At 46.6% G+C, this 70,773-nt stretch overlaps 3 protein-coding genes across 10 annotated transcripts; all 3 read right to left on the bottom strand.

The window, feature by feature from the left end:
• Positions 1-11,611: 11,611 nt before the first annotated feature.
• Gal3st2 (galactose-3-O-sulfotransferase 2) lies at positions 11,612-22,482 on the bottom strand. Its single transcript, XM_021632018.1, has 4 exons — positions 22,454-22,482; positions 14,075-14,161; positions 12,925-13,183; positions 11,612-12,460 (listed from the first exon to the last, which is right to left on the bottom strand). Exons 1-4 carry the CDS (start codon positions 22,480-22,482, stop codon positions 11,642-11,644), a joined length of 1,194 nt encoding a protein of 397 aa, XP_021487693.1. The 3' UTR covers positions 11,612-11,641.
• A 7,650-nt stretch (positions 22,483-30,132) lies between these two features.
• Positions 30,133-47,175, bottom strand: D2hgdh (D-2-hydroxyglutarate dehydrogenase). Of its 7 annotated transcripts, none has more exons than XM_060368921.1 (10): positions 47,057-47,175; positions 45,563-45,906; positions 42,531-42,588; positions 41,878-42,017; positions 41,052-41,245; positions 38,344-38,512; positions 36,239-36,382; positions 35,378-35,520; positions 32,992-33,157; positions 30,133-31,454 (listed from the first exon to the last, which is right to left on the bottom strand). In XM_060368921.1, the coding sequence occupies exons 2-10, from the start codon at positions 45,894-45,896 to the stop codon at positions 31,195-31,197; spliced, it is 1,608 nt and encodes a 535-aa protein (XP_060224904.1). In that variant the 5' UTR covers positions 45,897-45,906; positions 47,057-47,175; the 3' UTR covers positions 30,133-31,194. The 7 variants fall into 7 exon arrangements, with proteins under 7 accessions (XP_060224904.1, XP_060224906.1, XP_021487705.1 ...); XM_060368923.1 differs by having other exon boundaries at positions 45,805-45,906; positions 47,057-47,170; XM_021632030.2 differs by lacking the exon at positions 47,057-47,175 and adding an exon at positions 46,885-47,004.
• Positions 47,176-51,020: 3,845 nt separating this feature from the next.
• On the bottom strand, positions 51,021-67,339 carry Ing5 (inhibitor of growth family member 5). 2 transcript variants are annotated; one of them, XM_021632065.2, is made up of 8 exons: positions 67,248-67,339; positions 65,150-65,221; positions 62,225-62,391; positions 61,811-61,922; positions 61,568-61,661; positions 56,915-57,050; positions 56,727-56,788; positions 51,021-54,939 (listed from the first exon to the last, which is right to left on the bottom strand). In XM_021632065.2, the coding sequence occupies exons 1-8, from the start codon at positions 67,282-67,284 to the stop codon at positions 54,897-54,899; spliced, it is 723 nt and encodes a 240-aa protein (XP_021487740.1). In that variant the 5' UTR covers positions 67,285-67,339; the 3' UTR covers positions 51,021-54,896. The 2 variants fall into 2 exon arrangements, with proteins under 2 accessions (XP_021487740.1, XP_060224903.1); XM_060368920.1 differs by lacking the exon at positions 67,248-67,339 and adding an exon at positions 66,730-66,925.
• Positions 67,340-70,773: the final 3,434 nt, after the last annotated feature.

Below are 70,773 nucleotides of genomic sequence, written 5' to 3'. Positions count from 1 at the left end.
AGTGGATGGTTGCTACAGGTTGTGCTCTGGCCCCTGCCCCACATACATATGCACACACACTCACATACATATGCGCACCTTCATGCACACATCCACATTCACACACACACACACACACACACACACACACTTCCCAAGGCAACAAACCAACAATTCTGATGCCACATTTACATCATTAAACATTTGGTTGAACTGATACCTTATCTTGGAGAAACCTGAATTTGTTCTGCATTTTACTCCTGAATTATTTCTCCAAGAGCTGCTGGACCTCAGCATGCAATGAGACATTACTATGCTCCATTTCTACATTACACACAAAAGGAGGATCAGCTCCTTTAATGCATTTGCCTTCAGGTAATCCATAAGTTCTTAACCTACCACAACATGTACAATTAGTTCACCTGATTGTTTTTCTTTTAGCAACAAGACTTTCTCAGTGAAGGATGCAGGGCATGGTCTACATTCTGTCACATCTTCCTTAAACAAGTATTTGTTCCAGAGTGTTCTCCCACCATTGCAGCTCTACTATCAGAACACACAAGTTTTGCTCTACAAAACTTAAGCTCCAAACCACATTTGTTTCCAAAGCACTCTCCTGTGGTTTTGCATGGCTCCCAGCTAGCTGTGTTAACTGGAAATAATGCTAAGAAGAATTCTTCATATTGCCACACTATAATTACTACATCCACAAATCTGAACATTCTTTAAGTTACAATTTTTTTTAATTGCTGGAAAAATTTGAGGGGACACGGGGTTTCACTATGTAGCCCTGCTTGGCCTGGTACTCTATGTAAATCAGGCTGCCCTCAAACCCATAGAGACCCACCTTCCTCTACCTCCCAAGTGCTAGGATAAAGGCATGCACCAACACATCAAGAAAAAAAAATTATATCTGGAGGATATAAGTTGAGAGTCCAGAAAGAGAATGGATGTTATGTGGCACTGGCATGTGGTATGTAGCAGTTTGGAGAGACCAGAGAGATGGATGGTGTGATGGTTTGGAGCAGAGAGAAACGCTTCCATGTGCAGCAGCTGGAAGACTGTTGTCTGCATTTGCTGTTGGTGGATTGGTATAACCCTAAAAGAACCCATTGACTCTAAACAGCTGGGAGAAGTAAGGGGGTCTGCACCCCCTCTCCTCACTAACCTTCTCTCTCCTACCTAGGGTTGGGCAGTTGTTGGAAAGAAGATAGAGGCATAAATACCCCAAATAAAACAGGGTTTTAAAAATGAGCACTACAAGAACACGTCAGGATGCTGCCGCTGTGTCTCCCACTAGCAATGTGTGTACCATAGCTAACAAAAGGACCATAACACATCCAACAGGAGTTCTGGAAGGGGAACCTTCTGTTCCAGCTTTAGAATTTCATCTGTCTACCAAGACCAAAGAAAATCCCACAAGCCCTGCCTGGAAATTTAAAGTATTTAGGCAGAGCTTTGCTTTGCTAGGAGTATCTGGCACGGGCTCTTTTCACTGGACAGACAATTTGCCCTAGTTTATCTCACCTATGGCTAGTCTTCCAGTTGAATAAAATTGTAGTATTTTATCTGCCCTGAGATCAACCCCTGGAAATGATTGCCCAAAGGTGATGGCAGCTTCCTTGACAGTTTTCTTTTCTTCTGTTTGTTTTATCAACCAAAAGTTTTGTTTCAATTAAAACACATAAATTTAATTTAAATGTTCAAACACTCCAGGAGATTGTAAAAATGAAAAGTGATCTATCTTCCCGGTTCTCTCTTCCAATCCTTCCTCTTAAGGGCACAACCACTTGTTAAACATATTTTCCTTCCAGCTGTCATGTCAGTTACCTCAGGAAAGTATTCTGAAAAGCAACAAGAGAGCTTTGTGACTGACTGAGATTTTTCTGAGTGTAGGTTACCAAACTTCTTTCAGAGAGCTTTGTCCACATTAGTAAATGTTTTGACTTTAGCCATTTATTTCATAGATGAGTGACTGAATCATTTGGATATTTCTCAACAGTAAAAGACAATCTTCTTGTTTGCTAATTGATGTAGAAGGGCCTAGTTCACTGTGGGTGATGCCAACTCTAGGGAGGTGAGCCCATTTTATATAAGAAATGACATAGAGCAAGCCAGGGAAAGCAAAAGCAAATCCAAAAGCAACATTCATCCATGGTTTGTGCTTCAAGCACATGCCTTAGCTTCGCTCAATGACATGTGACATGGAAGCATAAGCCAAATAAACCCTCTTTCAACAAGTTGGTTGGGTCTGTGTGTTATCATAGCAACAACAACAAGCCATCTAATACAGAAATCTAAAACTTTAAGTTAATACTTCTTAAATTATAAAAAAGATGTCAGTTTCCAAAAATAGCAACATTTATGATAGATCTGTTATGCCTTCAAAGGCAGATGTTTCTTGATTAAGTGAACATTTAAGGTATCCTATAGTACAGTTAGCTGGGATTAAAAATATTTGTATTCTAATAAAAAGGAAACGAACAATACAATGATAATCCTACTATAAAAGGGCCTGTGTCCTCCTCTCCCCACTAACCTTCTCTCTCCTACTTAGGGTTGAGGGGTTATGAAGGAGAGGCTTTAAGGAACCCCAAATAAAATAGAGTTTAAAATCTACACTACTAGATGTTATTTCATTTTCTAACTATTAAAATAGCCTATAAGATTTAGTTATGAAGCCAGATGTGTGGCAGCCTTTTTGGAGTTAATGGCAAATTTGGAGTTAATGGCATCTGAGCAGTGGAATTCGGCCTCTTGGCTCTGGCTATTTTCCAAAGTCCAGTTTCTCAAAAACTGACCTTGGTGGTCCTACAGCAGACTGCTCTGACCCAGAGAAACTCTCTGCAACCATAGTAACCAGACAGCAGGCTCTGTGTAACCTTGAGTAAGCTCTCCTATGTTTTGACCAAGTAAAACTCCTATGTGAAAAACTGCTTGTACTTTCTTGCCTACTTAAGTGTTAACCTGACGTCCATTAAATCGACACCTGGATCAGCATGTAGACTTGGTGTCCTTCTCTGTGTCGCCCTGTCTCTCTCTCTCTCTCCCAGCCCTCTCTCAGGTGGTATTCAGGTGTCACTGCTGGCCAGTGACACAGATGTAGTAGCACGTTCCTTTAATTCCAGCACTAAGGGAGGCTTAGGCAGACAGATCATTCTGAGTTGGAGGCAAGCCTGGTCTACAAAGCGAGTCCAGGACAGCCAGGAATACACCAAGAAACCCTGTCTCAAAAAAAAAAAAAAAAGAAAGAAAGAAAGAAAGAAAGAAAGAAAGAAAGAAAGAAAGAAAAGAAGAGAAAAAAAGATTTAGTTATGAGCCAGGCAGTGGTGGCACACTCCTTTAATCCCAGCATTTGAGAGGCAGAGGCAGGTGGATCTCTGAGTTCAAGGAGAATCTGGTCTACAGAGCAAATTCCAGGACAACAAGAAGACAAAAATAAATAAATAAATAAATAAATAAATAAATAAATAAAGATTTAATAGAGCTGATCTCTTTTTCTACCACTGTTCTTAGTAATAACAAAGGTGTATAGGGAAAAGAATGATATATAGTTGTCTAACTTCTTCTGTGATTTCTCATTTACTTTCCCAAACTAAAACCTTGTACAATAGTAAGGTTTTAAATAAAATCTTATCAAGACAGTATCCACAAATCAGAATTATAATGATTTAGATACTAAATATCAATCTTCATTAATAATTAAAGCTTATGACAAGTTTGGTAGCACACACCTTTTATCCCAGCATCTGACAGGGAGATACATCGAGATCTATGTAAGTCTGAGGCCAGTCTGATCTCCATAGTGAGTTCTTGGCCAGCCAGGGATACACAGTGAGCCAGTGCCCTCCCCCTTATAAAACAGAATTAGAGGTAGCCACTGCAGCAAAGTTAAAGCTAGATCAAACTGACCAAAATTAACTCATTGGCACAGGAGACAACTTCCTGAACAGAACACCAACAGCACAAGCTCTAAGAGCAACAATCAATAAATGGGACCTCAAGAACTGAAAAGTTTCTGTAAAGGACACTGTCGTCAGAACAAAAAGACTGCCTACAGATTGGGAAAGAATCTGCATCAACCCTATATCTGACAGAGGACTAATATCCAGAATATATAAAGAACTCGAGAAGTTAAACAGCAACAAATCAGTTAATCCAATTAAAAAATGGGGTACAGAGCTAAACAGAGAATTCTCAATAGAGGAATATCAAATGGCAGAGAAACACTTAAAGAAATGCTCAACGTCCTTGGTCATCAAGGAAATGCAAATCAAAATGACCCTGAGATTTCACCTTACACCCATCAGAATGGCTAAGATCAAAAACCCAAGTGACAACACATGCTGGGAGAATGTGGAGAAAGGGGAACCTTACTCCACTGCTGGTGGGAAAGTAAACTTGTACAACCACTTTGGAAATCAATCTGGTGCTTTCTCCGACAATTAGGAATAGCGCTTCCTCAAGATCCAGCTAAATCACTCCTAGGCATATATCCAAAAAATGCTCAAGTATACAACAAGGACATTTGCTCAACCGTGTTTGTAACAGCTTTATTTGTAATAGCCAGAAGCTGGAAACAACCCAGATGCCCCTCAGTTGAGGAATGGATACAGAAATTATGGTACATCTACACAATGGAATATTACTCAGCAATAAAAAACAATGCAATCATGAAATTTGCAGGCAAATGCTAGGAACTAGAAAAGATCATCCTGAGTGAGGTATCCCAAAGCAGAAAGACACACAGGGTATATAATCACTCATAAGTGGATATTAGACATATAGGATAAACATACTAAAATCTGTACACCTAAAGAAACTAATCAAGAAGGAGGACTCTGGCTAAAATGATCAATCCTCACTCAGAAAGGCAAATGGGACAGGAAGAAAACAGGGAATAGGACAGGATCCTACCACAGAGGGCCTCTGAAAGTCTCTACCCTGCAGGGTATCAGAACAGATGCTGAGACTTATAGCCAAACTTTGGGAGGAGTTCAGGGAATCTTATGAAAGAAAGAGGAGATAGTAAGACCTGGAGAGGACAGGAGCTCCACAAGGAGAGCAACCAAAAAATCTGGACACAGTTGTCTTTTCTGAGATGCCGGAGCCCGCCAGCAGAGTTGAACGGTTCTTGAGTTGGGAGTGAGGATTAAAATTAATAAACTAGCACACAAAACACATGATACTTTTTTAAGAGGATCCAGACTCGATAGCCACCGCAGCAGCTGTAGCAGCAGCCTGACTTTTTTATTGAAGAGAGCTTTAAAGCCAGAGTAAAAACAGCTCAGAACAATGGGTTAAATTTACAAGGAGGTGAAGCAAGAGGTGTGATCTTCACAAGCTATCCCACCTGCTGTCACAAACAGAAGGAGATGGACTTGGCCTGGTAAAAGCAGTCTTTCCACTGAGCTTTAAATACCAAAGCAGCTGCCAGAGCCACAGCTCCCACCACTGAGACTGATACTCTAACCAAGGACCATTCATGGAGATGACCTAGAACCCCTGGACAGATGTAGCCCATGGCAGTTCAGTGTCCAAGTGGGTTCCATAGTAATGGGAACAGGAATTGTCTCTGACATGAACTGATTGGCCTGCTCTTTGATCACCTACCCTTGAGGGGGAAGCAGCCTTACCAGAAGAAGACAATGCAGCCACTCTTGAGACCTGACATACTAGGATCAGATGGAAGGGGAGGAGGACCTCCTGCATCAGTGGACTTGGGGAGGGACATGAGTGGAGAAGGGGAAGGGAGGGTGGGTTGGGAGGGGAGGAGGGAGGGAGCTACAGGGGGGATACAAAGTAAATAAACTGTAATTAATAAAAATAAAAAATAATAAAAAATAATATATATGTAAAGAAATAAATGCAGTGTGCCTTTGAAATACCAAAAAAAGAAAGAAAAAGTATAATAATTTCTTTAATACTCTAAATATAAATAGTTTGTTGAGTATAAATAATTGTAAATACAGGGAGAAGCATAATCAATCTAGATTTTTTCACCAGTATAATATTTTTGCTAATTGTTTGTCAGGCTGTTTTGTTATTGAACTTTCAGTGGAAAAACATGTTTTCACCCTGGCTTTCACCTGGAGACAGGGATAGGCAGGTAGTTTTGCCAAGTTCACTTCCTTTTGTTTGTGTGAGGATCACACAGACAGGTGGTAAAGATAAACAAGTTTGACTTCTCAATGAATCCTTTCATTGTGGTGAGGTGCTTTCCTCTCACTATAAAAAGGAATTGTGGAATAAACCAGGCGGGACAGTTTCTACTGGCAGCCCTCTGGAACTTGTCCCTTGTATAGTGTGTTAGTTTGGTTTGTTTGTTTGTTTTTAATTTTCTTTCAATCCTCACTCCCCACTCAAGAACTGTTTGACTATGCCGGTGGGCTCCAGCATTTGGGAATTTTATACAACACACCTTATCACACTCAAGCCCCACTTCTCCCTAGTACACACTTCCACCCTTGCACCCCCCCCCATCAAGTCGAATTTGTGTTGCCCATATACTCCCAGGAAAATAGTCAAGCTCCCAGTGGCTAGGCCCACAGAGAAAACCGAGTCCTTCCCTTCCTACCCTTGCAGGAGCCATCAAATGTGAATCGCTGCACTTCAGAACCTTTACCACAGTTTTTAAGGACTCTCTTCAACAGCTTCCTGTCTGGACTGTCTCCTTTTTTTTTTGGGGGGGGGGAGTCTTCAGTGTCTAGTTTTAAGTCTTCATTAATCTAGTTTTACATATGTAATTTTTGGTTGTTTAAAATGCCTATTTCCCTCATCTGCTACCCTCCCTCCACTAAGCCAGGCAGAGCTCCTGATTATTTTAATATAGATAAGTTACTCCTGTTATATTTTATACATTAGGTCAAATAAAGAGGATTTTTTTAGTTAAAAACTTTTTTATTTTATTTTTTAATAAATTACAGTTTATTCACTTTGTATCCCAGCTGTAGCCTCCTCCCTCATCCCCTCTCAATCCCACCCTTCTTCCCTCATCTCCTCCATGCCCCTCCTGAAGTCCATTGGTAGGGGAGGTCCTCCTCTCCGTCCATCTGACCCTAGCCTATCAGGTCTCATCAGATTGGGCTGCATTGTCTTCTGTGGCCTGGTAAGGTTGCTCCCCCCTCAGGGGGAGGTGATCAAAGAGCCAGCCACTGAGTTCATGTCATAGACAGTCCCTCTTCCCATTACTGGAGACTGAGCTGCCATGGCTACATCTATACAGGGGTTCTAGGTTATATCCATGAATGGTCCTTGGTTGGGTATCAGTCTCAGAAAAGACAACTGTGTCCAGATTCTGTTTCTCTCCTTGTAGAGCTCCTGTCCCCTCCCAGTCTTTCTATCTCCCCCTTCTTTCATATGATTCCCTGCACTCTGCCCAAAGTTTGGCTATCAGTCTCAGCATCTGCTTTGATACCTTGCTGCATAGAGTCTTTCAGAGGCCCTCTGTGGTAGGCTCCTGTCCTATTCCCTGTTTTCTTCTTCTTCCTGTTCCATTTGCCTTTCTGAGTGAGGACTGATCATCTTACCCAGGGTCCTCCTTTCTGATTAGTATGTTTACCCTATATTATATGTCTAATATCTACTTATAAGTGAGTATATACCATGTGTGTCTTCCTGCTTCTGGGATACCTCACTCAAAATGATCTTTTCTAGTTCCCAGCATTTGCCTGCAAATTTCAGGATTTTCTTGTTTTTAATTAGTGAGTAGTATTCCATTGTGTACATGTTCCACAATTTCTGTAAACCAAAACTGGGTCATAACAACTACTACATTTCAATGCTATGATCCTACTATTCCTCTCTCCTGGATGCTCTTCTGTCTGCTATTCTGTTTCATCTACATCATACCGTAGTGGTGTGAAACAGTAAGACCATATGACCCTTAGACACGCAAAATGTAAATGCTTGGCAAACAGCGGGGACTGTAGACATGTTTCTAGAAAGAACCATATCCTACATTAAACTTCCTCCAAGGCTGATTAACTGATAATGGGCTGATTCAATGATTGTAGGAGACGTTGGGATGTTGGAACTTATCCAGAGCAATAGATCTATAGCCTCTGTCATAATTAGAATTGCTATTGCTGTGTTGAAACACTGTGACCAAAAGAAAGCTGGGGAGGAAAGAGTTTATTTGACTTGTACATCCTGAATCACAGTCCATTGAGAGGAGCTAATGCAGGAACTCAAACTGAGCAAGATGTTGAAGCAGAAACTGATACAGAAGCCATAGGAGTGCTGCTTACTGGTTTGCTCCCCCTGGCTTGCTCAGCCTGCTTTCTTATAGAATTCAGAGCCACCAGCCCAGGGTGGCTCCACCCACAATGGGCTAGGCCCTCCCTTATCAATCACTAATTAAGAAAATACTCCACAGTCTTCTCTACAGACCAATCTTTTGGAGACATTTTCTCATTTGAGGCTCCCTTCTCTCAGATGACTATAGTTTGTGTCAAGTTAACATAAAACTGTCCAACACAGCCCTCTTATCTCCGTGACTGACCTAACATCCTGTGACTAATAGGTAAAACTTTTTGGAATGTATTAACTTAACAGACTCCTAGCTTCCATCATCCCAAAGGTTCAGAATATCATCAGACAGAATCTGAGGTCTATAGCAGGGTTTTCCCTTTTCTGGAACCCATCTACCTACTGTTTCCATTGGTGTATTTTTAAAATGGTTTATTATATGACTTTCTTTGTTCTGCAACTATGAAAACTTCATCAAACTGTTCTCAGGCTAGAACACGATTGCAAGGTAACCTAAATTGGTATTCCTGAGCCACTGGTATACTCTGAGCCACACTTGGCCTCAGAGTAAATTATTTCTTATCCCCTTGAGGTGAGTATTGTAGTTTTGAGTGAAGAGAACAAATTCAGATTAGAGTGTAAGGCAGTGCCCATTATTACTTTCTGTACATTGGCACAATGATTACACCATGAACAGGGTCTTTAATAAAAAATAAATTATTATTTTGCTTGTCTATTAACGTAATTTTCATGTGTAATCTAGGTATAGCTGTAAAAATAAAGTATGAATGAGTGGGATCCATGTTTATGGAATTTTTAAATTAAGTCAAAGAAATATATAAATCATTCCTCAGTACGTTAAAATGATGAAACATCAGTTGCTGGCTGTAATTCAAGTACTCTTAGCCTCTTATGCTCTAAGAAAATAGTATATGTGTGTGTGCATGTGTGTGTGTGTACCAGCAAATATATCCTATTCTGCATAAAGAACAGTTTTTTCCTGAGAGAAAGCATGTGTTCAAGAGCAAAATGTTTTCATCAATTTCACACACACATAAATCAACACTAATTTGTCTCACATATATGAGAGATATATATACATATACATATACATATACATATACATGTGTGTGTGAGAGAGAGAGAGAGAAAGAGAGTGAGAGTTGCATATTACTTTCTTCTTGAGTCTTTCAGGGCTGAGGATCAGTGTTAAATCACCCTCCTAGAACACTTGAGGTCAATCTCCAGTACTTAGAAAAAGAAAAATTAAATGTACTAAGAATTGAAAGTTCTGACTGTCTCTGACATGAACCCAGTGCCTGGCTCTTTGACCTCCCCTAACCCCGAGGGACTTAGAGAGAGGCAGGGAGGAGATGAGGAAGGGAGGATGGGGTTTGGGAGGGAATGAGGGAGGGGACTACAGCTGTAATACAAAGTAAATAAACTGAAATTAACATAAAAAATAAAAATTTTATAAAAAAGAATTGAAAGTTCTAATTAAGGAGCTAGAGAGAAAGAAGGCTCAGAAACTAAAAACACACCCCTCATGAAGAGACTCTGGCCAGCTCGAGTGTAGTGAGCATGGCTCTGGCAGGCCTTGCCCTTCTCCTGGATTCCCTCAAACTTGCTAAAAAACATTATATTCCTGAAGCTAGCCACCAAGGTCCAGTCCCTCATTTGGCCACTTTGTCCTCCTGGTTGACTAGTCAGGTCCAAGGTCCAGCTATCAAAGTACTGAAGTCCAGCAATCAAAATCCCCCCCTGTCTCACCTAATTAACATGCTCAATTAAAACTAAACACCTCATCCTAACACAGGGTTTCCCCTTGTACCTTTATAAACCACCATTTTCTTCTGTGCCACGTCTGTCCCCTCTGTAAGCAGAGGCAGTCCCTGTTTCCACTCTACAATAAGTACCCCTTCTTCCTCTCCCTTGCCCCTTTTCTCCCCCTCTTCTTTGTTCCTGTCCTTTCTCCCTCTTCCTCTGTCTCCTGCTTTGTCCCTTATCCCTGCCCTCCATTCCTATGGAGGAGGTGGGGGAGAGAAACGCCTTTGTGCTGAGAACTTGGTCCTGGGGTCCTGAGCAGAAACTTTTTCTTTTACTTCTCTACCAGAGGACCTAAGTTTATTACGAGTAATCCTGTCTGATTTCAGAGGTTTGGGGGTTTGTTTTTACTTGTTTATTTATGGTTTTCTGCTTTGTTTTGTTTTTAGACAGTATCTTGACCTATATCCATGGCTGTACTGGAACTCACTAGGTAGTCCGGGCTGGCCTTGAATTCAGAGAGCTCCTTGCCTCTACCTCCCCAGTGCTGAAATTAGGGGCCTGTGCCACCATACCTGGCATTCTTGACTATCTCTGTTCAGTTTGGGAAAGTCGTTTTTCCATTTACAACATTCTTTTGGATTGACAAGTTCATTGTACCATCTCTAAACTCACAGACAATTACTTTTCTTAAAGTATCCCTATTAAATTAGTGTCCAGAGGAGCATGCACCCTCTTTCCTGGAGCTGAGGCCTCTGACACAGAAGAAAAGCCTCCACCAAAGCTCAACAGCAAGGCTCAAGATGAACATCTACAGAGTATGTTCAACAAGCAAGGCTCAAGATGAAACTCTACAGAGTATGTAACTGTGGCTTCTTCCCCAACATGGCACCTGCTTTTCCCAGGCTACCTGGTGTTAGGCACCCCAGGTAACCAGATACCTCATCCGGCCAGAGCTGGACAGTGGGTGCTTAGTATCTCTCCATGAATGACTAAGAGACACCCAAAGTTGATCCCTGAGATGATATACAATGTGGTTTCCAAGGCAACCAAAGGTACCTGAGACCCTCTGAGCACCTTCGGCAAGCCAGGTAGTTTCTCCTTCGGGATCGTCCAGCAGGAAGCTAAAAGCTGTGCCTGTGCTCAGGCTAACACATCTCTCAGTCAACACTGTTCTTCCTAAAGCCAGAGATGGAAGGCTACCACTTCATCCCATCTCCCCCAAATCCACCTCTGAGCTGCTGCCTCTGCACCCAAAACAGGCATGGCTCTGTGGCCAGCGCTGATACCACATGGCTAGAACATCCCACGGAGCTGTTCTTGGTCTCTTCGTGGATCCACAGGCCCACTGCCTACGTGTGCTCCTCTAGGCTGATGTTCCCCTGATGGGCTGCTTAGACTGACTCTGTGAACAGATAACTAAAGATCACTAGCATTCTTGGCTGTCTAGAACATTGTCTCTACAATGGGTGGTGGATTCAGCTGTGGACCAGCTGTGCCTTTGTGTTAGGGATAGGGCCCTGTCCCAGAAGTGGGGATGGGTGGGTCTCTTCACAGTTTCACCCTGTTCTTCACTTTGGAAAGTTAGGCTGGCAAAGTCTAGGGCTCCCAGGAGAGCCTGGGGAGAAAGGGTCACTTAGCTGAACCCCTATTGTTTCAGGAATGGGATGCTCTTGGGAGTCCTGTCGGGAAACTGCAGCGAGTACAGATGGGCCATGTATTGAACCTCCGGCATCACCATCCTCTGACAGATGCGCAGTGTGGTGTTGTCCAGACCACGCCTGAGGTTGTAGCCCAGAATTTCGGCATTTCCAGACTGGTAAGGATGCAGATTCGGATCATCTATGTGTGTCTTATTCTTGGGCTCGGGGTCCTGAAGACACAGGGTGGTGAGTTCGCGCCGCCTCACCCGCAGCTGCTCCAGCTCTTCCCTGAGCCGGCGTGGGCTTAGCTCCGCATGCAGCTGGGCCCAAAACGTGCGGTTGAAATGCTGGTAAAGCTGCCAGTCCAGCGCACACCAGTGCTTGACGCGCTCCTGGCTTTCCGACATCAGGTGCGAGACGGTGCGCTGGCTGCGTGCGTTCAGCTTGAAGGACACGACGTCATCCAGCTGCCAGCGTAGCCGTCTGCGCAGCAGCACCATCGACTCATCAAAGTGGTCTGCAATGAGCACAAGATGGAATTGGCGCTCCACCTCTGAGAGGCACGTGCGAACATAGGCTGTTTCAGCCGGGGCGTTGTTATCGAAGCCAAAGTCAAACCACATGTTGTTTTTTGCGTAGACATTCTTCAGGCCCACACTGTCATTGTAGTACTTCCATGGATCTGCCAGGAATTCGTCCAGGCTCTTGACTCTCTGGAAGGCAGGCACATAATTCTTGTAGTAGATGAAGGAAGACTCCAGCTGAAAAACCGGGTTCCGTAGGATGGAGAAGTAGAAAGTGTCATTGGGCATGACTTTCTGTACCTGTATGGAGAAGGAGTAGGTGAGACTAAAGACCCTGAGAATCTTGTTTGGATACCCACAAAGCTCTTACCTCCCACCGGTCCCATCTTCCCAAAACAGAGCTGGAGCCTCATTTGTGCCCCAAAGGAGCCATTGTGAAGTTTCGGGGCAACAAGAGCCCAGTATGTTCTTCCAGAACCAGAAATTCAGATATGTGAGAGAGGGTTGGAATGCCCTCAGGAAGACGGCATTGGGGCTATGAGTGTTATGCCGAGAGCAATTGCACGCTCCCTTGGCAGCCTGAAGAGAGTGGCCTGTCAGGGTCTACAGGAAGGCCTTTCCAACCCTACAACTCCAAACTACCCCTCCACTGTTTTGACTCTGCACCCTACCCCACCTCCACCCCTGTAAGCGCCGTAGTTATACCCATAGCTCTGAGCGAGGCAGCTCTAGCCTGTCCCTCTTCCCACCTCCGTGTTTCACACCTCGGGCAGGTTGAACCGCAGGTGGTTGCACATGATGTTGAAGCGATGATTCAGGTGGCCACTCTGCTTCATGCCCTCCACATACCGTGTCACAAAAAGCCAGGGATAGCCCAGATGGAAGCTGGAGCCCTTGGGCAGCGCTGTGGACAGGTTATGAGACTCCGAAAAGCGGTAAAGGATATTGAGCACTGTACTGCTAGCTGTCTTGTGTGTCTTGAGGAACATGATGTTGGTGACTGGTGGTTCCTGGGCCTTGTCCCTTAGCAGACTAGTAGAGAAAGCACAGTCCATCATCAGTAAAGGAACCACACACCTTCAACAGCACCCCCCAAGTAGTGCCCACCAACATGAGGTCCCAATACCATCTCCTCTTACCATCCTCCAGGCTGTGTTCCTAGTCCAGCCCCACCACCCTACAATCTTGCAGTCCAGAGCCATTCTCTGTATCAGATATTATTTCCCCACACAGCAAGTTGTCCTCCACAGCTGTACTTCCTGTTCCTGTGCAAGCCGTGGGATACCCCAGACCCCAAGCATTTTCATAGTCCCCAGAACCTGCTGCCTCCCAGGGCGCCCTGTGTGGCAGTGGGTCTGTAATCTCAGTCCAGGTCAGGCAGCCTAACAAACGCTAGGATGTACCCAGACAGCACCAGGCAACTTCCTGTCTTAATGTAAACCAGTAAGACTGACAAGATAGTGAGGAATAGAATCCAGCAGACCTTGGGACAATGCATTTTCTCAGAGGATAGTTTACCCCTCCTTGTCATACAAATCCAACCAAAGACAACATGAAGGAAAGGAAAATAAGGGCCTCCCAGAGTGCTGGGGAAATAAGCCACACTATAAGCCAGGCCATTTCTGTAGGCCAGGAGGTAGCCTTCTCAAAGCTCCTACTATAGACCCAGCTCTGTTCAGTTCCCTTCCCAGGCTGGACTTACCATGCCAGGCCTCAGAGCCTCCTCAGAAGCCTTCCCAGGGGGCTTGTCATCATAGGAGACAGGCCCAAGACAAGCATAGCTCACCACTCCCTCCCAGAGAGGACACTGAAGCTCAGTGGGGCAGTGAGGCAGGAGGGATCCCTGCACTGCTCTCAGGGCCGAAGGGGCAGAGCACAGCCTCCCAGAGCACAAGGCATCTGCACAGGACTTACGATGGGAGTAGTTTGAAGTCCACAGGCAGGAAAGCAAGCATCAGGAACACGGCCAGCACCAGGAACAAGAGTACCACCTGGAAGGACCTGTGGGCAGTACCTGCTCAGTGCCTCTTGGATACACAGTCCCGCCAACTGCTCAGCCAGGAGCCCTGTAACAACTGGTAAGCCTGGAGCAGGCTGACACAGACCTGCTTGTCTCAGAACCTAGAGCACCTAGGACTGGGGGCTTACAGGCCCCTCCAAGCCCCTGAGCTGCGGAGCGAAGACTGAAGGGTAAATGTATGAACTGAGCCCCCATGGTAAGGCCCCAGCTCCAACAGGAAAACAGTTTGAGATGGGTCTTGGAAAGTGATAGTGTCTATTAAGAACACTAATAGGAACACTGGGATTCCTGTCCTGAAGACAGGACAGAGCTTGCTTGCTCTCTCCGTATGACTGTACCCTGTGAGGACAAAGAGGTGTTGTCTTCAAGTCCAGGAGACAGCCCTCTGAAGCAACACACATTCACACACTCATACTCACACATACATAATCACACACTCATATACCCACTCGCATAAACACACATACCCACATGCACACACAGTCATACACATACTCTCACACACTCACATATTCATTCACACACATACTCACACTCTCATTCATTCATACACACACACTTTCTTCTCACAATCTAGCTTCCAAGGTACTGAATGGAACTGCTCTTAAGCCTTCTTGTGTTGGGAGGGGCTACCTCAGGCAGCTGGCTGCCAAGTGGACATCTTGGGACAGAGAGGGAGTGCTGGCATTCAACCTGCTGAAGTGAAAGCAGAAGCATTTCAGGGGATTTGCTGCTGCTCTATGGCTGTCCCCGCCTTGAGCCAAGCCACAGTGAAAAGCATTGTAGGGGGCTGGAGCTGCCTATGCCTCTGCCGCTGCCTAATTCATAGGCCATGTCAACCCAGGACACAGAGCTACCACATGAGGCACACCCACTCTGGACAAGGACACTCCTAGACATGCAGTAGAGTATTAGAAAAACATCTCTTCCTAGCCTCGAAGATCTTGGGTTTGGTTGTGATGCTGCCTCCTTAGCAATCTTTGCCTTATATACTAAGGGTGTGCACTTACCTCTCGGTGTCTGGGTCTGGTTTTCTCAGCAGCAGCCTTACTATGTTTGCTCTGTGAAGAGTCACCTGCTCCCCAAGCATCCCTGGCTCCTCTCTTTCTCAGAAACAGGATCATTATGGGATTTCCGCACTCTAGTAAAACTCTGGTCGGATGCTTTGATGGATACTGGGAGGGGCTGGAACTCTCCTGAACTAACTGTGCCCTACACACCAGGTGACATAAAAACAGATGGTATCCACAGTTTAAGTGAACAACTGAATAGATCAGGCTACCAGTTTTCTGAGAGCAGTCTCCAGCACCTGACTGGGCCTGGGTAGCCTCCCTTGTCTGATGATGACTATGTGAGTCTTGGATGCTCAGCCTGGGAAACTATAGGATGTGCTTGGTCACAGTTCCTAAACAAGTGCCATTACCTGTCCCAAGACAGCTGTCCTTCCCAGGTGGAGCCTGCCTAGCCACCTCTCCATCAATGTATCCTTTCAGAGCAGACCCATGGTAGCAGGCAGGGAGAGACCCTGTGATATCACCCACCTCTCACCTATATGTGGAAACCCACTAATGCCCTGTGGAATTGGGAATCCAAAGTTTTATGTGTTTTGTGGGAGGTGTTAAGGGCCAGACTGGTTGAGGACTTCCACAGAGATCTTGATGTATGAAGACTTAGTTTCTTGTCTAAAACCAGAACATGCTTGGAAGACCAATAAAGGCCTGGGGCCAGGGGCTTGAGGGAGCTATGGTTTCAGATCCTGGGAACTCTATTTCCCACTTCTTGGAGGGCTGTGGTTATCAGTCTCAATACCAAAGAGTACTGGTCTGTGGCACTTGGTGCTCTTGGGTTGTCCTGTGTTTCCTTTGTACAACACTGCTTGATTATCTTCTTGCTGACTCCCTTTGTGTGATAGTCTTTTGCTGACTCTGTCCAATTATCCCTCAGACACAAATAATACAGAAGATGCTATACTTCTTAATAAACTTGCTTGTCATAGCCCTTCAGTTTATGTAAGACCTACTCCCAACTTTGCTGCCTTTTTTATTTTCTCATCCCCAATTATCCCCTTCAGGGACCTGTCACTGAAGAATGATCTTCTAGCCCTAGGTCAGAGGGGAAGAAGAGAGGGAATAGGCCCAAACCATCCCACACTGATTTTGTACAGGAGGCAGGACCTAGCAAGGCAGTACATTCCACACAGGCCAGAAAGGGATTATTGACATGGATGTGAAGAACCAGGGCTTTACAAAGCTGCTACCTACCCACCAAGGGAGGTGGTAGGTCTCATCCCACAGGACATGGTTCCCCTAATCATATTGTCAACATGAGTTTTCTCTGTTCTATGCTTCCTTGCATTGCAGATAAAACCTAGCCCTTCTAATGGCTTACTGCTAGAGTCTTCCTGGGCACCAGCTCTGCTCATTTCCTGCCAGAACATTTAGGACAGCAGCAGAAAGAACAGATTGCACACATCCTGGCTGGCTCTAATTCAAGGCTCTTGGCTGAACACCTTTTCTGGGACATTTACAACAGTGTCATCTGCTGTACATGGCCCAGATTGATGGGTCACAGTGGCCAGAGCTGAAGTGGGTGAGGGAAGGCAGTTGGGAAGCTTCCATCTGGCACTCTGGAACAAGTGAATTGTTCTTTACCCCTCACTGTACCCACCTTCCTAACCAGGTGAGTCCAACCAGATCCTAGCATCCCTCACCACATATGGGGCTGTAAGATACTCCCATCAGTAGCCTTACTATGTTTGCTCTGGTCAAGTTACCAGTCCTGCATGCTGCTTTTTACTGGCCTCCTCTTAGATTCATAAAATTTCAGCACACACTAACCATCTGTCTTAATGGTTTGCCAAGAATGAGCCTTTACAGGGACAGCCCTAGTACCAAGTCAAGGGCTCCCAAGTCACTAGTTGAAGAGGCCACCAAGTCCACCACCTACCCATGCTTCACCACAGCCCACAACCCTCCATACATCCTCCCTGCCTGAGCAAGGGGACCAGGACAGCCATAGTCCTGCCTGCCACTGGCTGCCTTTCCCTGCTCTTTGTCAGCTTGCTAACCTACCAAGTTCATCTTCAAATTTCTTGGCCCAGGTCTAGAGTCAGCATGCCTCCGAGGAGCACTGCGTCCCTCTGGCAGGAAACAGTCATTAGGGACCTTAGTCTGGGGGCTAAGGATTCTTGATGCTCCAAGAAGGCCAGATCTTCAAGCTCCTCTGCATAGACGAGGCTGGGGTTCCACATATGACAGAAACCCTCTTGAGACTGCACCTATGTGTTTAGCTCAGAAACTATAGGTATTAATTGGGCTCTTTCCAGTCATCTGCTGTCATCTCCACTCACGGTACACATCGCAAAGACACAAGCCATGGTAGATGCGGTCATCCCATAATGACATGCAATACCAGTACTGCCCAACACAAAATCCCTCAGGACCTCAGTGTAGTATCACTACTCAGTGCCACCCCACAGAGCCATTCAAAATTCTACCCTAGCTAGGATGGGACATGTCACCTCTGCTGTGTGTCAGTCATGTCCCCAACACTCCCTGACAAGACAAAGAGCTCAGGATCCTCCCTGAGGAGACACAGTGGTGCCTCTATGGAATGAAAGAACTAAATAGGAATCCCAGCTACAGTGGACCGAGCTGGTCAGATACACTCAGTCAGATTTCCCTCCTGGGGGAGCAGTGTTGACACAGAGACCAGCAGAAAACAGATGGCAGCAATTAGGTTGTAGAGTCTCTACTGAAGACTCCTCACTGAGCTGGAGGGATTAAGTCTTCCCAATACCGACATAGGCAACACCCCAAGTCAACAGCTTCTCGTGTCTTTATGGTTAGCACTCCCTGGGGAGGTGACTGTTTACAGGCTTATGTAGTTAGAATAAGAGTCCCCACCTGATAAGAACAGTGCAGAACACAGCCAGATGACAGCTGGCCTTCCTCACTTCCCCATCACTTGGTTCTTGCACAGAAAGATCATTCCTTAAACATGCTGCCTTTTACTGGCCTCCTCTTAGATTCATAAAAATTTCAGCATACACTAACCATCTGTCTTAATGGTTTGCCAAGAATGAGCCTTTACAGGGACAGCCCTAGTACCAAGTCAAGGGCTCCCAAGTCACTAGTTGAAGAGGCCACCAAGTCCACCACCTACCCATGCTTCACCACAGCCCACAACCCTCCGTACATCCTCCCTGCCTGAGCGGGGGGACCAGGACAGCCATAGTCCAAGACCCTACATCTTGCCCAGTCCTCTGCATGAGAACATACAGAAACTTAAATTTTAAAAATAAATCTTGATTCTTATGTGCAGAAAGTGAAGGGAATCTTCCCTTCTTTCTCAGAGCATTGACCTAAACTCTCTGCTGTGAGTAGGCAGTGGTGGCACATACCTTTAATCCCAGCACTGGGAAGGCAGAGGCAGGCAGATATCTGAGTTTGAGAACAGCCTGGTCTACAGAATGAGTTCCAGGACAGCAAGGGTTACACAGAGAAACCCCTCAAAAAAAAAAAAAAAAAAAAAAAAAACCCTTCCCACTGTGAATCCTTTCACCATCTCTCAAGATGGATGTAAACACTTCTAAAACCTCCACAAGCCTCTGCCAGCTTCACAAAACAGTACTGTTTTACCAGGACATCTCCCATGATGTAAGACCATCCAGTGCTTGGCTCCAAGTCACAAGCCAGCTTTCAGCTGCAAATATAGGAGACATTTATTTATTTACTGTACATATGTGTGCATACCTCCGTGTGCATGTGCACGTCATGACATGAATGTGAAGGTCAGGGGACAAACTGAGTCGGTTCTCCTTCTACCACCTGGCTTCTAGGAACTAAACTCAGGTTTCCCAGCAAGCACTTGCACCTGCTAACCTATTTTGTTGGTCCTAATTTTCCTATAGAAGAAGCCAGTTAACTTGCAAAGGTGGCTGCCTCGATTACCAGCTGGCATCTTGAATAGACTCAGAGTGACAATGATACTGTTGAGTCTTCTAGTCTGAGGACCAAGAACTGTATGTCAATATCATGGGTAGAAAGGGGCATGTTTCCCATGATTCCCAAGTATCCCTACATGAACACCGTCTTCCAAGCACAGTCAGACCTGGGCCTTTGTCTATTCTACTCTTAGATGGAGGACATAATTTAAGGTCTTTGCCTAGAACCTGGTCCCCAGGTATCTACTCAAGCCCTCCAACTCCGTTTCTTCCACGGCTTGAGTGTGTCATACAGCTCTTAGAATCAAGAGGTTTCCACCAAGAAGAGGGCATCAGAACAAAAACCATGAACAGCTCCCCCATGCTAGAAATGGTCACAGGACCCACTAGAAAGGGATCTTGTGATTCAGTGGCTCAACTACCAAAGGAGGTACAGAGCCCATCTGAACATTGGAGATGTTACCCCATCTGAACATTAGAGAGGGTAATGCTAAATTACCCAGTGGGTGATTTAATAAATTAAGCTCGGTGTGGTGGTGCATGCCTGTAATCCCAGTACTTTGAGAGGCAAAGGCAGGCCAGTCTCTGAGGTCCAGGCCAGTCTGGTCTACAAAGTGAGTCCAGAACAGCCAAGGCTACACAGAGAAACCTAGTCTCAAAAAAGAAAAAGCCAAAATAAATAAAGAAATAAGTAGGTTAGCTGGAACAGAGGAAGGAGGCAGGTAGGCTGTTTGTTTCCTGGTGAAAGCAGTCCCCAGAATGTTCCAGTTCCTACCAGCAGGCTCTGCTGATCCACCAAGAAAAACAGCCCTTTGCAGGGAATGACTCTGGGCCTAATGGTCAAGTGTTTTTTATGCAAAGCATCTGGTCCTACCACCCCACTCCCACCTAGCCTTTACTGGAGAAGCTGTGAAAGGCTGGGGCCAAAACTCTCATAGATCCTGATGTAATTTAGGAAAAACAGTAGTTACTACATCTGCCTGGAGAGCCCAGGGAACAGGGGAGGGCTAGCCCCTTCTGGGGGCTTAGCACCATACCACAAGGATTTCTCCTAGGAGCAGCAACTGGTTCATGGTCCTAGGAATATGAGAAAACGTTCACAGTTCTTCCATTCTGGCCCACCTAGAAACTCTGGCAGTGAGCCCTGGCCAGTCTGAGATATCTAGGTGAGAAGCAAAGCTGTGAGTAAGAATGTGTGTGCCACACACCTTCCTGGATGCCCAGATCTCTGCTCTTCCCAAAGGTGGCACCTCTACCCTCAACCTATGTGGCACGGTCCTACAAGACAAACTGTTAGCTCCAGGGCCTCTGCCATGCTAGTCAATGGGAAACCTGACCTCTGTTCATTAGTATGTAGTGAGACCAACTTAGGAACCACCTGGAAACCCAGAGCATATATCACTGGCCAGTGATCCGGAAGGATGGGAATTCCTGGACCATTTCGTGTACCACATGTGAACACCTTCCAAAAGGTAGGCAAGTAGATCGTGAACAGTATTAACAGTCTCCAAAATCCTCCTTCTGTTAGTTTCTTGCAAAGGGTGGTTGGTCCACAAATGGCATAGAGACTCCAAGGATTGCCATTGCTATCACAATGGGTTCCATACTACCCTCTACTCCATGTCCCCCTAGTCACTCCCAACACCTGGCTGCACCTCATGGAGGAATCACCTAGCTCTTGACCAGCCAAGTTTTATGGACACAGGTCTAAAATATATTCACAAACAAAACAGTGTATCATCTATTTGGAAACTGACCATTAGACTTCAGGGCCTGTTTGAATCACAAGCCACACTTTTCTAGGATTCCTGCCAGAGAGAGCTTACCCCTTCCCAGACAGTGGCCAATATGCTCCATAACAAATAGTGACATCAGTCAACAATGGAGCTCTCCCATGGACAGAAAAAGTGACCTCGGTACTTTCTTCCTTCCTTTGTTTTTGAGACAGTCTCTTTGTAGCCCTGGGTGTCCTGAAAGTTGCTACATAGTCTTTTAAGACTGAGACCAGAAAAGCTACCTGGAAGAGGTTTAGACTAACTGGGGCACCTAGCAAAGACAGTCTCCAACCTGTTGAGCTGCCTGCAGGTTTTATAATGTGCTCCAGATTCCCAGCTTTGTGAGCTGTCACTCATGCTGGGTGGGCTTTGGTAATACAGCTGACTCTGAGTCGTTTCTGCTGCTTTAAGTAATCTCTCACCCATATTTCTGTAAGTAACCCCAATAAAGCTCATTGGTTCACCAAATTGGACTTTAGTGGTATCTGTTCTTTGGTCTGTAATGGGATCCCTATCTGGGGTAGGTAGATATGTGTTGTGTCTCCCCAAGGAAGGTTTGTCACACACAACAAGCATATGCCACCACGCTCAGTCTCAGTTCTCATCCTACCCACATGTGATCAAGATGGTGGGCACCAGCAAACTGTAGCCAAGCTTCTTTACTTTACCCATTTCTCTGCAAAGCCAGGCCCCAGACTGGACTCTAATAGCTTGTCTTAAGTGGCAGTCAGCCACAGGAACACACAGACTCCATGACTATTTCAAGCTTCCATGGGGATACATACCATTCACAAGTTCACAAGGGCCCCCATGGCTCTGTCCCTGAGGAAGACTTCCCCTGGGCTCAACACTCTAAGCCTTCCACCATCAGACCAGGGTCCCAGGACATAACAGGAACCTGGTATGGAATGGCCCTAAGCTTAAGGGTTGCCCTGAAACTTGCAGAGGTCTGTGCTTTACCCATCACTAAACAGGAAAAATCTGAGCCTAATCTTTACAATATGCCAACAATATCCATGAGAGGGAGGGGTAGATGACTAAGGGCAGAGGCCAATCTTCTCTCTACAGCTGTGAATGAGGGCAACTCTGAGGGACCCAGCCATGGGGCAGGACAGAACTCACTGGCCAAGCCAGTAAGTCCCTGACCCCAGTACCAGTACCATTCCCACCCCCTGACCTGCACCAAAATTTTCAGCCCAAATAACCAAGGTAATTTCGATACCTCTGTGCTGGGGTGCAGCTTTCTTGTGGGCTTCTCAGACTCCAAAACGTTCTCCTGTCCAAAGTGAAACTGGGCCTGGGCTATAATTCTATGGTTGAGTGCTTGCTTTTACTACAAGCTAACGAGCAAATTCCTGGGTTTCATCGTCAGTAACAAAAATTCAAAGGTTGAAATGAAATCTAAAAAGATTGATTTCAAAAGAAGATTCCCCAAATCCAAGCCAACTTCCCTTTAAAGACAAATGTCATCATTGTATTTTTGCCAGCTTTTTGAACTGTTCTAGGAGAGCAAGTGCCCCTTATGCTGGCCACCCAGAGCCATACTGCCTTACCTCTGTGTGCCTCTCAGGACAGACAGCATCTTGACTCCAGCAGACCGTCAAGCACTCTCACTGTCTTGAGAGTGAGACAGCCAGCTCTCAGCATGCTGACTAAGGTAGGGCTTCAGTGAAAACTGAACTTAAGTTCCTAAGAAGCTCACCTACTGGCTCAGGTGTAGTTTCCCAGTGCTCCACCCTCTACACCCTCCCCCCTCCCCCCAGTGACCTGCTCTATCCTAATGGGACCTCCTCCTAAGCTCAGAAGGGAAAGCAGGCCCTTCCACAGCTGGGATGTCTGGCCCAGGAGGATTTTCTTGGTCAGGCTCACACCTTCTTCTTCCTCCCAAACTTCCATGTTAGCCCTTCCAGAGTGGTCTTGGCGAGAGCTTCCCCAGTAATGATGGACCTAGAGGGAATCCACAGATTCCCTAATTTTTGTGGGCAACAGAAATTTGGGAATAAGCCAATACTTTTGCAGATATGTAACCAAATGCCAGAAATACTTTCTTCTTCAAAGCTTTCTTTATACTAAGAGAAAAAAAAATCTTTTCAAATTTGAGATTAAAAGGGACCTTTGAAAGAGGACACTGATGTAGGAAATAAATACAAACATTTATTTGTAAATTTTCTTTCATGAAAATGTCTTACCTAAGGAAATATAATTTAAAAAGAGAGAAAGTGCTTTTATTCTCAGCACAGTGGAGGCAGAGACAGGTGGAACTTTGTGAGTTTAAGGCCAGCCTAGTCTCCATATCCAGTTTCAGGTCATCCAGGACTACAAAGACAGACCCTGTCTCAAAAGGGGAGGGGGGTGCTATCATTTCCAGGTCAGCCAGGGTTACATACATAGTAAAACCCTATCTAAAAAGTCTCTACTTACTAACTTAATTAAAATTTTAGCCAGGCATGGTGAGTACACCTGTAATCCCAGCATTCTAGGAGGCAGAGGCAGGCAGATCTCTTTGAGTCTGAGACCGGCCTGGTCTACAAAGTGAGTCCAGGACAGCCAAGGCTACACAGAGAAATCTTGTCTTGAAAAAAACAAAAAAAAAAAAAAAACAAAAAATCTGAGAAATAGGCATGGTGATACACACCTATAATCCCAGCACTCAGGGAGGTAGAGGCAGGTAGATCACTATGAGTTCAAGGCCAGCCTGGTCTACAAAGGGAATCCAGTACAGCCAAGGTTATACAGAAATACTGTCTGGAAAAAAAAAAAGACTTAACATATTTAACACTTGAGAAGTAAATCCATCTGGACAATATCCCATACAGATTGACAAGATGATAGCTGCCCCACAGAGCCACAGCATCCATGGTGGTGGCCTGCCCCTCATGATTAGATCTGGTTCTTAACTCAAAAGAAAGCCTTGGACAGTGCCTTCTTGTGTGCCTTTTGACATCAGAACACTGGACACCTTACCTCCTTGCTTTGGCCAGTGATATGAAGGAACGGCTATATGCCAAGATAGGCTGCATGCTTGAAAGAAAGCACTTTGAAACCTCTCACCACCCAGAGGGCAAGGAGGACACGAGCTCCAGTGATGCTGTCTTTGTTACTGTTCCATTGCTGTGAAGGGACACCATGATGAAGGCAACTTATAAAAGAAAGCATTTAACTGGGGGCTGGCTTGCAGTTTCCACAATCATCATGGTGGTGAGCATAGCTATAGGCAGGCAGGTGCTGTGCTGGAGAAGCAGCTGTAAGCTTACATGTAATCCACAAAATGGAGGAAGACAGACTGACTGACAAGACACAGAAACAGAGAGGGCCTGGCATGGGCTTTTTTGAACCTCAAAGTCCACCCCAAGTGACACATCTCCTCCAACAAGGACACACCTTGTAGTCTTTACCAGACAGTTCACCAACTGAGGACCACACATCCAAATACATGACCCTGTGGAGTGTTGTCATTGAAACCACCACATATGCTTGAGTAGATTCGGAGATATTAAGAGACTCTGAGGCAGCTGTTAGCCTCATCCATTGAGGGCCTTGCTCTCAGCAAAGCAGCACCTGCTCAGCTCACCAGTGTGTCTAGCTAATAAGAGGTAGTGGCCCCCAAAATTGTGTTGTTTCAAGAAGCAGAGGCTAGGGGCATGTTGGCTAAGAACCTGAAGTATTAGTGTGATGGTTTGAATAAGAATGACCCCCATAGGCTCATATATTTAATTGCTTGGTCACTAGGGAGTGGCCTTGTTAAAAAAAAAAAAAGTGTGTCACTGGGAATAGGCTTTGGGTTTTCAAATGCTCAAGCCAGGCTCAATGGCTCACTCTTTTTCCTGCTGCCTGTCGAACCACATGTAGAACTCTCAGCTCATTCTCCAGCACTATGTCTGCCTGCATGCTGCCATGGTTCTCACCACAATGAACTAAACCTCTGAAACTGCAAGCCAGCCCCAATTAATACTTTCCTTTATGGGTTTCCATGGTCATGGCATCTCTTCACAACAACAGAACACTAAGACAATAGGTAAATAGTTAGAGATGTCACCACCAACCAGGGCAACAAGTATGTCTGTATGGTCTTGGACAAGATGAGCCCAAGACCATACAGAATATCACCTTGGTGGTGGAGACACACTTGCCACAGACACAAGATGACTTTCAGACCACCCCCAGCTAGAATGAATATTAAATAGTCACAGTGACGGTATGGAGAAAAAACATTACTGACCTCATGACCCAGGCTGGGGTAGAACTCAAAGGCAGAAACAAGATCCTTGCTACACAGAAGTGAAAGCTGCTAATCACTTGCAATGAAACCCAGAACACCATTTTCCCAAGCCAAAAGGAAACCAATGGCTTCATTCATCTAACTGCTATGTGTACACAGGCTTTATTCGTTTATTTGTGCTATTTTCATTTTTAAACTTTATTTCATTTGGGGTTCCTTAATGCCTCTTCCTTCCAACTCCCCAACCCTAGGTAAGAGAGACGTTAGTGGGAAGATGGGCACAGACCCTTTTACTTCTCCCAGCTGTTTAGGGTCAGTGGGTTCTTTTGGGGCTATACCAAGCACTGTCAACAGTAAATGAAGCAAGCAGTCTCCTCCAAGTCAACACACCACCGGTCTCTGGTCTCTGGTCTCTCCAAACTGCCATTTGCCACATGCAACACCTCTCTCCAGGTCTCCTATTTATATCCCTTAGAGTCCTAGACCACATCCTGCTCTGTGCAGCACAAGGCAGGCCATTACCAGCTGGCAAAGACCATGCCCCTCAGGAGGTAATTATCAGCTGTGAAAAAACTAGAACCCAAACTAAAATCCCACACTTGAGATTAAAACAAAACATACATAATTAAGTTTTTTAAAGAAAGCAAAACATCCATTACATATTTGTTTGTTTGGTGTTTGTTTTTCCGAAGACAGAGTTTCCCTGACAGCCCTGGCTGTCCTGGAACTTGTTCTGTATATCAGGCTGGCCTCAAACTTACAGAGATCTACCTTCCTCTGCCTCTCAAGTGCTGGGATTAAAGATGTGTACCACCATCACCCAGCAACAGTATCACCCAAATAGGGACTTGAAAGTACAATGGTTTTATAAAGCATGCTTTTTTTTTTTTTTTTTTTTTTTTTGAGACAGGATTTCTCTGTGTAGCCTTGACTGCCTGGACTTACTTTGTAGACTAGGCTAGCTTGGCACTCACAGTGATCCTCCTGCCTCTGTCTCCCTAAGTGCTGGGATTAGAGGCATGTGCCACCATGCCTGGCATATAAAGCATGCATTCTTATCACAGCTTAGATAGTTTATAAAGTGATCCCCTTCCCTTCCCAGTGTTTCAAACTTAGTGTCTTTATGTCCTGATAAACTGCCTTCTAATCATTAGACACTAAATCCTAGGTGGTTCCTGTTAGAGAGAGAGAGAGAGAGAGAGAGAGAGAGAGAGAGAGGAGGAGGAGGAGGAGGAGGAGGAGGAGGAGGAGGAGGCCATACATAGTGCTTTGGACAACCTTCTCCATTGGGGCCAGGTACTAGGCATAATTCTCTAAGGCCAACGCACATCCCAGAGCTTAAAGTGCAGGGGTCTGCCAAGTAATTCTCCAAGCTAACAATAGGTAAGTTGACAGATAAGCAGTACCAGGCTGTTCCCCACCCTGAACCTCATCTCCCCCACATTACTCTCTGAAAATAATAAGAGCTGCTCCACTTTATGAGAGGCTCTCACAGATCCTCCTGCCCAGGATACACAGGTTCAGACAGACACAATGGATCAGAGTGGATCTCATGTGCTCCCAAAACATCTAATACTTTAGTTTCTCCAGAGTGATACGGTGGCCCAGAAGGCAGCAGATTGCCCAGGACTCATGTTGCTAGGTCCCCAAACTAGCACCCTTCTTTCAGGCCAGGGTACCAGTTCCCTGGACTCTTGGTGATTTACAGGACCTGAGCAGGAAGAAGAGGGCATCTACTTTTATGCCACTGGGAATAGACAGGACAGTGAAATGGTATGATACTACAGCCACAGGCTCCTCCAGAATGAGGATCTGGAGGGGATGGCCAGCCAAACGGAAGGGGTAGATTGCTGTGACCAAGGGGCTCTACTTAGCGCTTGCCTGAGACAGAGTCTGTGGGCTTTAGCCTCTCCCTAAACGTTTCAAAGGCTCAGGGATATGGCAGCTTCAAGAACCAAAAACTAGTGTCCACTGGAGCATGACCCTGCCCAGAAGACAGAGGAATCTCCAACTGCCCTTGCTGGCCCAGGAGATGCATTGTATGGAAACAGGCCATCTATCTATGGTGTTCTGCCTTCTCTCAGACAAGCCCCGCTAATGTGCTAGGCACAAAGCCCTTGGCCCATGGGAAGGGGACCTTCTCGGCCAAACCCATAGCTAGCAGGGAAGAGTGCCACCCAAGGCTGGTGGAACCCACTACTTTGCTTCTCCAGCTCTGCCTCAGGCAGAGGCTACCAGAGAACAAAAGATCAATTCTTTACCTCTGGGTTACAGAACTCAGGCCAGGGGAGGAGGACAAGAAGACTACCTATCAAACAGAAGGCAAGGACAGCCAGGAGCCAGGCCAGTGGGACCTTTCGTAGGGAGGGCTCCAGTCCAAGGGTTCCCTCAAGGCACCCCTTGTCAGCCCAGGATTCAATGAAAATCAAGAGGAGGACCCATCTAGCTGCCCCAGGATTTCCAGGGTCAGGGACAAATCTTCCCATCTAAGTTAAATGGGTGTTAAATATTCCATAAGTCACCTAGAATGTGTCCTGACTCTCTGAACCCTCTCCCACTGTCCCAAACACCCCAGGGTCACAAAACCAAAAATGTAGCTCTGACAACTCCACTGCCTGTAAACTAAGGAGGTGTCTGACAGCCACACACTCTATAAAGAGGAGTCCAACTCCCAGGACTGTACCAAGAAACACATTTATAAGCCTGCTGGATGACAGCCAATAGGGAAAGACTACTACAGTCTTGTAGATAACATCAGGATTCAGGGAGGCCAACTGTGGGTTGGCCTATAGGCACCAGGCCAGACCATCCAGCACAAGCCTCACCCAAATGTTGACTAAGTCTTAGAGCCTCCTCTTATGTATCACCCTGCCAAGTGCTGTTCCAGAAACCTTACAGGTAGCCTTTAACTGGTCAGGTAATAGCCTCCCGTCATGAGGAATTGAGGCATGTTGTGCTGGGAATTAGCCCCTACCCATAAAGAGCAAGCCCCACCCTTATAGTTCCACTCCACTGCAGAAACAATATGCCCAGGTATTGGAAACAACCCACCCTGCTTCCCGCCAAACCACAAAAGAATAGCTGCAACTTCTGGTAGCTGTGTGTGCTTGCCTGTGTCCAGACCCCTCTAAGCATGCTCAACCTTCATCCAGTAAAACAGTTGTGGTTGCTGTTCCAATAAAGCAGTCTTGGCCTGCTTCAATCCAGCCTGTCTATGTCCCTGCCTCATTTTCCTCAGGTAGGAAGACATGCATAAGTGTAAGGCCATGGCCACCCAATGCCCTCTTCAGCTCTGAGTCTATGCAGGACATGCCCCAGTCTGTCCTCAGACCTGAGGCAGGAATGTGCAGAAACGTCAAGGGGCACATTTCAGGAGCAGGCCCTGGCCCTAATCGGTGATAAAGGGCCATGCTGAGGAAAAAGAGTTACCTCAGGCCACTTGTACATTTTTTTTTAAGAAAAGATGGCACCAAGCTCTTAGGTTGGATACTTCACCATGAAGCCCAACTGGGGTGCAAGTTGGTGATTTCACAACAGTAGTCCCACTTCAAATGTGCTTGCTCTCTGTTCCCATGATCCTCTAGGGCAAGGTGTTCTCTTCTAAGTCACCTACAAACCTAAGCTTTGGAACTCCAGATGGTCAGCAATGGGAAGCTGCAACCAAGTACTCGGGTCAAAAGCAGGGACCTTCTGCACCCCCCATGTCCAGGGGCAGGAGCTGGGACAGGGTGGCCAGCACTGGGTAGGTGTGCTAGGCCCACAGAACACAACCCAACCAGGAAGGACTCCATGTCTGCAACCATACAATGCACTGGGTCCTGACCATCTTCATGCATTTGTCCTTCTATGTGAAGCATGCTGCTCTGGAAGACCTTGTAGCTCCCTGTAGTTCTGGGCAGGCCCCACCCATGCCCCAACTATGTTCCCTAGGACTGAGACCTTCAGGCCATACTTTCATGTCACTGCGAAGCTGCAGGCCCTGCCTGTGCTCCTCCCACCATCCCAGTTATTTAACTAAGTCTCATATTGCAACAGCTTAGACACCTGTAGGTGGAATCCTAAACTAATCCAAACACAACAGCTCCTCTAGCTTGCACACTGGAGACTTCCTGTCTGCAGTGGAATCAGAGTAGCCAGCCTTTGTGGTTACCTGTTTTGTTTTGTTTTGGGTTTTTTTTTGCCTTTTAATACAGGATCTCACTATGGAACCTGGGTGGCTTGGAACTCTCTAATTCAGAGATCAGCCTGCATCTGCCTCCTGAATGCTGGATTACAATCAAGCACTGCCACACCCAGCTCTCTCCCATAGGGGTTTTGTCATCTTTTGACTATAGGCTTACTCTTCCACCTGTGTTGAGGTGAGTCTGCAGGCATTAAGTCGAAGGCTGTGTCAGAGCCCTGAGGTTTCCAGAGGAATCTCACTGGTCAGTCAGCAGACTCAGTAGCAAGTTCAAGTTCATTTTTCCATTCGTTTCTAACTAGTTCATCTGGGTGGGTGGAACACCTACCTTGTCTTAGGGAGCATCAGTCAGTGGTAACACAACTTTGGGTAGCTTGTTTTCCAGCTATGCACTGATACCACACTGTATTTCACTGACTCTTAAATGCCACTAACTTCAATGTACTATCTTTAAGGCTCAAAAGAAAAGAGTGGGTCTAAGAAGTGACCCTTCCCCAGGGATGGATGAATCAAAGGGCGCACTGCATAGCTTGTCAAGAGGAGAAAACCATAGGTCCTCTGCCTGCCTCTCTCCCTGTGAGCTCCAGAGAAGAATGCCCAGCCAGAGCAAGAGTGAGGTTGGCACTGGCAGGAAGGGCTTGACACATATCTGCTTTGGGACCCCACATTCACTGTACCTATTTGTGCCATGCCACCTACCAGGCAGGGTGGCTACAACCTCTCGCTCCTCAAACACCCGCCACTCCCACCACATTCGCTTCCCAACCGGCATGTGAGGACGTATTGGGGTCTAGAGAGCACTCAGTGTGTGGAGGGATGTATTGAGCCGCAACTTTGTGTGAATTCACAATCAACTTTATGCGAATAATTTTCTAGCAGCATCAGCAGGTTGTAATTCAGAATTTTTCTGAAAACTGGTGACAGCAAATAATAACAATAACAATAAGGTTAGTGTGTTCAACTTCCCAGACTGCCAGGACCCCACGTCATGGGACTGGCCAAGTCCTAGAGGGCAGTATGTAGACCATGCGATAGGCCCGTAACTGAGAGTTGCCTCTATCACTTCAGTTGCGGGGACTGTTCCATAACCAGAAAGGTCAAACTCTGCAGGTGATCAGAGCCAACCACGCCTGCTTACCAACCCAGACAGGTCTTCAACAACCAGGTAATCTGGGTGTGGTGGTACCTGACTAAATTCCAGCACTCAGGAGGAAAAGTTGAAGGTAGAGGCCATAGGAACACTGTGAGTTAAAAGCCAATCTGGTCTACATAGTAAGTTCCAGGATAGCCAGGGCTATGTAGAAAGACCCTGTCTGAAAAAAACACACAAACAAAAATGTAAATCAAAACAAACAAACAAAAACAAAACAAGGGAATGCTCTGGTCAGGTGGACCATTGTTACCAATCCAAGACCTGCTTGGTATGACAGCAGATTCCATTCAGCCCCATGTGAATGACTTGTGGTGCTCTGGGTCGTCATGGTAGCTGATCTAGACAACTCAGCTGCAGCCCTCACAGGGTATGAACCACACGGCTAACCATCTAGTGACAAGACCACATGGCACTCTTCCCAGAGCTACACAAGGCAGGTCTCCACAGGTCACTACAGAGCGGTCAGGACTTAGCCTGTCTGGGAGTAAGGCGACTGCCCACCCATTTCCTCTGCCCACAAGGAGCTGGCAAGAGACCAGAGAAGGGGCAGACAGCTTGATCTGCTCTGCTCACCCACAGAAAGGCAGGCGAGCCCAGAGGGTGCTCAGAGCTGACTCCTTGCTGGCCAACAGACCAGTAACCTGGTCTACAGCAGGTGCCACCAGCCAGGAGGCCTCCAGGCCCACCAACCCTGCATGCCCAAGATCCTGGCATCTTGCAGCAACAAGTTGAAAACCTCCAGTTAGGCCTGAGCAGGCAGAGTCTTATAGGGGTTCAGGATGCCTTTGGGGTCCAGCAGGGCCTTGAGCTGTTGCATAAGATCCACAGCCACAGGTGGCTTGCTATAGCCCAGTACGTTTTTCTTCTTGAAGCCTAGGCCGTGCTCAGCACTGACGCTGCCCCGCTGCTCCGCTGTCCAGGCATACACATAGGGCTCCAAGGCGCCAAGCAAATCCTGGCTAAAGGCCTCTGCTGTCACATTCAGGTGAAGGTTGCCATCCCCTGAGGAACAAGGGAACAGTTAGGTTGGCAGAAATCTGTCCAGAGAGTCCTCAGATTTCCAATACCCCCTGAGATGTAACACCCCCCCCCAACCAGGTGACTGCACCCTGCCCATCCTGGTTCTGAACTACAACCCTTGGCCCATTCCTTCAACCCTCCATGACTATGGATGGCAGCTGCTGAGCCTTATCTTACAGTATTTTAGCTCAGAGTCAGGTGGGAAACAGCAGTAAGTCCACAGCTGCACTGCTCACCCCAGCCCAGCCTATAGGTCCCCTGAACTGAAGGTGTCAGAGATTGGGAGGGATAAAGAAGTCACTCCTGCCAATTACTACCATGTGACCTAAAGCACCACTTTTCTACTCTCCTACAAATGACTAGAAACTGGCTTCAAAACCCTGTGGTCTAAAGAAACAGGCCCCATTCCTGCACAGCCAACAGACTTCTCAACAAGCACTTAAAATAAATGAAGCAAGGGTAGAGTATGGCAGTGCACATCTTTCATACAAGCACTCAGGGGCACTGGAAGGTGGAGCTCCGGGAGTCTGAGGTCAGCCTGGTCTACATAGCGAATTCTAGGCCAGCCAAAGCTACAGTGAGACCTTGTCTCAAAAACATAAACAGAGGGCTGGAGAGATGGCTCAGAGGTTAAGAACACTCGCTGTTCTTCCAAAGGTCCTGAGTTCAATTCCCAGCACCCACATGGTGGCTCATAACCATCTATAGTAAGATCTGGTATACAGGCAGAATGTTGTATAAATAATAAATAAACCTTAAAAAAAAAGAGAGAGAGAGAGCACAATGATACCTTCTCAGTCCAAAAACTTGTACCCTTTGCTGAGACAAGCCACAGAACTCAACTGACAAGCTCAGCTATGGAGGTCACTGTAGAGACACCATTTTGAGAAAAATCTCTCTTACATTCTAAAAAACTGGACCTTTTACAGGACCTAACAGCCAAGTAACCATAAGTAACAGCCATAACCGACCTGATATCCTGCTATATACTCAAGTCTGTTTGTTTAACCCACTTTTAAGAAACAGCATAACACTCCAACCAAGGACCATACATGGAGATAACCTAGAACCCTTGCACAGACGTAGCCTATGGCAGCTCAGTCTACAAGTGGGTTCCCTAGTAAGGGGAACAGGGGCTGTCTCTGACATGAACTCAGTGGCTGGCTCTTTGATCATCTTTCCCTGAAGGAGGAGCAGCCTTACCAGGCTACAGAGGAAGACAATGCAGCCAGTCCTGATGAGAACTGATAGGCTAGGGTCAGATGGAAGGGTAGGAGGTCCTCCCCTATCAGTGGACTGGGGGAAGGGCATGGGAGAAGGGAGGGTGGGATTGGGAGGGGATGAAGGAGAGGGCTACAGCTGAGATACAAAGTGAATAAATTGTAATAAATAAATAACTTTTTCTTCCCAATATGACAACAATGTACTTTAGAGCTTCCAAGGCTGTCTTTGATGTGCTTAACTCCGCTCACCACAGTGGAACTGTGCAGCTCACAGGGGCATATGATAGGCTGCTCACCCAAGTGACCGTATCCCACCACATGCTTGGCACAAGGGCCAAGGCGGTTCCGAACATCCATCACGAGGTCATAGAGCCGCTCCACAGGGAGGGATATGTCATACTTGAACACATAGCCGTCACGACTGAGAGCCTCTGTGATCCTCTCCCGAAGGGCCCACAGTGTCTACAACAGCAAAAGGACACAGTCAGCAAAAAGAGCACACCACAACAGGGCTCCTGGGCATGGCTCACTGAAACGATCTTCACAGAGGAGAGGTAGACAGAGAAGCCGGATGTACAAAGGCCTGGGCTGCTGGAAGGACCAACGTTGTGACAGAGACTTTAAAAAGACAGACTAGGGAGCAGTGGCTGGTGGCATATGCCTTTTAATCCCAGCACATGGGAGGAGGGGCAAGAGGATTTTTACAGTTCAAGGCCAGCCTGGTCTACAGAAGGAGTTCCAGGACAGCCAAGGCTACAAAAAGAAACCCTATCTCGAAAAACAAACAAAGTCACATTTTCTCTCACATGTGGAATCTATATTTAACTGTATGTATATATACATGTAGCATGAAAACATAAGAGGACCTCCCTGGGGCAAGGAAGGGGACCCATGGGAAGAAAGAAGCAAGCACTGAGGGTGGTTACCAGGGAAGCAGAAATGAGTAAGACACACACATATGTCTTACAGTGTCACAACAAAGACCATCAGGACCCTTCATAAAAGCAAGGGCAGAGGCCAGAGAGGGAATACAGTGGTTAAGAGCACTTGCTCTGACTTCTGGTCAAGCAGTCATGGTCTACAGGTTCCTGGGGATCTAGCGCCCTCTGCTGGCCTCTACAGGCATACGCTGTGCATGCAGTTCATACACATACAAGCAAGCAAAACATCTCCTTGGAAAATAAAAATGAGTAACTCTTAGAAAAGAAACCAGCAAGGGCAGAGTGGAAATAATCTTACCTTTCCCAGACTCTGTTTTGTTCCTGGTGTTACCCGAGCTAATGACCACCTGATACTAAACTCAGAGTAGAGGATGGAGGGCAAGTTCAAGGCCACTTGAGGTTATATGAGAACCTGTCTCATTTAAAAAACAAAAAAAATCTGGCTGGTCGGTGGTGGCTCATGCCTTTAATCCCAGCACTCCTGAGGCAGAGGCAAATGATCTCCAAGTCTGAGGCCAGCCTGGTCTACTTAGTTCTAGGACATTTAGGACCACACAGAGAGAAACCTTGTTTCAAAAAACAAATAAAGAATCTAAAAGCCAACCAACTAACAAAACAACCCTAACTATAAAGAAAAAAGCCTTAATAAATAGAATAGAATATATAATCGGTTAACTCTAGAGGTCACAGCTCAAGGAATCAGTGTTTTTCACACTCTACAGGCTCCTTCCTTTTTTTTTCTCTCTCTCTCTCCAAGGACCCTGGCTGCAACATAGTCAAGACCCATCCATTCCTCAGATTCCATCTTCCCCTGGATGTGTTGGGCCTTCAGGCATGCCTTCCACAGCCCTATCCTGCCTCTCTACACTCTAGACAAGACTGGAAAGCTGTAGTCAACTTATAGTCAGGACATAGTCAGCCATGTAGATCTATTCACCATGCAGCCTGGGGGCAGAGAGATGTGTGGGGATGATTTTTGTTTTTCATGCTTAAAAACAAAAACAAAAACAAAAAACCAAAACATGGTACTCTCTTTATTGGAAAGATATAAGCAATAGCTTATAAATAAGAGAAATATATTATTGTTCACAGCGGTGCTTGTTCCAGGTAGTTTTCTGCTTTATGTGAAGGTGTGCTGCGTGTGCTGCCTGTAACCACTTACCGTTTTCCATATCTGAGACAGTGTACGATGCATTTCTACGTTACTACACGTTAGTGATTAATCATGGAGAGCTGAAGAAACTGCCAATCTGAGTAATAATTCTTTCACATTTTAGGTCTTTTTCCTGAACATGATTATTTATACTGTAGAAATCTGCAAGAACAGCCATCTGAGTTCAAATCTCTAATATCCATGTTAAGAATGCATGTGGTAACATAAGCCTGCAACCCCAAAGCTTGTAGGCAAAGACAGGAGAATCCCAAGGCTTCACTGCCATGCACCCTAATCTACTGATTAGCACAGACCTTCAGAGTCAGTGAGGATCAATCAAATCATTCTTTCCTCTCTCTCTCTGTTCTCCCTTCTTTCTTTCCCTTCCTCCCCAAACCTGCGTGTATGTTGTGTAGTTGGAAAGTGATATTAGTGAAAATGATCTAGGTACCAAGAATACATTTTCACCCCAAATTGGTTTTCTATCTATACTATGAACCCTGGCCACACACTCCATCACTGCTGGACAGATTAGGCCCTAGCTATGTGAACAGGAGGGCCTGAAGGCAGAGAGCAGGGTTACAGTACCTGGACTTTCCTCTGGTCGCTGGCCATAGTGCCATCGCTCACCAGGCCGGAGTTCAGCACATGCTCCAGGACGCTGGTCAGCTTCTCGGCATCATGCTCTGCACTGGAGCCCGAGGTCTCCACCAGGACATAGAATGGACTCTCTGAAAGGAATCAGGAGATGCAGGGTCCCACCCCCAGCATACAGAGTTAGAACCACTTTACTCTAGGTCACGAGGCAAACGTAGCTCTTGCCAGGTGCTTAGGGTGGCCTGTGAAACAGGAAGCCCTCAGGCATGCTGAATTTCACATGGCTTAAATGTAAGTTTTCTGCTGACAGAGAAAACTGACCAAAGATGACCCTCTGCATGAAGCCCCACCCTGCTCACTTTCAGCCTCGTGGCTGGGTCCAGTATGGTACCTCCCAAGAGCCTGATGCGGAAAGGGGTTGTCACAGCGAGGCAACTACCAGCTCTAAGAGATGGCTTTTCTAGTCTTAAGAAACCCCAGAACCCCAGGGAAAAGCCACTTGTTGGTGGATGATTGCCTTGGACATGCCTACTTACATGCATGCAAAAGGCCGTAATTTCCACTGTAATTTACTGTTTAAACTCGGAAATAATTAAATGTGCACCACTAACTTGCTGCAGGGCACTGCCCCGTCCCTTCGCAACATTAAGACTTCTTCCAGAACAGTGATACAAGCTAATCCTACTACAGACCAAATACAAGTGTTAAAGACAGCAGAGCTTTCCTATACATGATGAGCCATGGCCTCACAGTGCCCATTGCCCACCCACCCTCCTGAGACATTCTACTGGCAGCACCTCTGAGCCATCCAACATGTCTCACAACATCACCCAACTGCACAGGGGCAGGTACCTTGGACTGGGCTGGTCAGGTGGAGGTGCTGTCCAACCAACTGCATGCATTCCGAATCCATGAACTCAAACGCAGACAGGATCTCGCCCAGCATCCCCTTGCAGGTACTGAAGGTCTTCAGAACCTCAGTGAACCCAGGGCAGCCTGCAAAGGGACACAGTGCATCAGGCACCCAGAGTGAAGGACAGCAGGACCCAGGGCCCCACCCATTGCCTCACCAGGTCACCCCTTCTCAGCAGCAATATCAACCCAACTCACATAGACAAGGGGTGACTGAGAAAGGACTCTGCTATAAGAAGCACTCCACAGGTCTGCCCATAAGTACATTTCAAGGTCTCTAGATCTGACACTATGCCTAATAACTGCCAAAGAGCACTCCGAAAAGGAACCGGGGGCCAGGCCTTCAGGTTATCCCACTCACCCGTTGGCACTAAGGTCTAAGTTGGTCTCAGAAATTCATCATTCATCTGTGGACACCTGAGACCTCTGCAATGCTACAGGGCTCAGGAGCCACAGCACAGCCCCAGGGTAGCTGTCCCCCAAGTATGGAAGCAGAAAGGAACTAAAGAATGTATCCACAGGTAGATGATCCAGAGCCCTGTGGTTGGAGAGGACATTCCTGGACCACCCAGCAAAACCCCCTCCAAGAGGAAACCACCCTTACCCAAGGCCTCTAGGAACCAAACAAGCAATTCAGAAACAAGGCTCTGGGTACGACCCAAGATAGCTCAGAACAGAGACAAGACACCATGAGAAACCAGGACCTCTACTACAAAAAAAAAAAAAAAATGGTCTTGGCTGTATTTATTGGGAACAAGAGACTGAGAAAAGTCTGGTGCAGAAAGAGACTTTATAAAGACAGTTTACCTGAGGCAGGGAGTGGTGGCACACACCTTTAATCCCAGTACTCCGGAGGCAGAGGTAGGCAGATCTCTCTAAGTTTGAGGCCTGCCTGGCCTACAGAGTGAGTTCCAGGACAGCTAGGGCAGAGAGAAATCTTGTCAAAAAAAAGAAAGAAAAAAGAAGTTAAGATCACTGGCTACTCTTCCAATGGTTTGGTTCCAGCACCCCAGAACCCACATGGTGGCTCACAACTTTCTGTAACCCTAATTCTAGAAAATCTGACTCTTTCTTCAAGGCTTCATAGGCATTGCATACACAATTGTACACAGATACACACGCAGGCATCAGACATATATGGAAGCATAACAACATGCATGTAGGTAAAACTATATACAAATATAAAAAGAAAAGGAAAAAAGGAAAAGCCAGGCATGGTGGGGAATTGCTGCACCGAGGAAATGAAGACAGGTGAATCTCTGGGGCTCGCTGGCTGGCCAGCTTAGGCTAATCAATGATTACCAGAATAATGAAAAACCCTGTCTCAAAAAACAGAGTGGAAGAATACCCAAGGTTGGCCACTGGCCTCCACAAGCATGTTCATAAGTGTGTACCCCACACACAAATATCACACATATCCACACAATATAAACAGAAAAGGACACAGTAAGACCAAGTAGCCGGGAAGAGACCGTAGGACCTCCAGCCTTCTCTGGTGGAATCTGGTGAGTCAAGCCTGCCTCTCGCCCTCCAGAACTTACTTAAGTGGATGAGTCGGCTGCGGACAGAAAAAGGCCAGATAACCACCCCAAAGAAGGTAAAAGAGAAGAACATGAGCCATAGACATAGCCGACTTCAGCAGGGTAGAAAAGGAAGTTGAATGGTGGGAGGGTCCTATGAGTGGGGAGGCTGCAGCCAACTGTGGAACTAGGGAGAGGGAGCACAACACATCAGAGCAATCACCACCATGCCATCGCCTCTCTCAGAATCATAGGACCTACTTCTTAAACCCAAGCACAGTGGGACAGAGAAGAAAAGAATCTTGATTCTGTGAGAGTGAAGTGTGTTCTCACCAGAAACAGGTCATCACTTCTGAGTCAGGCTACACTCTGGATATCTGGAGGTCCAGGACACAGATCTCCAGACAGGAAGGAGGCAGATAGGCAAGGAGCAATGGGACCCTCTGGTTCCACAGTCACACCAACATGCCCAGAGCAGCTGCCCACTCTCCACTTGTCGGCTCAGAAGCAGGGTGAGGGACCTACCGAGGAAAGCCACATTCACAGCCTTGGGCCTGGGTGGGCACAAGATGGACACGGCAGTGATGATTCCCAGGGTACCCTCTGACCCGATGAACAGCTGCTTCAGGTCATAGCCTGTGTTGTCCTTCCTCAGGGAGGTCAGGCAGTTCAGGATGGTTCCATCAGCAAGTACCTGGCATAAGGAAAGAGATGGGCCTTCCTGCATCAGCCACCCTTCCCTTCTCTGGAAATGCTGACCCAACTCCAAACATGCCCAAAGAGTAGCCAACCATAAACCCTCACCCACTCTACCCATCACACCAATTGATTCAGGATGAAGCCTGGGAGTGAATGGAACCTGGAGTGGATTGATGACCTTTCTCCTCAGCTGGAACAAGACTCCCCCAGCTGCATCTTATTCCAAGAAGTTCCCTGTCTGGTTGGTGGAGGGGAACCCACCTAAGGTAAAGAATACACAGGGGACAAACTTGTGGAGGGCAGGGGACACAGTTGGAGGGAGGGGGACGCATAGCTGGGGCAAGTGAGGAACACGGCTAGGAAGAAGAGAGAACACAGATGGGGAGAAGCAGAAGCACAGCTGGGAAGGGCAGGGAACATATCTCGGAGAGTCAAGGAACCTCTAGAGCTGGGAAAAGCCAAAACATAGATTGGGGGCAGGAAAAACACCTAAGGGGCTGGTGAAAGGGGAACACAGAGCACAGCTGGAAATAGAAGGAACACAACTGTAAGGACTGAACAGCAGAGAACAACCCTGCCTCGAGGTTCCCCCATATCTGAGGCCCTCAGTCATAAAGGCATTTGCTAGTTCCCATATTGCAATTCTACCTGAGACCTGTTGGCTAATACTTCAAGTCAAAGGCTTACTGAATTTCTAGGACAGTAAGTGCAATTATTACTATTACTGCTACTACTACCTCCCTGAGGAAGGACAACAGGTCAGGCTATGACCTGAAGCAGCTGTTCATCGGGTCAGAGGGCACCCTGGGAATCATCACTGCCCTGTCCATCTTGTGCCCACCGAAGCCCAAGCCAAGGTGTGGCTTTCCTCGGTAGAACCCTCACCCTGCTTCTGAGCCGACTAGTGGAGAGTGGATGTAATTATTGTTATTAATTATTATTACTACAATAACAATAATAATAGTAAATGGTAACTAACAGAAAACAGAGCCACTGGGACACTGTGACTTACTGGATAAAGCATGGTTTTATATTTGCCCTGGTTTGGGGGGTAAACAGGACAGAGGCTCTGCCCTTAGAATCCACCAGTAGATGTGATAAGTTTGTCTTGATTGTCAGTAGAAAAAGAGGAGCTGAGGAGATGGCTTTATGGGATGAAAAAATGCTGCAAAAGCAGAGGACTCGGGTCCCCATTTCTAGCACCCATGTAAAAAGTTGGGTCTAGTTTATGAGATGGCTCAGAGCGTAAACACACCAGCCACTAAGCCTGACAACCCAGTTCAATCCCTATAATCCACATGGCAGAAATAGAGAAGTGACTCTCACAAGCTGTCGTCTGGCCTCCACATATGTGCCATGGCATGCATGCAAGTGCATGCATACACACACACACACACACACACACACACACACACACACACTAAATATGGCGAGTACTGTGGCACATGTCTTTAATCCCAGCACTCAGGAGACTGAAGCAGGAGGATCTCTGTGGGTCTGAGGTCAGCCTGGTCTACACAGAGAGTTCCAGGCCAGCCAGGGAGACACAGTGAAACTTTGACTCAATTCAATAAACAGATAAATAAAGGGACAGGGTGTCGGACATGGCAATTTGTGCCTGTAATCCCAGCACTGGGAGGCAGAGGCAGGAGGATCACTAGCCAGTCAGTGAACTCCAAGTTTAATAAGAGACTTTATCTCCAAAAAAAAGGTGAAGAATGGTAGTAGACACTCAACATCTCTCTCTGTGTGTGTGTGTCTCTGTGTGTGTGTGTGTGTGTATGTGTGTGTGTGAGAGAGAGAGAGAGAGAGAGAGAGAGAGAGAGAGAGACAGGGACAAGGACAGAGACAGAAACAGAGAGAACAGAAAGATGTTTAAAACCACCATCACTATGGAAACACTGGGCCCATGGTGTCTACGTGGGTGTTTCCAGAAATATTTAACTGAGGCAGAAAAACCCACCTTGAATGTGGACAGCACAACAACCCCCCGCTTTAATTAAAGTGCTTGAGCACCAGAATTCATCTCTTTCTTCTTCCTGACACAATGTAAGCAGCTCCCTCACATCCTTGCCACCATCCTTCCCCAGCCATTGTGGACTGTGTCCTCTCAAACTGTGAGTCAAAATAAACTCTTCCTCCCTTAAGTTACTTCTGTCAGTTATTTTATCACATTGATGAGAAAAGTAGCTAATAGCAAGGGTTCAGGGGAGGGGAATCCAAGGGTCCTACAGATAAGATAGCAGGGGTGTGACTCCATCCCAAGCTGGCCTTAGCTAACCTTCCTCATATTCCAATTCCTGAAAATCTGGTATGAGTGTCACACCTGAATAAAGTGTCTCCTGGTGGCTCCTTATGTGGACTCCACATGTTCCTGAGGCACCTAGAGCTAAGAACCATTACAATAGGGTTCTAACGTGGAGCAGATATACACATGCCAATACAGCCCCATGTCCTATACCGTTGTCATGACAACAGCCTCAGACTGAAGCTAGGACAGAACAGGCATTCTACCCCTTTAGAATCCGGCTCACCACTTCCAGGCCCAGGACAGTCCCTCGAAGCGAGCCATATCGCAGAAACCGCAGACCACCAGCATTGGTTGCCACATTGCCCCCGATGTGGCAGCTGCCCTTCGCTCCCAAGTCCAATGGCATGATGAAGTTCCGTTCCTGCACATAGCGGCTCAGCTCCTCCAGCACACAGCCTGCCTGGCAGACCAGAATCCCTACAAAGAACAACTAAGTTACCAAAACTTCTTTGTAGGTAAGAACCTCCCAGAAGCAATGTTCTCCTCAGAGGCCATCTCTTCCTTCTACACAAAACAAAAACAATTGATCCTTTTGTAATTACACTATAAAACAAGAAAAATTAGAAAGGCAAAAATAGAGAAGAAAAGATTCTTGTATAACTAAGAGGAGAGATTAGAAGAAAGAACTGTTACAAAGCAGTGACCTCAGCTTGGGGAAGCACTGGACCCCTCCCCCTAGTTACAATGTTTATACTTTCTGGTACTGAGTCTGTTGCTAACAACTGCAAACAGCAGGCCCCTACATGGCAAACCAGCCTCAGTACAGGAGAGAAGCTATTAAATCCCTTCACAAGAATCACTGCATGGCCATCCACGTCCACAAAGAGTTGCCACGGCAAAGACTAGATGCAAATGGGACTTGTGTGACATACCCACAGTGCACAGAGGATGACCCCGACACACCTGCCAGTTCTGTCCCAGCCAGGACAGAGCACACATATGCGCACACATCTCTAGCTTAAGCAAAGACGCAGTGGCTAACAAGGAAAAACCTCAGCTGGCAGTAGGAAGGCAAGAAGAATTTGGAACGCACACACACATAAGCTTACCAGATATGTCATGAAAGCTGATGACTTGATTCATGAGGGCAGTGGACAGGATGACTTCGTCAAAGACGGGAACACTGCCCCCAACCATGCCAGTGTTCCCACCCTGTGGGTTCACAGCCAAGTTCCTCTTATAGCAATACCTGGGACAAACACAGTGTACATATCAAGTCAGCACCCCTATGCCCACAACGACTATCCCCAAAGGACATGCTACTGAGCCTATCTCCTTTCTAGACCTTTCTGCTGGACAAGGGCTCCCCCCTAACACCCTGTGAAGAAGTCTAGAGGAGCGTTCACCCCAAAGCTTACATAGAGAAAGGGTGGCTGGCACTGTCTCGGGGCATGGGGAAGTGGTATATGTGGCTTAATTCTAATACCTTCAGTGTTTGTAAGAGTCGGTGTACCATCTGTACCTCCACCGTTCTCACTCCCTCTAGTGCCGCAGCTGTACACTGAGTTCTGAGCCCAACCCACCAGCCCTTTGGCTACAGCCAGTATTCTTGCAGATAGGGATCTGGAGAAAGGTGTGCCCTTGCCCGTGAGCACCCAGTGAACCCATGGGGCAGCAAACTACAGGGATCTTCTAATGGGTAAGTATGAATGTGGCCCACAGTGTTGTAAAGCACTGTTGGACTACAGACATCTCCTCTTACCTAAGAATCTGGGACACTTCCTCTGAGGTCTGGGGCCTCAGCAACACCTTACTACAGCCTGTGACAAGAGAACACACCTGTCACCCCACATGCAGAGAAGTGGCTCAAAAATAAGAATACTTCCTTGCCCCATTCCTGCCCTCCACTACAGCTTATCTGAGAGAATGTCCTCTGTGGTATTCGCTCTTCCTCAGTGAGGCAACCAATACAGCAACCAGACCCCCAGACACTCAAGTACAAGAGTAAGATGTCTGAGGGTCCTGAGCCTTGCTAGGGACTAGGCAACAGCTATTGCTATTGTACACTATAGGGAATAGTGTACAGCAATTGCTACAGCCAATGGCCCTTCCCCATCTGCTCTTGAGGGAGGGAAGGTGGGTTTTAGCATCAATGTGCAACGAGGTCTGTTGGGCTTCTCTGCACACCTGAGAAATTCTTGAGACTTGGAAACATCCTGGTTCCTCAAACTGCCTGCTGATTTTAACAGTCTCTCCTTCTTTAACCAATTAGTACAATGGCTAAAAATAAATAAAATAAAATAGTGACTTACAGATCTGTCCATCTACCTGTACCTTAGTTCCAGTAGAGAGAGGGAATTCCCTTCCTACAGTTCTCTGTCCACACCAGAGCCGGTTCATGCCTTCTCTTCACTCACTCTTCCCTACCCTTGTCTGATGCCAAGTTAGCATAGCAACTAGGAGCTGAAGCAGCTCCATCACCCTAAGACTCAAGCTCTATGCATCTCCTGTCTTACTCTGTGATTCTGAAAGACATACTGCTTCTCATCAGAGGAACAGCCTTTGTTGAACTGGCTGTCTTAACCCAGGGATCCTGGTCACCAGTGGAATTTGTGTGGGCAGTGTTCAAGGTGTTCAGCTATCCTGTATGAATGAGCTCAGTGCTCTGAGCACTGCTGGTGAAGCTAAGCAAGAGATGAAGTCTGCAGTGGGTTTTCCAACAGACACTCAAGTTGCCCAGCAAAGGCCTGCACATAGCAACATAAAAGAAAGATTCTACTCTTGTGATACACGTAGATCCTTCTAACTAGAAACCAATAAAATGAAGGGATAATAGCTAATGAGCTCAACAAAGAACAAGGAACAAGAGGCTGGAAATCGCTAAGACAGTATAAGGAAATGCCCAGACCAAGAGGAGAGTCTAGCTGGAAAGGCTCCAACCAAGCCAGGAAAAAGGCAGGTCCCAAACAGTTCCAGGCAGAAAGACTGCCCACAGGATCACGACCTGCCCTCCCCATGCCTTCAGGAAGTCACAGCAGGTACTCCCTCACATCCTGGGCTCTTTGCAGTTGGTGAAAACATAAAAGGACTCGTCACTCACACTTCAACAAACTGTACTCCAAGCAACCTGAACCCTTTGCCCCAGGGCCTTTCGACAGTCACACTCCTGAGCTTCTCACCTGCTTCTTGTCCTCCAAACTTTTCTTGCTTGCAGCTTTTGCAATATGCTGGCACTATGCCTGGTCTTAAGAGTGTTTAGGTGTCCTCTTTGCCCCATGCTCTTCCAGGCACCTCTCCCTGATAATCCACCTGCCCTGGCTAGATTTATGTCAACTTGACACAAGCTAGAGCCATCTGAAAGGACAGAGCCTCAACTGAGCAAATGCCGCCAGGAGATCCAGCTGTAAGGCATTTTCTTCATTAGTGATCAGTGGGGAAGGGCCCAACCAATTGTGGGTGGTGCTATCCCTGAGTTCCTGAGCTGCTGGTCCTGGATTCTATAAGCAAGCAAGCTGAGCAAGCCATGGAGGAGCAAGCCAGTAAACAGCATTCCTCCATGGCTTCTGCATCAGCTCCTGCCTCCAGGTTCCTGCTCTGCGTGAGCTCCTCTCCTGACTTCCTTCAATGATGAATAGTGCCATGGAAGTGTAAGCCGAATAAACTCTTTCCTCTTTAAGTTTCTTTGGTCATGGTGTGTCATTACAGCAATAGTAATCCTAATTAAGACACCACCAGGGGCTGGAGAGATGGCTCAGAGGTTAAGAACACTCACTGTTCTTCCAAAGGTCCTGAGTTCAATTCCCAGCAACCACATGGTGGCTCACAACCATCTATAGTAAGATCTAGTGTGCAGGCAGGATGTTGTATAAATAATAAATAAATCTTTACAAAAAAAAAAAAAAAAAAAAAAAAAAAACCACCAAAGGACCATTCCATCTTATCCATCTCAAGCCAGGCTGCCCAATGCCCCTATTGACTCATCTGGACTTCAGTATCCACTCATATGGGGAACAAATCTCAGTTGCTGCCTATTTTTATAAATAGGAAACACACAAATCCACACACTCTCTCTCACACACACACACATAAAATTAGTTGTTTTGTTTTTTAAAGATCTCAAGTTAGGATCATTCTGGACTAAGTGGACAAGAGTTTCTCTAACACAGAAGAGGAGGCCTAGATAGATGGCTCAATGATTAAGAGCACCTGCTGCCCTGCTGCCTTTGCAAAAATCCCATTTCAGTTCCCAGCATCCATACCAGGTAGCTTACAAATACCTGTAACTTTAACTCCAGGAGGTCCAATACCCTCTTCTGGCTTCCAAAGGCAATTGTGCTCTCTCTCTTGCTCTCACTCTCTCACACACATACACAAACACACAAATAAAAATCTTTTTTTTTTAAGAGAGAAGAGGACAAAGGATTGAGGCAGGATAAAGACAGAAGCAAAAGCTGGGGATACTACCAGAAACAGCTGGGGTCACCAGAAGTTCAATGTCAGGAAGAACCCTCTCCTACAGGCTGCAGAGAACACATCTGATTTGGAACTCTAGGCTTCCAGAACTGAGAGGGTACCTTTGGTGAAGGCTGCCTGAGGAGAAGCTGAGCAGATGCAGGCAGCAGTGTTCACAGTCCACACTTCAGCCAAGGCCTACTTCACGTTTTTAACTGAAGACCTTGGTTGTGTCTTCAAAGACAAATGAGGCATACTGTCAGTGAACTCTACTTCCCTCACCTACACTGTCTTCTGGTTTCTAGACTTTGACCTTACTCCTCTGCCCAGGTCCTGACTCACCCCGGACGGTCCTCAACCAGTCCACATTGCATGCCTGCAGTTGCTCTGGATCTGTGATAACTCTGCCAGGTATGATGCATTCAAACGCAGCCAGGTCCTCCTCAGACACAGTAGAAAATGGCAGCCGTTGCACAGGGTATCGCTCAGAGGTCAACATCACCTCAGAGCTGCCAGAGACCGAAGAGTACCCTCTGCAAGCCAAAGGGCCATTTATACCCAGAGAGTGACCCAGCCACTTTAACCTGAATGAAGCTCCCTGAGCATAGGTCCTCCTCCATCCTGCAGATGCCCAGAAAAACCTTGCAGACCACCTGGACACCAAATGGAGCACCATGGCTCTTGACCTTAAAGAGAGAAAGAGATTTAATTTGTGACCTGCAAACAACGAAGCAGTGATAAAACCCCAAAATGGACCTCTGCACCACATCTGAAGTCACCTAGGGCAGGGGTTCTCAACCTGTGGGTCATGACTCCAGAGGGTCACATACCAGATTTTTACATTACAATTCATAATAGTAGCAAAATTGCAGTTATGAAGCAGCGCCAAAAATAGTTTATGGTTGGGGGTCACCACAACACGAGGAACTGTATTAAAGAGTAGCATCATTAGGAAGGTTGAGAGCCACTGGCCTCCTTAAAGGAACAGGGTGGCTCGGCACTAGAAAGACTGCAGGGCTCAGAGTAGACACTTAGTAGTCTGGTTCTTAGTATTCTGCCCTGCAGTATCACATCCTAAAACTCCACTGAGTGGGTACATTCTCTCCTGGGCGTTGTATTTTAACTTTTGCAAAAAGCAACCGCTTTTCCAGGCCCTTCTCCCTCAAAACAAAACTAGGTTAAGGCACGAAAAAGGAAGGAATCACTGAATTAGGCACACACACAGTTGAAAGGCAAATTTTACATTTTACGTATACTTCGCCACAAGTTTTAAGACTTCGGTAATCAAAAAGCATATGAAACGGTATGGAAGTGAACTGTGACAGTGCCTACTGACCCGGCGAAGACGGCTCACACAGGTAGCTATCCGGAAGAGGCCACCTTTCCACGTGAAGGCGCTGCCTTACCTGACGTGGAAAAACACACCGCAGCATGCGCAAAAGAGCGCATGCGCCATGTGCTGTGACGTCTGGGAGGACCTGCTATAGGCATGCCCCGCCAACACAGCTTAGGGCTGTGGGAGGTGAAAAGCATTGCTAATAGGCTGGCACCAACGGCAATCCCGGCTCCCTCCTGACCTACGCAATCACTTGCCAGGCCACAGCCCCAGCTGCCTAGACCCGGAGACCAGCCCCCTCCACCCAGGAACTGCAGCCACTACGCACCCTAGCATCCGTCCGATTACAAGAATGCGGAAAAACTTGTCTGCCTTCCCACTCCTGCACCACTGTAGGCCTCAACCAGACGGGTGGAATGAAAGACTGCGCATGTGTGTCAGCCCTCCCTCCGTGACCCCGCCCTTCCACCCTGACCCCGCCCTTCCTCCCTAAATCCTACCGGGTTCTTGCGCCGTCCTACCCAGTCCTTTGACTGTGAATTCCTGCTGACCCGACCTGAGTCTACCAGGTCTCAAAGTGAAAACTGTCTGCTTTAACCAGAATCCGACTCCACGCAGCAGATATCCCAGAACTCCCTATTCCGAGCGCTTTTCCCAGCTGGCCCCATCGTCATCTACCCGACTAGCCCCAAAAGCTAAGTGGCTTCTCCTTCATTTCACTGTGGCTCCTTCCTCAGGGGACACTGTCACCCTTAGAAGCTCCTCTCTTCCCCAGGGGTTTGTCTCCCTAGAGATCTCTATCGACCCTATGGATCTCTCCCCTCCCTTCTTCTATCTCCTCTGGGGCTTCTGTCTGACCTAGGGTCACTGGTCCATCCGCAGACACTACTCCAAAAGCTCAACCTCAAAGTAACAATACTTCTAAGGCCTGGGACTTCACTGTGGGGACCCCAGAGGTCAGCCCAGCTCTTCAGAGCATTTCTGACGTCCTGGGTCCAGCCCCTGCCTCCCCCTCCCCAGGCAGTTCCATCTCAGCTCCGCAGCTCCACCGCACACAGAGCGACAGTGTAGCAGCAGTTTCCTAAGAACAAGAGCCTGGGTGATAACTATCTTTCTCCCTTGCTTCTTCCAGCCCTAGGTAACAGGTCGTTGCTGTTTCTTGAAATTATTCTATTACTTCAGCATCCCCCTTCCCAGCCTTCCACACACCTATAAATAACCCTAGTAGTTTCCATTTTGCTGGCTGGACAGTACCTGGCATCTGAAACAGGGTTCGTCTCCCAGTGTCTTGGGGCAGCTCCTGTAACTGTTACTTCTTCCAGCTTACCCACTTACATTTTCCAACTCAGAGCACACTTGGAAGTACATTCTATAAGATGTTAAGACAATTTAGAGTTCCATACCATATACTTTAGATCTCTGTACCAGGAAGATCAGGAGGTTCCTGAGGCAGAGAAGAGGTGTAGTGTTGCTTTGCCAACTAAAAGGCAAGGCATCCTGGTAGTCCTTGCAAACTGGATAAAAGAACACGCAAATATGCCTGGAGGTGATGGTGTATGCCTTTTTTTTTTTAAGATTTATTTATTTATTATGTATAGAGTGTTCTGCCTGCACACCAGAAGAGGGCACCAGGTCTTATTATAGATAGCTGTGAGCCATGTGGTTACTGGGAATTGAACTCAGGACCTTTGAAAGAGCAGCCAGCATGCTTAACCTCTGAGCCATCTCTCTAGCCCCAGCATATGCTTTTAATCATAGCACTCCAGAGGCAAAGAATGGTGGATCTCTGTTAGCGTTACTTTTTAAAAATTATTTTATTTACCCTTCTTATGCCTTTTTCTCCCTTCTCCATTCCAATCCTTTCCAACACTAGGTAAGAGAGAAAGAAGGTTAGTGGGGAGATAGGGTGGAATTCTTTTTGCTACTTCCTGCTGAATAGGGCATTGGGGCAAGTCCAATCATTGTTTCTGGATATCTTCAAGCTCTTGTCAAACTGCAACAGCAACCAGGAGAAGCAGTGGGGAAGCAGCCTTTTTCTTTCTCAGACTCCCCCACCCCTACTCCTCTGGGCTACGGCATTTATTCTCTCTCCAGAGTCCTCAGAATTAAACTATCTGCAGTGGGCAAGGAGCCCTTCTCAGAGCCTGCAGGAGGCAAATAGTTTGCTGCTGTGGATAATCTGAATTGGCCCCATATCCCATACCTGGGATTAAAACAAAAACATGTTTACATAACATAACTGGGTTTTTAAAGACACCAAAACTTTCCACTACAGATCTCTATGAGTTCAAGACCAGCCTGGTCTACAGCAAGTTCCAGGACAGACAGAGAAACCCTGTCTCCAAAAACCAAAAAGGAATATAGTATTTAGGGGTCAACAGCTATGTGCTACATGCTGTGTTCTGGGAGGGGTGGATGCAGCTACAGTTCTGCCTTCAGTAGAGCAATTCCCTAGGGTCTGCCCACCCTCCCAGGTTTATCAGATGGAGGCATTGTGGACATGGTTAGTGCATTGCCCTGGCATTGTTCAGGTCCAAGACACAACTGCATTTGGATTCCTACTCTGGTTGGAAAGACATTTCAAGGCTTCCACTAAGTCATTCCTAAGTTGGTCCTCAATCCATAAACTACGAAGGATATTTACAAGTTATCAAGAATGTCTATGTGCTGAGATAGTTCTAGCTCAACTTATCACAAGCTAGAGTTATCTGAAAGGAGGGAGCCTCAGTTGGGAAAATGCCTCCATAAGATCCTCCTATAAGGCATTTTCTTAATTAGTAATAGATGGGGGAAGACCCAGCCTATTGTAGGTGGTTCCATCCCTTGGCTGGTAGTCCTAGGTTTTATAAGAAAGCAGGCTGAAGCAAGCCAGTAATCAGCACCCCTCCATGGCCTCTGCATCAGCTCCTGCCTACAGGTTCCTGCCCTGTGTGAGTTCCTGCTTTTGAGGATCAACTGTCACATGGAACTGTGAGTGAAATAAACCTTTTCCTCTCCAAGGTGTTTCATGACAGTGGTAGTAACCCTAAGACAGTTACAGGTTCAGGAAAGTTGCCCAGATGGTATTTGGTTCTTTTGAAGGCCTGTGCCACCACATCCAGCATGTTTGATTCTTTTATACAAACTCGTCCATCACCTGACCACCACAGTCCTCATTAACTAGGAGGCCAATGGCATCTGGACCCTTGGAATTAGTAACAATTCAGAGCCAGTCAAGACCAGCAGTCAGTCAGTCACTATCCACCACCCAAAGAACCAGCCTTTCCTTAACCCTAACCGTCACCCCAGGAAGTAACTGCTGATACCCTGAAGTATACATGGAGATTCAGGGTAAACATATTGCCACAGGCAGGGCCCTTCCTCCAAGACCACAGCCTCTGACAAAATGTTTCTCGTGACAAGTGAAAAGCTGAGCCTCATGCTGACCGGTGTCTGGAAATTCAGCACTGTCCAAGGAAACATCTAAGACAACTCAGTAAAGTCTATGCTCAGATTCATATGTGGAAGCTCTAACCCCTAACATGACTGCTTGGGAGCAGGGCCTACATGTGTATAATTAAGGCTAAGCAGGGACTTATGGTTTGGACCTTCAGGATCTGATATAAAGAAACACTAGGAACTGGGGATTTAGCTCAGTTGGTAGAGTACTTGCCTAGCATGCTCTGTAAATCCTGTATTTCACTATGTAGTCCAGACTGGCCTGGAACTAGCTATATAGACCAGGTTACCTCAAGGTCACAGAGATCAGCCTGTAATCCCAGCACTTGGGAGGTAGAGACAGGTGGATCTCTGTGAGTTTGAGGCCAGCCTGGTCTACAGAGAGTTCCAGGGTAGCCAGAGCTACATAGTGAGACCATGTCTCCAAAACAAGCAAACAAAAAACAAAATAAATGAAATAGGAGAGAATTCCCTCCCTCTCTAGCCCCACACTCAACTTGTCATGAGTGCAGTGAAGAAGTCAGCTGCCTACAACCCAAGGGCAAAGGCCTTAACAGATACCAACCTTGCTGGCACCTTGATTTCAAACCTTCGGAACTGTGAAAAACAAATTTTGTTAAGCACCCAGTCTGAGGCCTTTTTGTGTATGTATGTGGGACCTGCCCAAGAAGACTGTGACCTTCCCAAAGGGATGCTGACATTTTCAAGAATCCCCAGGTCTAGGTTCCCATGCCAGGGGAGGTGCAGTACTGCTTTCCCTCATATTGCTGGGAATGGAACCAAGGGCCTCATATGTGTTCTACTACTAAGATATATTCCCAGCCCCTCTCATGCACACACCTTCATGGGAGCCTGGAAACCACACACTGACCTCCCTACGTATCCAACCAAAGCCAAGTTCAGGGCCTTAGGTCCATAATGTCCCTCAGTGGTGCTCTCAACTCTGGGTAAATGAACATGAGACACACCTCTGACACAGCATCCCTACACTACATGCCTGCTTTCAAAATGATCTACTTTCAAATGTTTCTTCCCAAAAAATACTTTATTTATTAAAACAATATATCCATAATCCATGATCCAAAAATACAGATATACATCTTTACATTATTTAATAAAAAGATTTACAATAGTATCTCTCCTTTACAAAGGAGACATGGGTAATAATTCCTTGAAAATAAAATGTGACATTCATGTTAAAGCTGCATCATCCTGATGGATGGAGTGTGGTGAAGAGCAAACACCACAGCACATTCTGAGGGAAAAGACATTCTCAGCTCTCCCTTGCTTTAAAGCTCCTCTCAGCATAAGCAGTGAAGACCAACCTGTTTGTGGAGAACAAGGCCGCAAAGCCTGAAAGAAATGTCCCTCACTGTTCGATTTCAAATCCTGAAGACCTAACCTCCTGGTCTCATAACCAAGCCAACCTTAGTCCCATTACCACATGGAGGAGTTGCTCTCTGGACAGTGTTATTGCTTGAAGCATCCCTGCCAAGGCCTTCTGGGGACAGGTGAGGGAGAGAAGGCAAGATGCTGTATACACAAGAGCACGCAGGCAGCAACTTCCCCAGCCATCCACAAGCCCTCACAACTCATGGCTCTTCACCGCAGAGTGGAAGACACAGCTGATGGCCTGACTCCTACTGACCTCACCTGCTGGACAGATGAATGCTTGGACCATCACACCACTGGCATGTTCACAGATCTGGGGGCTCAGGGTTTTTTCTTGTTTGTTTGTTTTGTTTTATTAATTCATCATGCTTCTTCTAATATGAAACTGGAGAAATTCAAACTACTGATAATGTGCACAGAAAACAAGGAAGGTGACTCCTCTCAGCAAAACACTCATGTACTTAAAAGAAGGGGGATTACACAGGGAGGGCCCAGCCTTGACTCTGGCAAAGCTGCTGCCATAGTGACCTGTCAGGGTCACCCTACCCATTCTAAGAAGCAGGGATGGCTCAAGAGCCAGGTCTCAATGAGCAGGCACCAAAGAGCGTCTGGTCCGACAAGAGACAGCTAGGGTTTCTCGTATGGTGCTCAGTGGCACAACAACATGCCTTCTGTGTTTCCGCAGCACCCGAGGCAGAGCTGGTGCTAGGACACTTTTCCTTGAACTTCCTCTTTGCTCACAGACAGCAACAATGGGAATGACCCTAAGGATTTTCCCTCTGCTTTCTGTTTTGTTGCCAGGGATCAAACCTAGACCATCACCTTTGGAACGCAGCTTTGCTCACCACCATACAACCAATGCCACACTGAGCTTCGTACTTGGTAGACAAGCATTCCATCGCTGAGTTTAACCCCCAAGCCCATGATTCTGTTTTTTTTTCTTTTTTTCTCCCCAAGCTATATGCATCTTATTTTGGTGACATTATTATAACTGTTAAAAAAACAAATAAATAAAAAGTCAGAAGCCAATATGGCCCCAGACACTCAGAGAAAAGCTAACATGACCTCAGGAAGCAAGAAAATGGAGCTAATCCAGCCTCTAACACCTCTACCAGTAAAACATCATTTCTTCCCAAAGGTCTCAGCTGCCTCAGGCTGAATCTCAGGTATTAACCTAGCTTCTAAGGCAATCAGGCAAGATCTGATTAAAAATTTGTGCTTCCAGAAACTGTAAAACAGGTCCAGGCATGATGGCACACACCTGTAATCCCAACATTTCATGGCTAAAGCAGGATGATTGCAAGTCCAAAGCCAGTCTGGGCTACATAATAAAGCACTGCTTCCAAATAAATAAATAATTTAAAATTTAAAATTAAAAAGATGCATGGGGCCTGACCCTTAGCACTGAAGAAAGAAAAACAAAAAAGATAAAAGAATAAAGAAAAGACTGAGGATGTAACTCAATTTGTAGAATGCTTGCCTAGCATCCATGGAGTTCTGGATTGGAGATGGGTGGTGGTGGTGCATGCCTTTAATCCCAGCACTAAGGAGGCAAAGGCAAGAGGATCTCTGACTTTGAGGCCAGCATGCTCTATAGAGTGAGTTCCAGAACAGCCAGGGCTACATAGAGAAACCCTGTCTCGAAAAACCAAACTAAAAAAAGTTCTGGGTTTGGTCCCTAACACTGCAAAACCAGATCTATTGTTGTACACCTGTAACTTCAGCATTTAGAGGTGAAGGAAGAAAGACCAAAAGATCAAAGTTATTCTCAGCTACACTGTGAGTTCAAAGATAGCCTAGGATACATGAGACCCTGTCTTTAAAAAAAAAAAAAAGAAAAAGAAAAAAAATCCTTATAACTTACCCTTACAACCTTTAGTACAACAAAAAGCTGTTATGTCTATCTAATCTGAGCCTGAGAGGGGTCCCCAGGGAGAATGCCAGGCCCCTCAAGCCCACAGGTCACAGGAACCAACATTTCCAAAGCTCTTCCTAGCCTGGAGACAAGCTCGGGCAGTTGCCTATCAGCTACAACTACCTGCCTGACACCTGCTGTCCAGGAAGAGTCAATGTGGACTAACGTATTCAGTAGCACAAACACAAGCCACTCCCCCATCTCCCTCTATCACTGGGACAGGCTATGCCCAGCAGGAACATGACCATGATGCCATGGTGTGGGGCAGATACAAATCCCTTCTGCTTTCTTGTCTTTCCTTGGTATAAAGTGGGAAGGAAATCTATATATTTAGCCATGGCCATCATAAGAAAACAAGGTGCCTATTGTCACATTAAAAAAAAAAAAAATGGCTCTCCTTAAATTGGAAATTGCATAACCCAGCTCTGTCTTGTGGGTCTTTTTCTGGGATAAGACCACAAACAGACTCTCTTAGTTCTCAGAGAGCCTGAGTCCCTGGAGAACATGCCAGAGAAATTCTAAGTCAAAGGACGCTCTCAGGGTCTTGTTACACTTAAGAAGCCATCACAGATGCATCTCAACAGGCCCTGTGCATACACTCCCCAACTATTTCCAAAAGACAGTTCAACACTGGTTTCGTGGAGAGTGGTTAAACAGAGTACACTCTAATTTCCTACCTTCATTCCAGAACTGCTACTGCGCACACAAATTCACAAATCATGTCACATAATTGTAGTCCCCTTGAATGTAAGCTGCTGGTCTAGTGGGATGCAACACAGCAGAGTTCTAAAATCAGCTCACAGTAGACAGACTCACTTCATAGACACACAGACCCATGACCTTCATGCTATTACAATAACTTCATCTTCACAGTAAAAAAGTCAGGAATTCCCAGAGAGGTGGAAGCTCAGCCTGGCTGTTTGTCCGCTGTTGGGCAGTGCTGGTTGTGATAACTGACAGTCCGAGGCTAACGGAAGCCGGATCTCCAGGGAAGGCTGGAAGCTCACACTGAAAAGGTGGCACACAATGCAACAGAGGGCATTTCCACCTGGGAAAAGACCCCCCAGTCACTTCCAGACACATCAGAGGTATCTTGGCCAAGAATCCCTGGTATCCAGTCAGGGTCAGAGCACAGCAAGGGGCGGCGCCTGATAATACTTTGCTCACAGAGCAACAGCTGTGCCTCCATGATGCCATTAGACAAGTCCTGGAAAACATGGGCACTCAAGGCTGACCCTCTAGTCACAAAGCAGTGGCAGTATACCATGTTAAAATGTGTCCACCCTGCACCATGCACTTTGCCTACAGCACACAATGACATACAACCACCAGTGGCCTGGCCATTCCCAGTGCTGGGAGGTTGCGGGATGGGGGAGCCTGCTTGCAACATCACCGTGGCAAGTCCCTGTGAGATAGATTGTTCTGTGCAAATGGTGCAGTGGCTTCTTGTTTTGGGAAATATCCAAAATTACAACTGGCCACTGAATTATTAAATATCAGTCGAAATAAGGTAGTTTTAAAATGAAAGATAATATTGCAACATGAGTGAAGAAATATATTAGCTTGCTCTTCAGTCTGGCACAACGGCCTCTTCTTTACTTCTTCTTCCTCTTTTCCTGAACACATCGTGGACAGAACCTGTGACGAGAAAGGCACCAGGATCAAGCCTCTGCATTGGTTCTCCTGGCACACAGGACACCCAGGTATCCTTCCTGCATATCACAGGGTAGCTGGACTCTGATAAGATAGTGCCAGAAGAGAGCTACAGTTTTTCCTTTGGGAAAAGCTGGCATTTGAACTGCAGGTTCACACGTATCTTGAGTTGACTTGAGATATATACGTATCAGCACAGCCTTGAGGTCAAGTTGATGAGACTGGTCATGAGGTGCCCACTACAGAGGTGACCCCACTAGCTGGTTGGCAGATTAGATATGCTGAAGACCATATGTGTAGACATGAGCCTGATAAGCCAGTGGCTAACAGTTTCTGACACAGCTGCACTGGACCCTGAAGCCTGTATGGGTCACACAGGTTCCAGGGCTGTGGGTCAAGCATACATCCGATCCTTGAGTGTTCATGGACACTCAAGAACAGAGTAGCCAACTCATGATCCAACAGGACATTCCAGTAAGTCTCCCAATGTGGGAGACAGTTCTTACATGTTACAGACAATATCACTTCCCTCTGTACTACGAAGCTCTGAGCACCTAGGCCTGTACTATAATGACCTTGTCAGTCACAAGTTGATGTCTCTCTGAGGAAGCCCATCCTGGTAATCTGCAGAAAGACCACATTGGAGCCTCATTCCCTAGTTCTTCTGTCTGGCTTTGGGCCCAACACATTGGGCAGCTGCCAAGCCTACACTCTCAGAGGGAGCACCCCAACAGCTTTGCCAGTGCAGTCAGACTCCCTCAACCTAGAAATGCTACAAACTCACTGCATTTAACTTGAACTCAAAGTTGCCTGCTCTTTTCCCTTTCCTCAGCTGAGTAACCACCATCCATTGGAGCCCAGCCACATATCTGCTATCTCATGCCCACTGCCCCCAATACCCAGCCCACTTCCATAAGGCATAGGCATAGCCAAAGGACCTGCCATATGGTTCTTGTAGCATGAAGTATAGAGCCATGCAGAATGTCTGCCCAACAAGGTGGGATTATATTCACACCACATACTTCACCAGCATCAACTTTCCTTTCCCAGCTGGCCACAGGCTGATCTACACCCGAGAATGTTACCATGAGATGCTTCAAGTGTTCCTCTGAGAAGGGCCCATATATATTTTAATGAATATGCATCCATTTTTAAAGTGAACAAAGCCAGGTTTTTATTCAAATAAAACCTTGGGGGCCAGGTGCAGTAATCCCAGCACTCAGGGAGGCAGAGGCAGGCAGATCTCTGTGAGTTTGAGGCTAGCCTAGTCTAGAAAGTGAGTCCAAGACAGCCAGGACTATAGAAAGAAACCCTGTCTTGAAAAACAAAAACAAAAGTCCTGGAAGCATCTTGAACAGTGGCCTACTGCTGACCAGAGCTAGGATGGGAACAAGAATGCACAAGTTTGCTGTGCTGTTAGACAGACACCCCTGGGAGGGAGCACAGCTCCTCCTTTACAATTCTCATTTCCCCTAGAGACAAGAAACTTTTCTCCTGGGTTTCATTTGAAATAATGTCTATCTAACCCGGAACCACAGTTCTGTAGTAGAGCACTGGTCTGGCATAGAGGTAGTGGGCCCAAATAGCTCTTCTTCAAAGAGCACTGGTATAGACACTATGTCAGCCCAGGTGAGCTGAGCAGATCCCCCTCTGTGAGCTTAACATCACCACTGCCCCTCCCCAGCCAGGACCAATGCTGCAGAAATATGGAGACACACAAGACCCAGGGCACCAGACGGGCTTGCCCAAGGGGGCGGTCACCCCATACTAACCACTTTCCTTTGGGCTTTGTGGTGAGATCCACGCAGGCAAAATGAAACCACTCAATTGGACACTGCAAAGCAAGGGGAAAGCCTGTGTCACACCCATGCACTCTGTATGTTAAACACAGAAAGGCCAAAACCCACCCATATGTCCAAGATTTGACCCAGGTTACTTGTACTCTTTAAGATCCACTCACATCTGGATTGTCACAGCCAATCATCTCCCCGTAGGACACCTGGTGGCACAGGCAGTACGTAGGTTCATTCGGATCCACAGGCATGTCCAGCACATCAGACGGATGCACAGATAGGATACTGTCCGTAAACTCTGACCTAAAGGGAGAGGAAGGATCTGATAACCACAGGGGAAAAGGAGGAAGGCAGAGGACACACAAGGCCAGATTGCAGCCCTTCCACCAACAGCCCAAGGCTCCTCTACCCTGGAACCAAAGATGCGTGCAGGTTCTAAGAAAAGAATCTACAACGACCGCACTAATGATCATCCATAAACTTGCCTCCAATTTTCTTGGAACCTGGGAACCTTCCTAATGTCACTGAGGTACATTTTCAAGGATAACCTCAAAACCTTCCAGCCAAATCTCCCCTGGGAACTTGCAGTCAGAATAATATGGTTGCTAATTACCAGCTGAAGAGGTTCCCTTGGACTAGTAGCAGCCACAAACCTAGGGGCAGCAGCAAACAGCAAGTGGCAAGCACACCACCCTCACATGAGCAGAGGCCCCAAAGGCAGGCAGTGGGGACTGAAATTACTAACAGCACTCACTATGCAACTGCCATTGCTGTCTACTGGAGACAGAAAATAGAGCCCTCCAACAGTGCGAGGCTGCTGCTTTCTCTGGGCCTCCTCCTGTGTTGGCTGCTACCTCCTGTTAGAGACAAGAACATGGACCCCGGCCAGCAGATAGCTTACATCTGACAAGAGTCTCTGTCACCCAAGGCTGGCCTAAGGATTGAGACATTGAATAGCTATACTGTAACCAATGGATATCTCCTCCTCCCAGAAGAGAAAGACAATGTATCCTCTGCATCTTTCCAGGTACTTTCACCCCAAACATATACTTACCTGCCTCTTAGTCTTTGAACAGTAGCCTAGCAAGAATGCTACCTCTTCATCTTCCTCCTGTAACTGTTGTCTAAACAGCCCAGTCCCACCGTTCACTGAAGATCTGGACACTGAACTTACTCTTTACATGTATTTCTCAAATAACCATATCAACTGTAGGGCAGTCTAGACAGTATAATCCCTATACCTGTAACACCAGTATCTCTACTCACCCCTAAACTAGGAATGTACAGTGATAAATAACTATGGTCAGTCCCCATGAGGGTAAATGATACAGGTGCAGACAGGAAACAAGACAGAAGCCTGGGCTCCCTGGCTCTGATTTTCTGAATGTTCCCCAGACCTTTACAGTTGTTGCATATGTGCGTGGGTGTGCACATCTACATTCCAGCCCAATACCTTGGGGGCTCTGGAATTGGGGCCTCTTCTTAGCAGGTGACCCATGCTTCCAACACCTGTTTCTTTGAAACAGAAATGTTAGCACAAGCAGAGGCAGGAGGATTACTGTGAGTTCAAGGCCAGTCTGGTCTACAAATCTAGTCCAGGACAGCCAAGGCTACAGAGAAACCCTGTCTCAAAAAAACAAAACAAACGAAAGAAAAGAAAAAAAGAAAGATGAAAAGAAAGAAAGAAAAAAAGGAAGGAAGGAAGGAAGGAAGGAAGGAAGGAAGGAAGGAAGGAAGGAGCAGAAACGTCACAACAACATTGCCAATTCCAAGTGCTCTACAGTATTACTTTTAAGCAACATCCTCTTAGTCCTTCAAGTAGGAGACTAATTTCTTATAGACCTGCCTATGACACTCTGTGCCTTGCCCTCTGCATGGCCCACTGTCAGTAGACACCATGCAGGCCCCTCAGAGGCAGAAGCCAAGCCCAGCAGGGTGCCTGCCTCTGTTGCTCAATTCTCTTGGTTACAGAAAACTTTCCCACAGTAAGCTCCACCCAACAGCCACAGCCATTCAGCTATCCTGTCACCTGCAGCTCAGAATCTCCAGGTTTAGGCAGGCAGGCATAGGGTCACCAAGCTTTAAGGCAGCACTTGGAAATCTGAAGCAGGAGGATCCCAAGTTCAAAGCCAGCCTAAGCTATAAAAACAGTTCAAGGCCATCTTGCACATACTAGAACCCTGTCTCTGCAATATAAAACAAAAAACAGGGGGCTGGAGCAATGGCTCAGAGGTTAAGAACACTGCCTATTCTTCCAGAGGTCCTGAGTTCAATTCCCAGCGCCCACATGGTGGCTCACAACCATCTGCAATGAGACCTTGTGCCCTCTTCTGGCATGCAGATGTACATGCAGGCAGAACACTGTATATATAATAAATAAAATCTTAAAAAAAAAAAAAAAAAAAAAAACAGGAGAGAACAGAAGAGACTGAGAAGGTTACCTAGTTACAGCCTGCAGCTGGGGCATGTGATTTGCTCTAGCCCTTGCTAGGTATGCTCCCCTCCCCAGATGTGGCCAGGAGCTCCCTCCAGATATGACCACCTGTAATGCAAGTTTTGTTTATTTTTGTAAACTCGGTTATGTTATGTAAATATGTTTTTACTTTAATCCCAAGTGTGGAATTTTAGCTGGGCTACAGTTTGTCCACATCTGTTAATTGTCTCATGCCGGGGTAGCTCTTACCAGTGGGTAACAGCCTTCCAGGTTCAAAAGGAGAAGGGTGTGGCCTAGGGCTCTGAGACTATAAATTTGAGAGCACAGAAAGTGTGACCTATAGCAGTTTGAAGAGACCAGAGAAATGAACAGTGTGGTGGTTTGGAGCAGACAGACTGAGAGAAATGCTTCAGAGCACAATGGCTTGGAGGAGACTGCTGGCTGTGTTTGCTGTTGACAGAGATTGGTATAGATCCCTATAAGAACCCTTATAAGAAGTAAAAGGGTCCTCTCTCCCCACTAACCTTCTCTCTTCTACATAGGGTTGGGAGGTTGGAAGGGAGATAAAGGCCTAATAAAGTAGTTTTTAAAACAAGCGCTACAACTACCCATGTGCTTCCTGATAATGCAGGTAACCCAGAAGGGACCTAGCAGCTTATCCAAGCTTTAGAATAAGGGCATGCAGATGAAACTGACCCCTTTGTGTCCACAGGCAGGCCTTGACTTCCCAGAAAACAGGCCCTGGGGCAACCAAGAAGCTGAATGTTGAATCTCACTTATAGGACCCCAGATGGGAAAAAGATGGGGTCTAACAGTTCTAGGAAAGTACTCTCCATGATACCCATCATCTGGCCAAGTGGTCACTGAGCCACAGGAACCTGACTGAACACTGCTCCAAGTCCCCCATGGAAAATGACAGTCATCACGAAGCTGGAACTGAAATATTTAGTCCACCTCATCTATGTCATAAAAAAAACAAAAACACCAAACATGGCTAGGGATCAGGACTGTGTATAACTCCAGGCTAGCAACAGGCAAGTGTCTATAAACTTCAGATTCTGACACCACACCAAGCTTCCCACCTTGATCCAGCAAGTCCAGGACTTAAGTGCCTCTTGCTGTCTCTAGATATCTACTCTGTGGAAGCTGCTCTGGGCATCAGATGTCAAGGCCTGAGCCCACCTTTTGTTCCATCAGTCTGCCCTGGCTGAACACATGTAAATTGGGGTAGTGACAGCACTGTCATTCAGGGGCCAGAGAGAAGATGAGACAATGCCAAGTCAATACAGAGCAGGTACCCTACCACGACACCATTCAGCCATCACTGCAGCCAGCCCAGCAAACAGGCCTGAAAGCAATGACTGTCTCCTAAGCATCAGCCATAATATGAGGGCTCCCATCAAGGGAGAAGCTCAACAGTATGCCTCAATCTGTGTGTCTTTAGGAGCAGTTACAATGCCTGCCTGACACCTGAGGCCTCAGGAGGATGCTCCAGCCAGTGGGCAATGGCCTCCCCACCACCTAGAGAACCTATGCAGGGCTCTTCATGCCTAGGACACCAGGTGAAACACTCAGTGAAGACACCAGCAAGAATATTTGTGCAAACCCAGAAGTAGCACAGTCACACAGCCTCTGGTTTCTGGGAAGGAAGGAACATCCCACAAGTCAAAAATGCAAAGCTCAAAACCACCTCTTGTAGGCAGCAAGACCCTGGAGTAATGGAGCTGGGTGACTTTTAACTGGAGAGGGGTTTGTACCACTGCTGGATTTGGCAGAACTGGTGACCCAGCTATCAACATAACACTTTAGGACCTACATGTGGACGCCATATACCCTGAGAACATATGCTGAATATGGGAACTAAATGAGGTACAAGTTAACAAACGCAGGGTGACAATTCCCTCAGCTCTAGAGTCTGTGAGAACAGGAATTGTTTTCATAGCCAGCCTCCCTCAACCCAGAAGCAGTGTAAACTAGAGGCAAGAAAGGGAAGACCCACTACCTCAGCGCAGATTGAAACCATGGGCAACTTTGGGAAACCAGAATTCTCAGATCAGAGCCAGGGCAGGTTCCCACAATACCTGAAAGTGGAAATGTGGGTAGGGTGCTAAGCAGACCCCAGCTCAATCTGCCTGGACTAAAGAAGAAATTACCCTAAGGAATAAGAGATGGTTACTCTCCACATCATTTATATAAGTTATTAAAAGGAAGAAAAAAGAATCACTGGGCGGTGGTGGTGCACGCCTTTAATCCCAGCCCTCAGGAGGCAGAGGCAGGCAGATCTCTGTGAGTTTGAAGCCAGCCTGGTCTCCAGAGCAAGTTCCAGGACAGCTAGAGCTACCCAGAGAAACCCTATCTTGAAAACAAACAAACCAACCCCACTTACCCGCTTTTATGCTTCTTTTTCTTTGGCGTATCCTCTTCTGATGTCCTCCTGCCTCGGCCCCGGGAGCTTCTTTTTTCTTTCTGACTCCGACCTTCTGAAGAACAAAGACCCCCCCCCCATTATTCTCACAGAACAGATCCAAGCAAGATTCACCCAGCTTCATTTACCATCGTGTTCCTAACACATTTAGACAAAAGCCTTCAAAATTGCAATCACTAGCAAACAGATTATCAGCCAACTTGCTTTTCAAACTTCGTGGTCCAGAGCTTTCAAAGTCACTTCCGTCCATTCTGTCCTTCAGGTCAGCCTCAAAGCGTGCCAGGTCAGCATCAAGCCTTCGGATGTGTTTATCTACCTGCAAAAGAACACGTGAAAAGCTGACTTTAGAGTAAACAGGACAGGGATGCAGCTCACTGGCTCAGCAGTTGCTTGGTATGCACAAGGCCCTGGATCAGATTCCCCCCCGCACCCCAAGAAAACACAAAACATGGTTTCACCAACAAGACAAACAGAGGGCCTCCCTCAAAAAATCCAAAATCACAGGAGTAGGCCCAGATGAAGACACCCTCCATGTGTTCTTTGCCTCTATGTGTACACACTTTCCATTCTATGGCACGCAAGGCAGGAGTGAAAGCCTGCACTTGGCCCGGCACTCACCATCTCATAGGTCTGCATGGCCAGCTGCACCTTGTCATCACTGTACTCCTTGCACTTGCTATAGGCACTCTGGATCTTCTGCAGGTGCTCCACACGCTGCTCTGAAGAAAGAGTCTTCACTGTGGCAATGTACTCCGCAGCCAGGATGTCAATCTCTGCTTTCTTATCTAATGGGGACAGGTGAGAAGTGGAAGCAAGAGATAGAGTGACATGTATCCAGGGAGCTGGCAGGAGCATCACTGGCCATGTCACTGTGTGCTTCCTGGTACAACATACACAGGATAGACCCAGCACAAGTACTGTCCAGCAAGGGGTCAAACTGCCCTCCGATTCTCCTGAACAGTATATTTATGGTCATTTTCCTAGCTCTTGGTGCACAACTTAGTCACATACCTAAAGGAGAGGTATTTAGAAACCAGAAGACACTCAGGATAACATATTCAAAAGCCCAGAGCAAGAAGCACTCTAAACACCCAACCTACAAGACTAGGAAGCAAGGCACATGCCCCATCCACATTACCTAGCAGCACAAGAGAAGAAAGGAAGGAGGGAGGGAGGGAAGGAGGGAGGGAGGGAGGGAAGGCAAAGGTGGGCAATAAGAGCATGTTCTTTAGAAGTACAGAGTTGAAAGAGTGGCATGACAGAACATTTCTACAATCCCTGCACTTGAGAGGTAGAGAAGGAAGACTTAGGACTTCACGCCAGCTTTGGCTACACAGCAAGTTCAAGGCCAGCCTGAGCTAAGAGACCCAGTTTGGGCAGGGAAGAAGGGACAGACAGTAAGGTGGCTCAGTGGATGAAGATATTGGCCATCAAGCTCAATGACATGAGTTCAGTCTTTGGTGTTAGGAAAGAACAGGCTCCCAGTTATCCTCTTACCTCCATATGCACTATGACAGAAACACATGTATGTGTGTATACACATACTCACACAAGTTAATTAATATTTAAAAGGGGGCGTGAGCTGGAAAGATGAGTCAGCAGTTAAGAGCACCTGCTGTTCTTCTAGAGGATTGGACTTTGATTTCCAGCATCTACTTACACTTACAGCAGCTCATAACTGCCTAACTCAGGGGGCCCAATACTCTCTTTTGGCTTCCATGAGTCCTGCATACACACACACAGGTATATATGTTTAAGTAAAAATAAATCCATCTTTTTAAGTTCTAAGTATATAAGGCTGGAGAAAGGCCTCAGCAGTTAAGAACACTGTGTGCTCTTGTGGAGGTCACAGACTTAATCCCACAGCATCTCACAACTCTAAACTCTAACTCCAGTGAGGCTGATGCTTTCCCTTCCAGCATCCTGCAACACCAAGGCACACAGTGGCCCATATACATAAATGCAGACAAAACAGTTATACATATGATTTAAAGTAAGCATATGTTTGGTTGTTTTTTCAAAGTGTGGAAACAGGAGCTGGAGAGATGGCACAGGGGTTAAGAGCACTGGCTGCTCTTCCAAAGGACTGAGTTTCAATTTCCAGCACCCACACAGCAGCTCACAGCTGTTTATAACTCCAGTTACAGAGGATCCAATGCCCTCTTCTGGCCTCTGGGGTATCAGACATGCATGCTGTACATAGACATACATGCAGAACCCATACATATAAAATAAGTCTTAAAAAAGTTTTTTATTTCTTTATTATGTATACAGCATTCTGCTTGTACACCAGAAGCAGGGCACCAGATCTCACTGTAGATGGTTATGAGCCACCATGTGGTTGCTGGGAATTGAACTCAGGACCTTTGGAAGAACAGCCAGTACTCTTAACCTCTAAGCCATCTCTCCAGCCCCCTAAATTGTTTTTAAGTAGGAATATATCAAAAGGCAAAAACTAACTAACTTCTCAAACATTCGTTGAGTATTCTTAAGTATGTGAAACTTTTTAATATTTATTTCAATGCATCTGTTTTGCCTGCATCTATGTAGATATGCTGTGTGTGTGTCTGGTACCTGGTGAAGGAGAGAGAAGACGTTAGATCCCAGCACTCAGGAAGCAGAGGCAGGTAGAGTTCCAGGCCAGCCTAGTCTACACAGCAAGTTCAAGGGCAACCAGGGCTATAAAAAATAGGCTACACAGATGATTCCATGGATAAAGTGCTTGCTGCAAAAGCAAAAGGACATAAGACCGAATCCTCTTGACTCCACTTAAAAGCCAAGTGTGGAAGTATGTGCATCTGTAATTCCAGCTGGGAGATCGGTGGCAGAGACTGGGAAATCCCAGCTAGCCTGGTATATGCAGCAGTGAGTATGAAAAGACAACCTGTTTCAAACAAGGTGAACGATGAGGTTTAAACCCAAGGTGACTTCTGACCCCTACACATGTGCCATGGCAAGCGTATGTCTCCACATGTATTTACACATATGCCATGAACACATGCCCCCTCCCCCACAGGCACGCACACATATGCACGGCAAGTGCATGTCTCCACCCAGAGAGAGACAGTTTTTAAAAAAATGCAAGAAACTATAGACTTGAGTTAAAAGTACCGGTACTTCCCTCCCTACCCCTATACTCAGGAGGCTATGGAAAGGTGCACTGGGAGTTCAAGGCCAGCTTGGGCTACAGAACAAGACCCTGTCTTTTTAAAAAAAAAAAAGAAAAAAAAAAAGTACCTGAGCTGGGCATGGTGGTACACACCTTTATTCCTGGCAGCCAGGAGACAGAAGGGGGGTGGGGGTGGAATCCCTAAGAGTTTGGGGCCAGCCTGGTCTACACAGCCAGTTCCAGGCTAGCCACGGTTACAGGGCAAGACCTTGTCTCAAAAAAAAAAAAAAAAAAAGTACCAGCATTCCCTCCAACACACTGTGCAATGCTAACCCTGCACTATACACAGTCTCTTCAGGGCCCTCTAATCCCCCACATCTTCTACTATATCTCTTCCTGGACAATGGTCAAAACCCAGCTCAGGCTATACCCACCTTCTGTTCTCTGGTCTAGCTCTCGCATCAGCTGGAAATTCCTCTGAAGTTCACAGGGAAGGTTCTCAATGCCTGAAAGAGACAGGAAAGTGCTGTACTTCTCAGTCAGACAAAAATCTGCCTCCAGCGATGGGAGAGACAGCTCAGCTGTTAAGAGCACTTACTGCTCTTCCAGAAGACCCAAGTTCAAGTCTCAGCACTTACGTGAAGGCTCACATCCATCTGACTCCAGTTTTAGGGAATCTGATGCCCTCTTCTGGCCTCAGAGGTCACTGCATACATGTAGTGCACAGACTTACATGCAAAACACCCATATACAAAAAATAATAAATCTTAAGAGGTAAAAAAAAAAACAACAACTATCTCCAGTGCCTTAAACCAAAGCCTGACACAGCTTTGTCTTTTATTCCTGTTCCAGCTTGGAGATCAAAATGATTAAAACCATTTTAGGGGGAGGCACCAAACAGTGCACAGAACAGGCTGACAGTTTCAAAAGCAAGTCAGTTGAAAAGGAGGGATGCAGGAACATGGCCCCAGCAGACACAGACAGGGAAGACAGCTGAGACTATTCCCATGAACTACACTGTCCCTCACCCCTAGGTACACCACTCAGCAAACTTAACTTCCAAAAGCTCAAGCCAGAACCTGGGTTCTCCTTTATCTCTCCAACTTTGTCCTGATGACTATCAAACCAGGAACTATGGACCATGTAGTCCCAGACATGTGTTCTCTGCATGGCCCAACAGATCAGCCTCTAGCCACACACAGCTATGAGCACTGGAAATGCAAACAGTACCACTGAGCAGTTCACCAGACTCTGTAGTTAGACTGAGCTGGTTTGGCAAACCAATTCACGTTGTTTTTCTGCCTGCACTTCAACCCCCAGTTCAGATCTGCTTCTATCCTCAAGCTCATAGCAGGGTCCAGTTGCCTCTCTGGGTCTAGTCACACTCAAATACTCTCCACAGCCCATAAGGCCAGCATTTTAGGGCTAAGTCTTACAAAACTTTTTAAGCCTGTGATTTCCTGAGCTCATCAAGACAATACCATACACAACTTGACTCCTTTGGCCCTGGCAGCTCGTCAGCCCTACACCCTCCAGTGGACCTCTCTACTCTCAGAGCGACCTTTATCTGCAGCTTCCAGATCTATATTTATTTCCAAGCCTTAATCTTCTGTGAACTTTAAAAAGAAAAAAAAAAAAAGTGTGCCCCAACTATCAATGAGTTATAGAGAAATGGGGCTCCTGCCCACACATGGCACAGGGCAGGTGGGGAGAGCAGACAGGGAAGTATCACAGGATGCCAGCACTGAAATGAACTCATCTTGGATCCAAATTAGAATGTCCACTGGATGGACATCAGAATAAAGACAGATCACCTTGGAGTCCCACTTTTCCAGCCCAGCTAAAAAAAAAAAAAAAAAAAAAAATCAAAGCAGAATGGGCGCCCCATTGGCTTGATCCACCTCCCTCCAAAGGGTCTCAATTCCTCCTCTGTTATGAATGGGAAATAATTCTCCTCCCAATACTCGCCGGGAACCAATCTCACCATCTATAAAATAAACGGAGTTAGAAATACCTGGTATGTCAAAGGTGTGCCCGTTATACAGGACAGCATCCCTTGTTGTTGGCTTGCTATATCACGAACTCCCGCGAAAAAAGCGCACCCCACTAGCCTAGTGCTACTTCCCACAGCCCCACATGCAAACATTAGTTTTCTGCTTCACAAGGGGATCTTGCCACCATAAGCAGCAGGTTAAGAAGGGGCGGGCCTCCCAAGAAGCAAGATCGAACTGGGGGCGTGGTCAGCGTCGGGGGTGTGGCCGAGGCGGAGAGAGCAGGCTGAGCCTCAGGCCACACCCCTCCGTGACGCACCTGGAATTGGCGCGGCGGAGGCGGCCGGACCCCGCGCCGCGCCCCACGCCCTCCATCCGCGGCCCCGCCCCAGCCCAGCCGTGTATACCCCCCACTGTCCCCATGATCTGTCCCCATCCGCCCCGGCATCCCGGAGCCCCGCAGGGATCGCGGTGGGCCGGGGTCGGCGGCAGCGGCGGCGACGCGGACCCTCGCGGGCGGCGGCTCGGCCACAGTGCTTACTGTCCAGATAGTGCTCCAAGTACATGGCAGTCGCCATCTTCGCTGCGGCCACGCTCGGGGTCTGCGCGAGCGGGCGGTGCCGCGGACTCGGGGCGGGGCGGCGCCGCGCGCTCACTATTCATGAGCCGCGCGCGTCGATTGGCCACAGAAGGGGCGGGGCGCGTCAGGAACCACCCTCTTGCTTCCGGTCGGCTGCGGTCGCCAGGAGGCGCTGTGGTGTTTGCCCTGAGGGAATCCGGGTGGGCGATGGAGTCTGCGGTTTGCAATGCGGAAGCTACTTCTCTTGCTCCAGCCGCCCTCCAAGCCGTGGCGGTGCCCTGTTGAGTGCCTGGCGGAGAACACCGCCTGCACGTGTGCTGGCTCCAGGCTTCACCCTCCAACCGACACCTGCACCTGCACCTGCGCCCGCGTTGTTCAGACCTGGAGTCTGGCCGGGCCGTGAGACGGCGCGAGCTGCCTGAGCTTTCTCCTAGCTGCGGGGTCCTCCAGGAAGAAGGAGACCCGCACAGGCGTTGGTTAAACCTTGATGCTCTTTGTTGCTATCTTGTCCCGAGGGGTCGAGCCCACACTGGGCCTTGGTGCCTTGTCCCGCACTTTATGAAGAAGCCATGCACACACTTCAATTCCTGTGAAGAAGCCATGCACAGACCTCGACGCCTGCAAAAATACTTGGAAAAGCGTGGGGACACGCGCCTTTAATCTCAGCACGGGGGAGGCAGAAGCAGGTGTCTCCGTGAGTTCGAGGCCTGCGGCCGTCGACCTAGCGAGTTCCAAACCAGCCAAGATTAGCGAGACCGTTTCACAAAAAAAAAGTTTAAGGGGGAAATTATCTCCAGCAAAGATACATGGGCGAAATTTGAGTTACCACGTGCCAATCATGCTTCTACTCTTAACTTTATAGTGACCAGAAGTAAGGGATTCATCCTGTCAGGAAAGCTCCAGGGCCAAGGAACACTACCGCAACTATGCGGGAACAACCCCTCACATCCTTTGACTCCTGAGAGTAATGCCTGTTGGTTGTACGGGAGTTTTTTTGTTACTGTTGGTTTGTTTGTTTTTGTTTGTTTTTTGCTTTTTTTGAGACAGGGTTTCTCTGTGTAGCCTTGGCTATCTTGGACTCTTTGTAGGCCAGGCTGTTCTTGAACTCACAGCCATCCGCCTGCCTCTGCCTCCCTGAGTGCTGGAATTACAGGTGGCTCCACCACCGCACCCCATTGGTTGTACAGTTTTAAAAATTTTTTTAAACTCTGAGCCATTTCTCCAGCCTTAAATTGTACAATTTATCATAACACAACCAAAAACGAGGGGTTTTCTTCTTATTTTGTTTTTTTTTTTTTCCTTTTAGACTTTCTGAGGCAGGGTCTCCCTATTTTGTAGTTCGGGCTGTCCTCGAACTCATAGGTCCAGCTGCCTCTGCCAACCAATACTGGTAATAAAGGCATGCACCACCATGCCTGGCCCATGATCCTCATGATTTAAAAATGCAGCTTGGGAGCACATGTAGCCCAGGCTGCCTTCAATATGAATGTGTAGCCAAGGATGACCTTGAACTGATCCACCAGCCTCCACCTCACAAATGCTAATAATATTTCAGGGGCTCCCAAATGCTGGTATTTCAGGGATGTGCCATTACTGGTTAAGCATTCTACCAAGTGAACTATATTCCCAGCCTTGGAAGCATTCATTCTATTAAAAAAAAAAAAAAAAAGCCAGGCGTGGTAGCACTCGTCTTTAATCCCAGCATTCGGGAGGCAGAGGTAGGTAGATCTCTGAGTTTGAGGAGAGCCTGATCTACAGAGTGAGTTCTAGGACACTCAGGACTATACAGAGAAACCCTGTCTCAAAAGAAAAGAAAATTTACTGTGTATAAGAATTTAAAATGTGGGCTGGAGAGATGGCTCAGAGGTTAAGAGCACTGGCTGTTCTTCCAAAGGTCCTGAGTTCAGTTCCCAGCAACCACATGATGGCTCATCACTATCTATGATGAAATCTAGTGCCCTCTTCTGGCCAGCAGGCACACATGAAAGCAGAATACTGTATAAATAATAAATAAATAAATCTTTAAAAAAAAAAGAATTTAAAATGTTTCCTACTCCCTCTCATGACCTTTACTTTTGGGTCCAGGGCCTTACCTTTGAAGAAGGTGCTCCTCTCTGTACACTTAATGCTTAAATGAGTAAACAAACAGGACTGCACTGTACCTGTCTATGTTCTAGAGCTCATTTTAAACACTAATAGCCCCTTTTAAAGCTGTGTTGGGGACTAGAGAGATGATGGCTCAGGGGTTAAGATTACTGGCTGTTCTTCCAAAGGTCCAGAGTCAATTCCCAGCAACCACAAAGATGGCTCATAACCATCTATAATGAGATCTGGTGCCCTCTTCTGGCCTGCAGATAAACATGCAGGCAGAATATTGTATAAATAAATAAATAATAAAGTTAAAAAAAAAAAAAGCAGTGTTGGGTTCCCTGAAAAATAGAGCATAAGTCCCCATAGGGCTCTGCAACCAGTTTCCTCCTGGTGGTAGACATTTGCATTTCTATGGTAACTCTGTTACAGTTAATGAAACAATATTGACACATTAACTAAAATCCATAGTTTACCATAGGGTCCACTCTTGGTGTGGTCTTATATTTCTGACAAATATATATTAAGTATTCCCCTTATGGCATCCTGAAGAATATTTTCACTGCCTTAAATTCCTCTGGTCTACTACAGTATGGGACACACAAACACATGTAACCATTAAACATTTTAGAATCTCTGTAGCTTTGCTCTTTCCAGAATGCCATTTGGTTGGGATTTATAGTATAAAGTTCTTTTCAAACTGGCTTCACTTTATCATGATGCATTTGAAGTTTCTCCATGTCCCAATATGACTTTATAACACTGTTATTTCTTATTTGAAAAGTTTTCCACTGTGTAATTACCAGTTTATAAGTTTACTTGTTGGAGGACATTTTAGCTGCTTCCATATTTAGGCAAGTGTAGAGAAAACTGATACAATCATTTGTGTGCAGATTTTTCTGTAGACATAGTTTCCAACTCACCTGGGTAATTACTGACCTTCTTGAAAAACGGCCAAGCTGTCCTCCAAACTGGCCACACTGTTTCTGTCTTTTGAACCCTACCCACAGAGTTGAACAGTTCCTGAGTGGGGAGTGAGGACTGAAATAATTAAAGCAAGTCACACTACACATGGGGCCAGCTTGAGAGGGCTGTCAGTAAGACTGCAACCTGAGTTTATTCCACAATTTCTTTTTACAGGCAAAGCAAAAACAAGTCACATCAATACAAGAAAGAAGTTTGTGGAACTGTGAAACTTGTTTTCTAAAACTACTTCCCTGTAGCAGATATGGCCCAAGGTTACACAAACAAGTTTCAAGGAACTTGGCAAAACTTCCTCTTTGTCTCAAGGTGAAGGCCAGGGTGAAAACATGTTTTGTTTTGTTTTTTAAGATTTATTTATTTATTATATATACTGTGTTCTGTCTGCATGTATGCCTGCAGGTCATAAGAGGACATC

The sequence above is a fragment of the Meriones unguiculatus genome, chromosome 15 (assembly GCF_030254825.1).
Source record: "Meriones unguiculatus strain TT.TT164.6M chromosome 15, Bangor_MerUng_6.1, whole genome shotgun sequence".
In the NCBI taxonomy this organism is placed as follows: domain Eukaryota; kingdom Metazoa; phylum Chordata; class Mammalia; order Rodentia; family Muridae; genus Meriones; species Meriones unguiculatus.
The sequence above is the reverse complement of the archived record's forward strand: the minus strand, read 5'-3'. Positions and strand labels throughout refer to the sequence as shown.

Bases quoted from the DNA above. Each gene is read 5' to 3' on its own strand.
- Gal3st2 (XM_021632018.1), bottom strand. From the start codon at position 22,482: ATGCTGTCTGTCCTGAGAGGCACACAGAG. The intron at 14,162-22,453 runs GTAAGGCAGTAT...TACTGCCCACAG, and splicing joins GTCCTGAGAGGCACACAGAG to GTCCTTCCAGGTGGTACTCT. The intron at 13,184-14,074 runs GTAAGTCCTGTG...TAGTCTGCTAAG, and splicing joins GACTTCAAACTACTCCCATC to GGACAAGGCCCAGGAACCAC.
- Ing5 (XM_021632065.2), bottom strand. From the start codon at position 67,284: ATGGCGACTGCCATGTACTTGGAGCACTATCTGGACA. The intron at 65,222-67,247 runs GTAAGCACTGTG...TGTCTCTTTCAG, and splicing joins CTTGGAGCACTATCTGGACA to GCATTGAGAACCTTCCCTGT. The intron at 56,789-56,914 runs GTGAGTGGATCT...CTTGCTTTGCAG, and splicing joins TTGGCTGTGACAATCCAGAT to TGTCCAATTGAGTGGTTTCA.
- D2hgdh (XM_021632032.2), bottom strand. From the start codon at position 46,676: ATGGCGCATGCGCTCTTTTGCGCATGCTGCGGTGTGTTTTTCCACGTC. The intron at 38,513-41,051 runs GTGAGCCGGATT...TCCTTATGCCAG, and splicing joins CTGTCCTGGGCCTGGAAGTG to GTACTTGCTGATGGAACCAT. The intron at 33,158-35,377 runs GTACTGTAACCC...TTGCTGTTGTAG, and splicing joins GCGACCAGAGGAAAGTCCAG to ACACTGTGGGCCCTTCGGGA.